The 72,089-nt window shown below is 39.0% G+C and overlaps 1 protein-coding gene, 2 long non-coding RNA genes and 2 other non-coding genes across 7 annotated transcripts in view; 4 read left to right on the forward strand and 1 right to left on the reverse strand.

Moving 5' to 3' along the window:
• Positions 1-2,997, forward strand: part of LOC125610389 — a 9,289-nt gene extending 6,292 nt beyond the window's left edge. Inside the window, exon 2 of the long non-coding RNA XR_007340414.1 lies at positions 814-2,997. This is a non-coding gene — a long non-coding RNA (uncharacterized LOC125610389). The remainder of the gene's footprint in view (positions 1-813) is intronic.
• A 14,538-nt stretch (positions 2,998-17,535) lies between these two features.
• On the forward strand, positions 17,536-51,019 carry LOC107141452 (calreticulin-like). The gene is made up of 10 exons (XM_015484696.2): positions 17,536-17,635; positions 25,865-25,930; positions 31,553-31,663; positions 35,646-35,849; positions 37,935-38,029; positions 39,440-39,649; positions 41,937-42,050; positions 42,892-43,035; positions 48,540-48,632; positions 50,488-51,019. The coding sequence occupies exons 1-10, from the start codon at positions 17,536-17,538 to the stop codon at positions 50,737-50,739; spliced, it is 1,389 nt and encodes a 462-aa protein (XP_015340182.1). The 3' UTR covers positions 50,740-51,019.
• A 10,847-nt stretch (positions 51,020-61,866) lies between these two features.
• Positions 61,867-61,973, forward strand: LOC125610474. Its single transcript, XR_007340491.1, has one exon. It is a non-coding gene; the product is annotated as a U6 spliceosomal RNA (small nuclear RNA).
• A 2,335-nt stretch (positions 61,974-64,308) lies between these two features.
• LOC125620388 overlaps positions 64,309-72,089 on the reverse strand; it is a 17,848-nt gene continuing 10,067 nt past the window's right edge. For 2 of the 3 annotated variants that reach the window (XR_007352014.1, XR_007352015.1), the window contains exons 2-3: positions 70,681-70,851; positions 68,979-69,045 (exon numbers count right to left, since the gene is read on the reverse strand). This is a non-coding gene — a long non-coding RNA (uncharacterized LOC125620388). Of the gene's footprint in view, positions 65,516-68,978; positions 69,046-70,680; positions 70,852-72,089 lie in introns of those variants that run through there. The other variant, XR_007352016.1, reaches the window with a different exon arrangement.
• On the forward strand, positions 70,876-70,980 carry LOC125610444. The gene has a single exon (XR_007340463.1). It is a non-coding gene; the product is annotated as a U6 spliceosomal RNA (small nuclear RNA).

The following is a 72,089-nucleotide window of genomic DNA, read 5'->3' on the forward strand; positions in this document are numbered from 1 at the left end:
AAACAGCATGTTCTGGTTCTTTCCCACCCAATCCTCTTTCTAGAGAGAGGGAATGAGATATCATGTTTAGGAAAATGAGGCAAAAAGGATCTGGGAAAGAGAGAAAAAATATTTGAGGAGTTCTAGGCTCTACCAACGTTCTAAGGAGAGCAAAGAAAAATGAACTGTTTTTTTGCATCCTCCTTCTAACATCCCCTTGGAGAACCACATTCCAGCTACCCTGGACTATACATCCTCCTTCAGGATGATTCACAAATGTCCTTCTTCAGGTGGAACTGACCACTCCCTTGTGCCCCACCTCTACCCTGAACAACCTTTTTTTTTTTTTATTTTGTGAAAAAGCTTTTTTATTTTAAATCAAATTGGTTCACCAATCTAATCATAACAATGCTCAACATTTCCCATTTTTGGCAATTTCTATCACTCTCAATTTTGGGTAAGTCTACCCTATGTTCCCAGCATCATCGCACCCATGGTCCTCAGCAACCATTCCAGAAAACAGAGATGATCTAGTAATACTATCTGTTCTTAATTTCATTAGTAAGTTTAAAATTTTTCTCTATTAAAAATCATTAATAAAGTGTTCATGCTTCTTATGAAAGGCTTGACATCATACAATGGTCCTTGTATGGAAACAAAAACAGTTTTCCACTATAGTCTTTATCATATAACTGTTAAAAGGAAAAAAAGGAAGAGCCGTATTTCTTGAATTTTTTTCAAACCCTGAATAAATTCTCAATCTATGAATGAAACACAAAACCCACATTTATTATTGGAACTATTTTTCTTATTTGAGGTTTTTTTCTTTTTCAGATCCTGAATTTCTTCTAAGTCTACAATGAAACAGCCAAAGGATTGGAAACATTGGTTCTGAGACAGACCCACTTGGTAATGAGAAAGTCCAATTCCAACTGGGGAAATTTACCTGAGTCCCAGCCTTTCAGTTTAACATTACACCTACCACCTAGAAAAATAAATCCAAGTACCCATCTGGGTTGAAGGAAAAGAGTTACTTGTGACTTTATAAAAAATGGAACTATGTAATGTAAAATTCCAAAAAAAAAAAAAAATTCAAATGGTTCTACATAAGACATTTTTGTTTCTTTTTCTTAGGAAAAAGGAGTTATATGGAAATTTCTCATTCTTTTTCTTCTATGTCCAAAGTTGAAGGTAGGTCATACTATAGGGTCCATCACACCTTCTTAACTAAAAGACTACTCATGCTACTTTTCTTCCAGTTTTGGCTGCATGGAAAACTAACTCTACTGTGCTGTAGGACTCCACAAAACAGGATGAATGAAGCTCTAATACAGCAGCTTCTCATCTTAGGAAGGTGAATAGGGTTCCATTGTGGACTCAAACTGGGTTGTTTGCTTTTACCATTCTTTCAACTAAATGTAAGCATGTACTCACAGGATTAGCCGCTACGCTATCTGGTCAGTCTGTAGAAGAATGACAAAATTTAAAAACAGCAAAGGTTCCAAGACTTGAAAAAGTCAACAACAACTTCTGTCTCTAGGAGAAAAATCCCTCCTTTCATCCAAAAATGTGGATTTACAGATGTAAAAATTTGTATTTGTACAGAATCTCTTTAGGTTTATCAGTAATGAAATCAATCTTGATATCTTGTCTTTATGCTTCTTTATCACATCAAAGGGTTATCTGCAAAACCAGACCTTCATTTCTATCCAGTAAATCTATGTCACAAGATGAACCAGGATTTAGAGATATATGTAACTTTTTAACATCTCTTTCTTTTCAAATTACAACAAATATTTGGAATTTACTGCTGCAGTATAGTGGCCAAAACTGGAAGACATTTTTTTTAAAAACCCTGAAGTCATTCATACTTGCCATTTATTATTCTTGTTTGGAACAAAAGGCTAAGAATTTACAAATACCACGATCTAAGCACCCGTTTCAAATTAAACATCAGCCTTCAGCATGCAAAATAATTTTTTTATAATTAAGCAAATTGCATAAGACCCATCAGTTGCTTTTTTTCCTTCTTGGAGAAGTCAGCAGGATAACTGAACCCTCAGGGCATCTTTCTGTGTTGCATCTGAAAGGTGAAACAAAAGAAAAGCAGTCTTTTCCATACCATGTTTGTGAAACTGATGTGAACTGATCTTCTTACCTCTTTCCCAACTGTGGAGGTAATGTGTAGAAAGGTATCCATATTTCAGTAGGGAAAGTAGCTGGATTAAAGAAGCAGGACTACCCGCTCTAGAAGACAATATGGAAGTACCTGCCAAATCCTGAATTCAGAATTTCGTTTTGAGATGAATATAAAAGCACTTAAATATCAGGAAAGTGGTCATTCTGTGTGACAAGGATTCTTGCATGGTCCATCAGATGCAATTGGCTTTCTGGGTACCTGCCTGCCCCCAGCCCAGAAGCCAAATGGTCAGATGACGGAGGCGCTCCTCACTTGGCCATCTTCACTTCTTCTGAAAAGAATCTGGGACTCCTTCTTGTATCTACTTGTTCAGGGTCTGAATCCCCGCCCCTTGACTTGGATTTTTTGAGGACTCCATGTGCATCCTCAAGCTTAGCATAGTGGCTCATGCAGGCAGTATGGAACAGTGGAAGAAGCAGACAGTCTGCTTAGCAGCAGCAGACATCCCAAATAAAGGGCAAGGTGAGACTAGGGAAGCTAGTTTTCTGAAGGCACAGTTTTGTTTTGTTTTGTTGCTGGGAATTGAGCCCAGAGATGCTTTACCATTGAGCCATATCCACAGCTCTTATTATTTTTCATTTTGAGACAGAGTCTCACTAAGTTGCTGAGGCTGGACTCGTACTTTTGATCCTCCTACCTCGGCCTCCTGAGTCACTGATATTACAGGCATGCACCACCAGGACACAGTCTTTACTTATATAATATATTTATTTGGATTGGTTTAGAGGAGCTAATATAGATTAGTGGGTTAAATCTCCCAAGCAACCTTCCTCATTAAATAATGGTTAAATTAAAAAGTCATTTTTTTTAGACTTTTACCTCCTTGAGATCAGTGACTTCTTTACTTCTATATTCCCAAGGAAAGAGCACTACCTGGGACATAAAAACCTAGGTTGGATGTTTGTGAAACTGATGTGAAATGAACTTCTCACCTCTTTCCCATTATTCCCTTGTGGTGAAATATCCTTCCCCTCATTCCCCTCTCCTCTGCCTGGGGAAACTTTGATTGATCATTCAAGTCCCAGTACAAATATCACTTTCTCTTTGAGACCTTTGTGCCCATACCCAGATAAAACTAATTTTGCCTTTGCTCTGTTGCACAGAAACTTACATACAAATAATGATCATTTCACAACATCCCTTTTTTTTTTTTTTTTTTTGGTGGGGGGTTGTTACTGGAAATGGAACCCAGGGCCTCATGCATGGTAGGCAAGTGCTCTACCACTGAGCTAGACTTCCAGCCCCTTATAACATCCTTAATGAGTTCACACACAATGTACGGTGACAAGAATATACAACATTGTCATTTTTTTGTTTGTTTGGTATAAGTTTTGGTCCTTGGAATTGAACCCAGTTCCTCTCACATGCTAGGCAAGGGCTGAGCTAGACTCCCAACCCCTAGATACAAATGTTTTGGATGAGCAATCTATCTGCCGTGACCAGTATGGATACCATGCTGGCAACAGGAAGACCAGAGTATGTGAGAGAAGATGAGGCCTAAATGAAAGCAGGAACACAGGGGATGGAGTTGTAGCTCAATGGTAGAGTGCTTGCCTAGCATGTGTGAGGCACTGGGCTCCATCCTCAGCACCACATAAAAATAAATAAAGGTATTGTTTCCATCTGCAACTAAAAATTTTTTTAATTAACAAAAAAAGAAAGCAGGAACATAGAGGATAGAAAAGAAGAGGAAGGAGAAGAGAAGTGTTCAAGAGCTGAGGAAAAGGCAAGAATCATGTGGGCTGCAGATTTCCAGGCTGGGAACACAGGAAAAGAAAAGACGTTACAGGGGGTGCTGGGGTTGTGGCTCAGTGGTAGAGCACTCACCTAGCATGTGCGAGGCTCTGGGTTCAATCCTCAGCACCACATAAAGATAAGTAAATAAAATAAAGATATTGTATCCAACTACAACTAAAAAAAAAAAAATTTAAAAAAGAAGGAGTTACAGGGAATCTGCTAAAGATAATGCTGAACATGTTGAATTTGAAGTGTGTGGCACATCTAGATGGAAATAGATGGTGAAATGGCAAGTGGATATACGAATTTGGAGCTCAGGAAAGAAACTAGAGCTAGAATCACAAATTTGAGGTTTTAATCCAAAGGAAATCCATAGGTGGTATCCAAAGGCATAGAGATTCTACAAGAAATGTGAATAGAGGGTATGGTTAAGGATGAAACCCTAGAAGGCAGTAGCATGTAAAGAAGGTAAAATGAAGAGGTAAGTGGGGGGTGGGAGTACAAACTATTATAAAGGAAAAGAATGAGAGAATTTGGGAGGAGTCAATGTCTAGAAAAAATACTTCAAGACCTAATGCAAGAAATTAAGATGGCTCCTCCTTCATGAACTCTATTTCTTTATGAATTAGAAGGTCATTAACAGCCAGGCGTGGTGACGCAGGCCTGTAATTCCAGCAAGTCAGGAGGCTGAAGCAGGAGAATCCAAATTTGAGGCCAGCCTCAGCAAAGTTGAAAAATAAAGTAAAATAAGTATTTCTTGGAAAGCTGGGAATGGAGCCACCATTTGACCCAGCTATTCCCCTTCTTGNGTGAAGAGCCAGCTGAATGTTGAAGATACCAACCATTAGTTTCACTGGCTTATTTGGTTGTGGGCATTTTTTTTTTAAATGTCAGGGATTCTCAGAAACTATAGGAATAGAGAAGGCACATAATTGAAACTGGGAAGCCAGGCTAGCTGTGGCAGAAAAGAAAGACAGATTTGGAGAAAGAATTTAAGTGACTGGGTTGGGTCTCTTGTGAGGTTTAAGATTAGTGGGAATAAGGCAAGCAGGAGGCTGGGAGGTTATAGTCAGAGGAAAAAGAATATTTCCAGTTTCAGAGTTGGAAGTTAATAGGTGATGGAAGTTTGAGAGAGAAGCTATAAGAGTTGAAATCTGGAGTGTAGAAAGAGATATAGATTACAAGAGACCTAGCAGTCAAGGAATGGGAGGCCACCATGCTGAATATATTGTTTACATGGAAGTTGAAATTACCCGTATGATGGCAGGGGTTGATGCTGAAAGGAGAGCTGCAGGACAGGTGCCATAATCTCAATAAAGCAAGTCACAAATGACAAAAGTAGAATCTTGTGTGATTTTCCCACAGGCCTAAGCAGAAGACTAAAGAAGCTAGATTGGGGCTGGGATTGTGGCAAAGCTGTGAGCGCTTGCCTAGCACAGGTGGGACCTGGGTTCGATCCTCAGCACCACATAAAAATAAAAAATACATTGTGTTGTGTCCATCTACACCAAAAAAATAAATACTTGAAAAATTTTTAAAAAATAAAAAAATAAAGAAGCTAGATTGAGATAAACTGTGTGGTATATGCCTATAATCCCAGCAACTCAGGAGGTTGAGACAGGAGGATCCCAAGTTCGAGGTCAGCCTCGGCAATTTAGAGAAGCCCTAAGCAACTTAGTGAGACCCTGTCTCAAAATTAAATATAAAAAAAGGGCTGGGGAATGTAGCTCTGGGGTAGAGTATGTGCCTAGCATGTATGAGGCCCTGGGTTTAATCCCCAGCACCATAAATACACACAAAATCTGGGATACAATGATAATGAAAATTATGATATAAAATTTAATATATTGATTAATATACAAAAAATTTTGTATATTAAAAGTTTATTATAAAATTGGAACTGCACTTGCCTAGCATGTGTTAGGTACTAGGTTTGATTCTCAGCACCACATATAAACAAATAAATAAATAAAGGTCCATCAATAACTTAAAAAAATAAGTTTTTATATCTACCTGGAAGACTGTAAGGGTATACAGGAAAACATCTGTAGTGAGCATATGGGATTATAGTTGATTTTATTTATTTTTTCTTTATACTTCTTTTGTGTTTTCCAAATTTTCTATAAGTCAGAGGCATTGTATTTACAATGAGAAAAGAAATGACATTTTGTGAAATAATTTTTTAAAAGAGTAGAATTTAAAAATACCATCAGGCAATTATGTCAGCTCTGAATTTGTGAGGCATTTGCCATTTATAAACATGTCTATCTCCTCGAGGAGCTGAAATAAACATATATCATGGTTCAAACTGATGCTCAAACTATCATTAAAGTAATATCTTGTCAGATTGCCACAGCTTCTGACTCAACCAGGAATCCTACAGAATTCTCATGCTCTCTGCTCATTCTACACCATCCATGTCCCCATAACTTGAAGAATAGTGGAATACAGTGGCACACACCTGTAATCCTAGCTACCTGGGAGACTGAGGCAGGAGGATTAGGAGTTCAAGGTCAGCCTCAGCAATTTAGCAAAACTGTCTCAAAATAAAAGATAAAAAAGGGCTGGAGCTCAGTGGTGAAGCACCCCTGGATTCAATCCCCAGTAACAACATCAACAACAACAACAACAAAAAACCTTCCCACACACAAACTAACTTGAAGATAAATCACCACAGCCATGAATTTGCAGTTATATTTGTTTGTATCTTTTTTTTTTTTTTTTGGTACTAGGGATTGAACCGAGGGGTGCTTTACCACGGAGGGACATCCCCAGCCCATGTTAGCATGCACCACTTGCCCAGTACCATTATTTCTAAAGAAAAGATAAAATTCAGTTCCTTTATTTTATGGGGTCGGATACTGGGGCTTGAACTCAAGGGCATTTGATCTAATAAAATATAATTAATTATTTTGTATTTTACTTAGAGACAGTGCCTCACTGAGTTGCTTAGCACCTCACTTTTGCTGAGACTGGCTTTGAACTCGTGATCCTCCTGCCTCAGCCTTCCTAGCTGCTGGGATTACAGGTGTGTGCCAGGCGTGCAGACTCAGTTCCTTATTTTCCAGTCTTTTTCAAGTCTTTCCTCTTTTCACTTCCACTTCCAATTATGATGCTGCATTCATGTCATTGTTGTTCTATGCAACATTTTTGCTACTTCTACTCCCTTGAATTGAATGTCTTTCTTCTTGTATGTTTGTCGAGAAAATATCTACTTATCTTTCAGGATTCTGTTAAAGTACCTATTACCTTTTCTATAAATATTTTCTTGATGTTTGTCCCCAACTAGGTAGAAATCACTATTCCCTCATTTGAATGGTTGCTATAGCATTTGTAACATTTTTGTGCATTTATTGGTTTACATATGTGTGTTTTTCAATAGATTATAAACTCTTTAAGGACACGGAAATAATCTTATTCATCTCAGTATCCCAAGTACCTAACATAGAAGTTGACATACATTTTCTATTAATGTCAGGTAGTAAATATTTTGACATGGAGACCAAATGTTCCCTATCCCAACTACTCAACATGGCCTAGTAAGGTAAAAGCATAAATGAATGGGCAATAAAATTTCGATTACAAAACAAGAGACAAGCCAGATTTGTTTATAGGTCCCTGCTTATAGTGATCATAGTTGTCAATCCATGACCTAGTGTAGATGGACTTGCAATGAATTTTTTTTTTTTTTTTTTAGCCTAGTGGAAAATTAAGTGGTATGGGCAGGATTCACATCCCATTACATTCAGTCACAGATGCTGTTGGTTTCCTGTTCATATTTTCTTGGCATTCACTTCCACATGCTGAAGGCTACTTACAGGAAACACCTGCATCTCTTTGCCTGAGTTTAATTTTGTTGTGTTTTTCCCTTCTTCTCTCTGGCCAGGAAACATGTTCTGCCTGTACACAGGGCAAGCTGGAAGTTTTAGAGATTTAACATCACCAGAACCAATAACAAATGGGAATTGGTGGATAATACCCCAGCTTCCTCACCACTCCACTGGGATTCCCTCCATGTGTCCCATACTGTCTCCCAGAGTTCCCCAGAATCACTGAGGCCCAGCTGGCCCCTATGATAACTAGCCTAGTAATGTATGCATTATTGGCTCCCTTCACTTCCTTGTCTCACTGCCTTACTCTCACCCATGTTTAATGACCTCAAACCCCAGATAAGTTACTTGTACTAGACACATACTTGCTACTACATCCCAGGACTTAGCCAGAAGACCCCTGTTAAAATGCTTTTGTTGTTGGTTAAAAAAAGAAAGAAAGAAAGAAAGAAAGAAAGAGGGCTGGGGATGTAGCTCAAGTGGTAACGCACTCGCCTGGCATGCTTGGGGCACTGGGTTCGATCCTCAGCACCACATAAAAATAAAGATGTTGTGTCCACCAAAAACTAAAAAAAATAAAGAAAGAAAAGTAACATAAATTATTGGCATTCCCTAAAACACTGGCACAGAATAACCCAGTAATTATGCGAAAAAATTATAATTTTATTATTTTATTTGCTTATTTTTTCATGTGGTACTGAAGATTGAACCCAGTGCCTCACATGTGCTAGGCAAGTGCTCTACTACTGAGCCACAACCTTAACCACCTCCAATTTTTTTAAAGAGGATTTTTAGAGACTAGAACATAAAAATAGGCTTTGCCATAAAACAGCTGTGTCACTTTGGTCAAATTACTTGACCTTTCTGAGACTTTGTTCCCCTTCCAGAAAAGAGAGGCAATATTACTCACTTCACTGATTCCTACGAGAATGGAATAAAATAAGGTATTAAAAGCCGGGCATGGTGGTGCACGCCTGTAATCTCAGCGGTTTAGGAGTCTGAGACAGGAGGATTCTAAGTTCAAAGCTAGCCTCAGCAACTTAGCAAGGCACTTAGCAACTCAGTGAGACCCCATCTCTAAATAAAATATAAAAAAAGGCTAGGGATGTGGTTCAGTAGCTAAGCACCCCTGCATTCAATCCTCAATACCAAAATAATAATAATAATAATAATAATAATAATAATAATGTATTAAAAATATTCCTCCAAGTCCCCTAACTAAAACTTTAAGATGTTAAATCTTTAAATCTAAAAATCTTTTTCTCAGCCCTCATTCTTTCTTTTTGGCCACAGTTAATTTACTTTTTTGTAACTGTTTACAATATTGTTATTCACAATAATGTTTTGTTCATTTTTTTTCACTTGCATTTAGCTTATTTTTTTATGTTGCTAGTTTCAAAAAGCAGGGCCTTTTATAGCTAAATTAAATTGTGTATTTGAAATGTTTTGTAAACTGCCAAGTGTTTTGTTATTACTCACCTCATTCCATCAGTGTATTTTTATCACTCACCATGTGCCTGTCATTGTGCCAGGCTAAGAATAAAGAAAGAAGCAATGTTTGTTTTAGGATTCAAGAACTTAGAGTACGGCAGGGCACAGTGACATGTCTGTAATTCCAAACACTTGGGAAGCTGAGGTCGTAGGATCTCAAATCGAAAGCCCTTTTGGTCAATTTAGCCAGACCCTGTCTCACAGAAAAAAATTAAGAAAAGGGTTATAAAGGGATTGGGATTGTGGCTCAGTGGCAGAGCATTTGCCTAGCGTGTGTTAGGCACTGGGTTCTATTCTCAGCACCATGTATCAGTAAATAAAATAAAGGTCTATTGAAAACTAAAAAAATATTTTTTAAAAAGGTGGGGGGGTGGCTATAGATATGGCTAATGGTAGAGTACTTGCCTAGCATGTGCAAGGCCCTGAGTTTGATACCCAGTACTTCATACACAAAGAGTTTAGCTTATGAAGGTATATAAATAAGTTACCATACAGTGAGATGTATTGGGGAGGGACATGATGGAAGGATTTTGAGAGCTTCAGGAATGGAGCCCTGACTTGCCTGAAGGAGAACCTCAGGTAGAACTGGATTCCAATTCCGTCTCTACCTTTTACAGGAGGACCCTGGCCAAGATACATGACCTTTAGACAGCAAATGATTCTTCTTCTTCTTCTTCTTCTTCTTCTTCTCCTTTTTAAAATAGATATTTATTGTAGTTGTAAATGGACCTTTATTTTATTTATATGTGGTGCTGAGACTTGAACCCAGGGCCTTACACATGTAGGCAAGTGCTCTACCACTGAGCCACAACCCCAGACCCAGATTCTTCCTTTTTAAAAAAATATATATATTTTTTAGTTTTAGATGGACACAATACCTTTATTTTATTCATTTATTTTTATGTGGTGCTGAGGATCGAACCCAAGGCATCACACATGCTGGGCAAGAACTCTACTACTGAGCTACAACCCCGGCCCTAGATAGCAGATTCTTGACCTAGGAACTTAGGATAAAAAATCCCTTCTGCCAAATATATAACATCAAATCCCACCATTTTGTATAACTATAATACACCAAAAAATGTAAAAAAATATATCTTCTGCATAAAATTGCCTAGAGGACTAAACAATATAATAAATGCGAAGGACCCAGCAAAGTGCTTCTATATAATTGATGTCTAGTATAAGTGCATTCTTAGGGAAGATAGAAAAGACTTCCAAAGGAAGTAATGTGTGAGCTGAGTTTATAGGCATGAATGCTTTGCTTTATTTTTTAAAGAGGAGAAACTAACACTTTTAGAGAAACTACTAAGAATAGGAACTTAGTGGGGTTTCCCAGAATGAAGAGGGGAAGAATATTCCAGGCAAACAGAACAGCATCAGGAAAAGACATAAAGGCCTTGAGACTTCATACTATGCATCTGGGAAATGGCATCTTTTTCAGATGTGGTTAAGTCAAAGGAAACAAATGACCCCACAGTGAGAGGCTGAGTAGAATCAGATTACAGTTTGAACTGTTCTTTTCCTCCCGACATCTAGTATTTGGAGTTTAAATGTCCAGTTAGACCTGTAGGACTGCAGACACACTGTCTTTAGAAAGAAAGAAGTTTTCATTGATCTCCAGGGTTTCACCCCTGAAGTAGAAGAGTATCAATTACAAAAATCTAACCTCCTATCTAATTCCCAGGACTACACAGTCATTTCCAAAACATGGACCTTAGTGCATAATTTATGCACTCACTTTGTAGCTCTGTAATTAAATCTGCAGAGGGCTTGGAGCTACATGGCAATACTTGTACAACTCTCTGTGTATGTAAATACGTTGTACTTGAATGTCAATTGATTTTTTTGAACACTCCCACTTTCTATCCTAATGATAGATTGTGTTATGGTTGAACTGAGTGGGATTGATGCACTAAACAAATAAACAATTTAAAAAAAAAAACATGTGAAGTGATTGACCCACACAATCCTTCCTGATCTAAATTCCTGTTACATTCAGGGTTTGTACCATCTATTCCAGTTTTCTAATATCTATTATGTATATACTGACCAATTCCCTAGGAGGTCTGGTCAAATAAATCTGATATTTATCAAGTGTATACTATATCCTGGTATTATGTGACTAATTTCATGTTCATTTTACTGAGTATTTACTTCTATGCCAAGTTCTGTAAGTATACAGTAGAGAACAAATAAGACTTGTGCTCTCATGTAACTTCTAAATCTCTAACAATGTTACAAAACTAAAATTTTAAGGAGTGGGAAATGAGAAATGCTACTAGGAAGGCTGAGGCAGGAGGATTGATTATGCTTAGAAGTTAGAGGCCAGCCTGGACAACATAGGGAGACCCTGTTCAAAAAAAAGGATACAAGAATATCAACAATTGGTCCCAAAGATGTTTATCCACAGGCATAGTAGGCACCATGCTAGGGACCCAGGGTACTTTTAGGGGCCCAAGAAAATGTTTTAATTTTAATTTATTTTAAAACCAGAAGAGAAGCTGGGTGTGGTGGCATACACCTATAATTTCAGAAGCTCATTAAGCTGAGGCAGGAGGATCACAAGTTCAAGGACAGCCTCAGCAACTTAGTAAGGCCCTAAGCAACGTAGTGAGACTTTGTCTCAAAGTTAAAAAAAAAAAAAAAAAAAAAAGGCTGAGAATATGGCTCAATGGTTAAGTGCCCCAGTACAAAACTAACTAAATAAATAAATATCAGCCCAGAAAAAAAGAACACATTAATAATGAATATATAATAATGAACCTTGCCCACATTATATTTGTCTTTATGCCAATGCAGTCATCTTTAAATACTTTTTTATGGAGGAAAGTACCCATTAAGGCAAAAGTAGCTAGGGCCTAAAAAGATCATAATATGACTTGGATTAGCCCAAGATCACATGGTTGGTAAGGAACAGAACAAGGTAAGACAGTCCATGTAAGCCTGACATCCCTTTTGTTTAGATGCATCTAGAGGTTGGAAACTATGCTTTTACTTCTCTCCCAGTGCCTGATTCATAGGGGTGCTCAAAAGATACCAAATTAAATCACTTTGAAGCCAGGCATAGTGGTGCACACCTAAAATCCCAGATACTTGGGAGGCCTAGGCAGAAGGATGGCAAGTTCCAGGCTAGTCTCAGCAATTTAGTGAGATCATGTCTCAAAATAAAAAATAAAAAAGGCTTGGGTGTAGCTTGGTGGAAAAGAGCCATTGAGTTTAACTCCTAGGACTGTGAAATTAAGTAAGTAAATCATATTGAGTCACCTAAAGTACCTTATACAGTAATGCTATGGTTAAAATGTATGTGTCCTCCCCAAATTCCTATGTTGGAACTTAAACCCCAGAGTGATAGTATTGAGAGGTAGTGCTTTTGGGAGGTTAGACTCACAGGGTTCCTCCCACATTATGGGATCAATGCCCTTATGAAAGAGACTTCAGAGAGCTGCCTGGTCCTTCTGCCACATGAGAACACATTCATCTTCTTTTGCCTCTTTTCTGCCATATGATGCTACTGCAAGAAGAGACCATCTTGGAAGCAGAGAACAGCCCTTATCAGAAACCAGATCAGCTTGTACCTTGATCTTATACTTTCTAACCTCCAGAACCTGAGAAAAAAATATCTTTTGTTTCTTTTTCTTTTTTAGTGGTACTAGGGATTGAATTGAGGTTCTCATGCTTACTTGACAAGGGCTCTACCACTTAGCTATGTCCACAGCTTATTTTTATATTATTTTGAGACAGTCTTGCTAAATTGTACAGGCTGGCCTTGAATGTATGATCCTCTCCCTTTCTTTCTTGTGATCCTTCTCCTTGTATCCTTTTTTTTTTTTTTTTAACAGAGTCTCCCTATGTTGTCCAGGCTGGCCTCTAACTTCTAAGCATAATCAATCCTCCTGCCTCAGCCTCCCTAGTAGCAGGGAATATGGGCATGTGCCATATATAGTTGAGAAATAAATTTCTATTTCTTATAAGTTGCTCAGTGTTGGAGATTTTGTTATAATAGCACAGATTAAGACAAGTAAACAATTTTAAAAATATACGTGTGTGTGTGTTGTACTGAGGATTGAATCCAGAGGTGCTCTACCCCTGAACTATATCTCCAGCCCTTTTTAGTTTCTATTTTGAGACAGCATCTTGCTAAGTTGTTGAGGCTAGCAACAAACTTTTGATCCTCCTGCCTCAGTCTCCAGAGTCACTGGGATTATAGGAATGAGCCACCACATCCAGTTTAAAAATATATTCTTGGGGGCTGGGGTTGTAGCTCAGAGGTAATGTGTTTACACAACATGTGCAAGGCCCTGGGTTTGAGTTAGACTCCCAGCACTGTATACACACACACACACACACACACACACATTTTTTCCCCATATGGAAAATACACCTGAAGCCAAGCATGATGGCACACATCTGTGATCTCAGTGACTCAGAAGACTAAGATAGGAGATCGAAAGTTCAAAGCTAGCCTCAGCAACTTAGCAAGGGCCTAAGGAATTTAGCAAGACCCTATCTCAAAATAAAAAATAAAAAAGGCTGGGGATATAACTCAGCAGTTACACTCCCTGGGTTCAATCCCTATTACACCTCCGCCCCTAAAAAGAAGAAAATAATATAGAGCCCACACATTTTATTGATTTGTAAGATTTGGGGATCAAAAGTCTAAAACCAACATCTTTATTTATAAATGAAGACATTTGTCATTTATTCTGTATCTGACATATCTCTGACCTCAACATATCCTAAAAAAGACATTATGTATGTAGTGCAATTCTAAAATTCACCAACTCTTACATTCATTGTTCTAGAACCTGATATATGAAAACAAAGAAGGCACAGTGATCACTGCCCTTAAGGAGCACATTGTTAACTTTATCATTTCACGTAAAATGAAAAGACTCCATGTGAATGTTACCAAACTAGGTATGAGTAAGTCCAACTTATCAGAGTTGAAACACAATATAATTTTTCACAAAGGCTGATACATTACAAGCATCACAATGGTCATTCTAAGAGAGGTTTTTAATGTTAAGAAAGCATTATAAATTATCATTATTATTCACTCTTTCAAATCCTGAACCCCACCAGTTCTTAGAGCAGCAGTTCTCAATTGAGATTCAGTTTTGTACATGCACACCTCAGGGCACATGTGGCAATGTATGGTGACAGTTTGGGTTGTGAAAACTGTTGGAGAGAGTGCTATTTAAATCTGTTCGGTAAAAGTCAGGGATGCAGCTAACCATCCTACAATTCAGGGATTATCCCCTACAACAAAAATTTATCTGATCTAAAATATCAATAAAATAGAAATTGAAAAACTCTGGCCTAGAGGAAAAAAAATCCAAATTCCTCCATCTAGACTTCAAGGCCTAGAACATTTTGATCCTGTTCATCATTTCATTTTGTCTCCCTCCACCTTATTCTTTGGATGCTTCATCTTCATAAGAACCTTATATGTCAACCCTATCAGATTGTCACAAAATTTTAAAAACAGCGATTAAGCACTTGGGCTCTGAAGTCAGGGAGATCTAGCTGAGTATCCAGGCTTTGCTACTTGTCACCTATGCATCCTTGGGCAACTTACCCAACATCTCTAAGACTCATTACCTTCTTGTCTAAAATGGGGATAAGAATAGTGATTTACTGGGCTGGGAATGTGGCTCAAGCGGTAGCGTGCTCGCCTGGCATGTGTGCAGCCCGGGGTTCGATCCTCAGCACCACATACAAACAAAGATGTTGTGTCCGCTGATAACTAAAAAATAAATATTAAAAAAAATTCTCTCTCTCTCTCTCTCTCCCTCCCTCCCTCTCTCACTCTCTCTTTAAAAAAAAAAAAAAAAAAGAATAGTGATTTACAAGGACTATATGAGATGACACAAGTAAATCATACACACTGCCTGGCACATCTCACTGCCCCTGTGCTTCTGCTGTTCTTGCCTTTACTGAGGCACCAAACACAGGCACCTTTGGTCCTGAGTTAGGTGCCTAAATGAAGTTGCCATCTCTCCAGCTGGCTTGAGAATTCTTGGAGGGCAAGGATTAGGTCCTCTCTGTCTACACACCTATCTGGCCCCAGAATCTGGCATAGTACTCTGCATATAGTGAGTGATTAGTATACATTAATAAAATTACAATTTTGGCACTCCCTTTAGGAGAAGACTTCCTTGTCAATGAGTAAAAACCCTTAGGATTCTAAGCGTGGCTCTTTCTTCTGGAGTCAGTTGTGGTTTCCTTTGCTTCTTCCACTTTCTCTGCCTACCTCTCAAGGTTGGAGTTCTTCAGGATTAGGTACTTAGCATGGTTCTTCAATCTTTCCTCCCTCTTAAAAAGATCTAGCTAGATGGCCTAAAATACCACTTATATTTCCCCAAATTTATATTTGTAGCCAGGACCTCTTCTCAGCTTGATTTATATATTTTGACTTTCAACTTGACATTCTCAACTAAGTGAACAACAGCCAAAGTGATCTTTTAAAAATGTAAACCTGGTGATGTCACTCCTTTCAAGGGCTTCCTACTACACCAGTTACAAATCCTTCCCATGGTCTACAGGCTTCTTTGAAGCCTTGACTCAACTCCTTCTGCAACCTCGCCTCCTCTTTGCTTACTGTGCCTAAGCCACATTAGCCAACTTTCTGCTGCTCAAATGAGAAAACTCATTTCCCTTCTCAGAGCATTTGGACTTGATGTTGCCTTTTCCTAGAACATTTGCCCCCAGTTCAATATATGGCTTCTCATTCAGATTTAAATCCAAGTGTCACCTCAAGGAGGGTTGCCCTGACTCCTTCCCTATACCAGTCTATGAGTCTACCCCTTCTCTCTCTAACCCTCTCTCACTACTTTGACTTTTTAGAGAAGGAATTATCTCATTTATTTGCTTTCTTTATATTTTTCTGTCTCCTCCACTAGAAAATGAGTTCCATGAGAGAAGACTTTGTCAGTCTTGTTCTCCTCTGTGTCTTCAGTGCCGGACACATAATAGGACCTCAACAAATAAACATTGAATAGATGGATGAAATGAAATAAAAGTGTATTGGAGGTACTGGAATAAGAAGTTCTGATTTCTGGGGCTAGGGTTGTAGTTCAGTGGTAGAGTGCTTGCTTAGCATATGTGCTTGCTTAGCATATTCACATAAAATAAATTAATTAATTAAATAAAGTTATCATGTCCATCTACAACTAAAAAAAAAATTCTTTTAATTAAAAAAAAAAAGTTCTGATTTCCATTCCCTACTCCTTTTCTATATGACCATGGTATGTCACTTGTATCTCAGAGTTCCAGTTTGTTCACCTGTAAGGTGAGCCTTAAAACACCCTCCCGGGGCTAGGGTTGTAGCTCAGTGGTAGACCACTTGCCTAGTGTGTGTGAGGCACTGGGTTCAATTCTCAGCACTGCAAATAAATAAATGAATAAGATAAAGGTCCCCCACACCAAAAACAAAACAAAACAAACAACAACAATAACAAAAAACCCCACTCTCCTCAAACACTTGGATGTAAACATTAAATTGTATAATGCACTTGAGTGCCAGCTGCAGTGCTTAGCACAGTGCAATGATCAGCAAACGCTGGTACATCCCCCCTTCTTTGAGCTCCATTTTCCTCACAATAGGGGAAATAACCGTGATTGAAAAGTACAGGCTGATATAGAAGTAATATTAGTTTGCCAGTCTTTCCCTCCTCTGCGTCTTCAGGTAGTATTGCCTTTGCTCTTCTTCCTCCTTCCCATTTCTTCCTGCAATCTTGGCATGCCTCCTTCAGGAAGCTTCCTTGAGATCCCATGCTGGATTAAGACTTCTTCTGGCCCCTAGATATTTCTGTTAAACAGAGGTCACTCTGCTATCACAGTTTCTTCATAGCCCTAGGGAATGGATGGACCCACGGATGGAAGGAAAGATAGAAGGATACAGGGACCTAAGGATAGTGGAAAGAAACATGAGCGAGCGCTTTGAAACCAGCTACACCAAAGTTGAGTAGGCTCAAGGGAACCCTGAGGCCAGCCTCAACTGGCCCTGCCACTCCCCCACTCTCTAGGGACCCTTCACTGTAGCTCTCATAACACTTGCCACCACCACCACCACCCCGCCCCTTAGCTCCTCCAGCACTCTCAGAGCGTGGTCCCCAACCATTTGCTGTAGCCCTCATTTCACCTCCACCAAGGCCGCGAATGGGAGGCGGCCAGGTATAGAGATCTCAGGCCCCTCCCGGGGGTCCAGGTAGAAGCAGCCCGCAGCAGCAGCACAACAGCTGGCCAGGTACCTGCATTTGGAGGCTGGGCGCAGGGATACGGGACCTCTGCAAAATGAAGGGGCTGCAGCTGCTGCCACTGCTCTTGGCAACCTGCATACTGGGGGAACAGGTGCAGCGCCAAGTCTACCTGCGCGAGGAGTTTGAAGACGGGGGTAAGCGTTCTGGCAGTGGGAGTGACCCTGGACCAGATCCTTCTTGATCCTCCCCAATCACCTGCCCCAGTGATCCCTCTGACTTTCCTTGTTTGGGCTCATTTAGAACCAGAAGGACCACGGTTTAAGTACCTGCTTGCTATTTCTTAGCTGTGTGACCCTGGGCCAGTAGCTAACTATGTCTACGTTTCAATGTCCTTTTCTATTAAATGAATACTGAGAGTTAAATTAGATAAGAAAGGCAAAACATTGCTCTTAGTACATAGTAGATGCAGTACATGTTTTTTTCCCTCCCCTTCACCCCAAAAGTACAAACAAGTGAACCCTGGAGTGAAAAAATGACAGCATTATTTGTGATAGTGAAAACTTTTGTGGTTCATAAAATAGAGCTTAGAGAACCTTGGAGGTCATCTCATTCAGTGTTTTCCCTGGAATGTCTCAGGACCATCAGGTAATTATGTCAGATCTTGCTTATTTAAAGACAGATTTTCAACAGTACTGTTTCAGGCCCCCCCCCACACACACACAAATACTCTTCCTCTGTGTGTGTAAAATCTGATTATTTGAGAGAATAGTGAATAAGAAAATTACCTAGGAATTGGGAACTTTTAGATTTGAGTCCACGTTCCAACTTCAAAGTCTGGATAAGCCCTTTCCTCTTTCTGAGACTCAATTTCCCCATCTGTGATACAAGTAACACCATGTTGAGGGTAGCCAGGTGCAGAGGTGGTGCAGAGGAAGGAGTGAATAACCCAGACAAGAGGGAGGGACAGGAAGACTCAAGGAAGAATACAAAACCCAAGCACTGTTCTTAGGGATGAACAAGAGTCCACAGCTAAGCAGAGATGGGAAGAAGGGCATTCCAATTCAGAACAACAGCAAGTGCAAAGGCTCTAAATGATGATGCAGCCTGTAGTGGTATCTCCAGGGAACAGAAAGTGTGAAGGGAGACTAGAGAAGGTGAGCCTGTAGAGCAGGCAGGGGCTGGATCAAGGGAACCAAGGAGCCTAGACTTTGCTGAAAGCAGTGGGGAACTATTGAAGGTGGTAAGCAAGGAGACACAGACATGACCTGTATCTTACAGCATGTCAACAAGATATGGAGATGGATTGTGAAGCTAGCCAGAGAGATCAGAGATGGGAAGACCCTCTAGGACATTATTGTAATTTCTTGGTGAAAAGTAGTGAGGCTGTGCATGAACACAGTGGTACTGGGGATTGAACCTACTGAGCTATATCCCCAATCCTTTTTATTTTTTATTTTGTTGTTAAGTGTCTTGCTGAGTTACTGAGACTGGCCTTGAACTTGTGATCCTTCTGTTTCAGCCTCCCAAATTGCTGGGATTATAGGTGTATGTCACAGTGCCAACACACAGGGGAATGTTTAGGTGCTGACTGAGGAGTGGGATGCAAGAAATCCCTTAGTTTCACTAATTGGCTGTGGAGGAAACTTTGCACAAAGCACAGCCTCTTCCAAAGATAGGGTGCTAGCCTCCCATTTCCTGATTGATCTCAGCCCAACCTTTGCAAGCTTCTGAATGCCAGCTCTTAGGCCCTCCTCCCTGCCTGGCCTGGCTTTACCTGACACCATAATTCCTTTCTGAAGCAAAGAAATCATGCATAGACCTGCAGCCATTTCCCCAAGGACTAACTCCACTTGTTCAAAGTGGCAGGAGTGAAATGCCCAAGGGTTTTATCAATGTTTCTGAACTGTCCCTTGAAATCAGGGAAAGAGTAGTTTCAAGACCTAAGCCCCAAGACAGTTGATGAGGTCAAAATCATGAATAAAATCCAGCACATTACATGCTGTAAAGATAACTCTTCATGACCTTCCTTTACCAGGAAGCCTTGCCTAATCCACTTTGCTGCCTCTGTGCTTCTTGTGTCAGCCCTGCGCACACTGGCTATTTCTGATTTTCCTCTGTGTTTTCAATATCAAAGTCAGTGGCTGCCCTAGAGAGGTTCCAGGTTAAGAACTGTTGTTGAATGATTGAATGATTGGACTGAATTATGACACACACACACCAAAAAATAATACTCCAGAAAGAGAATGTTCAAATAATCTTCCCATAGCAGCAGGACTGAGACATCTGAAATGTATAAATGTATAATTTTGAGACAGGGTCTTGTTAAATTGCTAAGGCTGGCCTCAAATTTGTGATCCTCCTGCCTCTGCCTTCTGAGGTGCTGAGATTACAGGTGTGCACCACTGTGCCAGGCAGGTTTGTGAGGCTTATCCTCAGTTTAGAAAATCCAGAAATCCAATACTGTTAGGGTACTGGAAAGCACTGGAAAGATTTAAGTACTGACTTGTTTTATCCAAACTCATAAATGTTGATATAAAACAAGATGTCCATAAATTCATGTGTATCTTACACTTCGTTAAAAGCACAACTTAGGTGTTCTCCTTCAGACTTGGTCTTTCTCCCTTGGTCTGGTCCATCTTGGTAAGTAGACCAACATATCACTTGATTGTTTAGATCGAAAATTTAAGATTCATCTTTGATTCCTTTATTTTTTTCATCAGCAAGTCTAATTGATTCTATCTTCAAAATATATTCAAAGCCTGCTATGTTTTACCTGCCCTATCACTACCCACCTCTCATGTAGACTATTTCACTAACTTGAATGGCCTTTCTGCTTTTCCCTAATCTCTTCGGATATAAAATTCAGAAGCAACCTTTAGAAATGCAAATCAGATAATATCATTTTGAAACTTAAAAACCTCCACACCTTCCTATTAGATTTAAAATGAAATCCATCTTTCTTACTGTGACCTACAAGAATCTCTGTGACCTGTCCCCTGCCTGCCTCTCCACTTTTGTCTTCTGCTTACTCATTACTTTCTAGTCACAGTGGCTTCTTTGCTCTTTCTCAGACACTGCCAGCTCAGTTCCATCTCAGGGTCTTAGCACTTTCTGTGACTTCTGCCTAATTACATTTCCTCCTTCTCATCGTCCAGATTTCTGTCTAAATGTTTCCTGACAGGGATTTTTCTTGTTTATCCATCAAAAAAAAAATATTTTATCCTTTTATGTGACTTAAATTGTAATCAACTTTCTTGAGATAAAACATTCATTTACTTATTTAAACTGTATCATTCAAAACTTAAAAAAAATTAACAACAAAACTGTATCATTCAGCTGAGCATGATGGTGCATGCCTACAATCCCAGTGACTTTTTGGAGGCTAAGTCATGAAGATTGCATGTTCAAGGCCAGCCTCAACAACTTAGGGAGACCTTCAACAACTTTTTGAGACCCTGTCTCAAAATAAAAAAGGAAAAGGGCTGAGATGTATTTCAGTAGTTAAGTGCTCCTGGGTTCAATCTGAAGTACCAAAATAAATAAATATATAAATAAAGTGTATCATTCATTAAACTTTGAAAAATGTCTACACCTGTGTAACCACCACTATAATCAATATACAGAACATTTCCATACCCCAAACACTTCCCTTGTGAACTTTTGCATATTCAATTTTTTAGACTACTTCCCACTATGTTTCTTTTTAAAAATATTTTCACCCCCTGCCCTTTTCTGTCCTCTCTCTTGCTCTCCTCATCACTAGATTAGTTTCCTGAGAACTCAGTGCTTCCCTGTTGTGTTCATTGTAATATCTGTAGCATCTAGAATAGTGCCTGGGACAGGCATATAGTTGGTGCTCAATATTTTTTTTGTTGAATGAATGAATTAATTAATAAATGAATGAACTTCCCTGGGAAATGACTTTTCAGATATCAGAATGCTCTTATTAGCCAATGCAAATCATTCTTGGTTCAGGGAACCCAGGAAACTAAACTCAATGAGATGGAACTTAATCTTATTGAATGCCTATTGTGTACCAGTAGTTTTTTTTTTTTCTTTTCTTTATACATTATTTTAATGAAGAAGGTCCTTAGAATTCAACCTTCCATGTACAGATGGGGAAATTGAGCTCTGGAGAGGAAAAGTGTTTTTCCCAAGGCATAATAAATTGGTGGCAGAAATGCTTGCTGAACCCAAGTCTCCTGCCTTCATATATAATTTGTTGGCCACTGAATCAAGTTGCCATGTCTGATGGTCATCAGGTCATAATACTAGTGGCTTCAGGGACAACAGGAGCTTTAGGAATCCCAGAACTTGCATAGGGACTAGCACATTAAAATATGCAAGAATGTTAGTAGATTGAATTGGAGAATCATCGAATTGATGATACAAATAGATATGAGTGGAAGACTAATGGTGACAGCAGTGACCATTGTCAAAACACAAAATCAGGCAGAAGGAAACTGGAATTCAAATGAGGAGCTGAATGATGCAGGAGTCACAAGGTGTGTGTGTGTGTGAATGTTAATTCTGTTAGCTCCCAGACTTGACCATGAAAACTTGGCTGAAGAGACATTCTGAGACAAAGGGCCTCTGTGCCCAGCTGGCACAGACACACTGAGGACAGCCCAGCAGGGCTGAGGAACACCCTGCTGTTCAGGCCTCCGACTGATAAGCAATTGAGACCATCTGTGATTCGGGGATACTTGGACATGCTGAGCCTGGGGAAGAATCACCCTGGAAAGATGCCCAAACCAAAGAGGCCCCATCCAGCTGGCCTTTCCAGGTCTCAAGTACAAACTGATGGCAAGGATCTCTCTGGAGCTCACAGGGATGAGAAGGCAAAATGAGGGCCTTGGAGCAGACAGATGAGGCTTCAAGTCTTGATTCTGCCATTTGCTAAGTGGGTGACCTTGGGTAATTTATTAACCTATCTGAGTGTCCATGAAATGGAGGTGATTACCTTACCTCCTTTGAAAGGCACTGTGAGGACTGAATGAAATGAGATATGGAAACCATATTGCACAGTGCCTGGTACGTAGGAAGTGCCAGCTCCCTTCCCTTCTTCCTTCTCTCTGGTGTTCTGCTTGTGTAGCTCACCTGGAATATGGCCCACTCTTCAATCACTGATCAAATATCATCTCAGCACAGGGCCTGGATGCCCCTATCTAAAATGACACATTATCACTCCTTATTTTTTTTTTAAAAAAATTATTTTATTTGTAAATGGACACAATACCTGTCTTTATTTATTTATTTATTTATTGGGGGGAGGTTATACCAGGGATAGAACTCAGAGGCACTAAACCACTGAGACATATCCTCAGCCCTATTTTATATTTTATTTATTTAGAGACTGGATCTCATTGAATTGCTTAACACCTTGCTTTTGCTGAGGCTGGCTTTGAACTCACGATCCTCCTGTCTCAGCCTCCCAAACCACTGTGATTACATGTGTGCACCACCGCATTTAGCCTATTTATTTTTATGTGGTGCTGAGGACTGAACCCAGTGCCTCACACATGCTAGACAAGTGCTGTACACTGAGCTACATACAACCTCATCCCCCTTATCACTCTTGTTGTTACCTGATATTATATTACATATTTATATGCTATTTTGTTTAAAGTTTATCAATTAATTAGAACAATAAATTCCAATTAAAATATAAATTCTATGAAGGAGGAACTTTATTCTGTTCCCTGTCTAGTGCTTAATAAGCCCTGAATAAACACTAATGAATAAATGGAAGGAGTAAAGGAGGAAATATTCAAAGGATGGTTAGAGTTTTTCTCTCTTCCTATTTTATAATGTCATGGGAAAGGCAGAGTAGAGGATATTAGAATAGTATGAAGTGAGACTTTGGAATTGTAACTTCAGGTCTTTGGGTAATTTGCCTTAAAATTTCATTAAGTGAGCTTGTAGTGGAGCATCCTTGTAATCCCAGCAACTCTGGAGGCTGAGGCAGGATTGCAAGTTAGAGGCCAGTCTCAATAATTTAATGAGGTCCTAAGCAATTTAGCAAGACCCTGTCTCAAAATAAAAAGGACTGGAGATACAGCTCAGTGGTAAAGTACCCATGGGTTCAATCTCCAGTGGGAAAAAAAATCATTAAATGAGAAGGGGGATATAACCTAGTGGAGAGTATTTGCCTATCGTATGTGAGGCCCCAGGTTTGATCCCAAGCAACATACACACATCATCATCATCATCATCATCATCATCATCAAGCAATACTCTTATGATTTGTCCTCTTACCTGAATAAATGTTATACTCTAATTAAAACACTTTTAAAAAATTAATGACACCCAGAGCCCATTTTATGGTTTATAATACCATTATCTAATAAAAGAAACTAGGCTTCCTTAAAAAAATGTCCGATTCTAGGACTGGGAAGGGAATATACATGATGACATCTAAGTATTTTATAGTTTCAGAAAGTAAGGAGGTGTTCAAAAAACAAAACCACAGGAGAATGTCAAAGGGACACAAGAACCAACTGGAAGAATTTGGGATGGCAGCAGGATATGGTGGCATAGGCCTGTAATCCCAGCTTCTGGGGAGGCTAAGGTAGGAGGATAGTAATTTCAAGGCCCACCTGGGCAACTCAGCAAGACACTGTCTCAAAATAAAATTTAAGAAAGAGAAGGGCTGGGGTTGTGGATCAGAGGTAGAGCGCTCACCTCGCATGTGTGAGGCCCCAGGTTCGATTCTCAGCACCACATAAAAATAAAATATTTAAAAAGAACTGTAAGAAAGGGAAAATGCTAGGGAATGATATTGGCCAAGTTAGAGTGTGTGCATGTATGAATATATAACAACAAATCCTACCACTATGTATTATTATAATGTACCACTACAAATATGGGAAAAGATTTAAAAATGAGAGTTGAGGATGAAGTTCACAGCACTACATCATACTATAATTCAATTCCCAGTTCTGAAAAAAAAAAAATTCCCAATGGCTAAAGACATTGAGCAACAAAATAATGTGGTATTGGGTTAGATTATAACTCTAAGTATAAAATAAATATCCATTAGTTCATACTAATATAATGAAATGATACAATAAATAAATAAATGAGGACAAAACACAACTTTTAAAAATTGTAGACGGTCACAATACCTTTGTTTTATTTATTTATTTTTATGTGGTGCTGGGGATTGAACCCAGTGTCTCACATGTGTTAGGCAAGTGTGAGAGTTCTACCATTGAGCTACAACCCCAGCCCAATACAAGATATATTTCAAATAATTTATGTAGATAATCTGCCCTCAAGAAAGTGGACTATACAATGGGTGTGGTGGTGTACTCCTATAATCCCAGCGACTCAGGAGGCTGAGGCAGGAGTCTAGCAAGTTCAAAGCTAGTCTCTGCAACAGCAAGGCACTAAGCAACTCAGTGAGACCCTGCCTCTAAATAAAATACAAAATAGGGTTGGAGATGTGGCTCATGGTCAAATGCCCCCGAGTTCAATTCCTGGTACCAACAAAACAAAACAAAACGACTAAAAAGGACTAGGAATGTAGCTCAGTGGTAGAACATCCCTGGGTTCAATATCCAGTACTGAAAAGAAAAAGAAAAAAGAAATATAAAATAAGAAAAGTAGATGTCTTTCATTAGACTATAACCTCTTTGAGGGTTTGAGAGTTCAAAGAATTATGTCTTGTTCAAATTAGTACCCTGGCATCTAGCACTCAGGCAGCACAGAAAAGGTGCTCTGCAAATATTTAAGTGAAAAACTAGTATTTTTTCCTTCTGCAAGCATATAGGCTCTTATTTAATGCCCACTTTCCTAGCAAACTTGGCTAAGATACAGTGGATTAGAAATGACAACCTCCAAGAGAAGTGGAAGTTCTACTAGAAGCTCTCGTTCAATGACAGCAACAATAATTATTTTTATTATCTTAACTAATTGGGTCCTTATGCCAATCCATTACTTGATAAACATTTGTCGAGCACTTACTATGTAAACAGGGTTCCTTTCTTTATTTTTATTTTTCTGTGGTACTGGGTTGGAACCCAGGGACACTCTACCACTGAGCCCCCCCCCCCTTTTTTTTTTTCAAGACAAGGTCTCACTAAATTGCTGAGGCTTTCCTCAAACATGCAATCCTTCTACTTCAGTCTCTCAGATTGCTGGGATTACAGGTGTACACCACAATACCCTGCCTGCCTGCCTGCTTGCCTGCCTGCCTTTCTTTTTGGTACCAGGGATTGAACTCAGGGGCATTCAACCACTGAGCCACATCCCCAGCCCTATTTTTTGTATTTTATTTAGAGAGAGGGTCTCACTGAGTTGCTTAGCTGAGGCTGGCTTTGAACTTGTGATCCTTAGCCATTGGGATTACAGGCATGGGGTACTGCACCTGGCCAGTGTTCCTTTCTTTAAAGAGTTTAAATATAATACCTTTTTAATAGATGAAGACACAGATGCAGAAAAGGAATTGCCCAAGTCATATACAACAGCTCAGTCAGTTGCTAGAGGTAAACACCTTAATCTCAGGGAGAAGTGAGTGTTCCAAGCAGAAAAGGGACAGTGGAGACTGAAAAACTTGAAAACCAGACCTACATCTCTGCTGTACATTATAGGTTGATAGACAGTTTGAGTCTTTAAAAAGTTTATGTTTTTTATTAGAATTCTGTACACAAGAGACTAGTATCTTTTATCATGTCTAGTGTTTTCCACTGAAAATGGTAGGTAAAATATTGGCACCTGAAGAGGTAAATGTTAGATTGTCTAACAAATTCTCTTCTGTTGAATAAGATCTTACATAATAATAATACAGCAAATCTGTATTTTTATCTAATTATTCAAGCTTCTTCTAAAGGATCTATTCTGGCTCAGGACTAGATGCTGGGAAAGATACAACTTTTATCTTCAAATCTAAAAATATTTATTTATCTTTACCTTTGATGTTATGAAACTTTGTATACATATATACACACATATGCAGATATAACACCACTGGTGTTGATTGAGCACTTGCCTGCCTACAACTGTGCTGCGTGCTATTTTATTTAATTATCCCAAAAACTCTATGAGTTAGGTAACTTTTGTACAGATGAGGAAACTGAGTTACAAAGAAGTTAAAAATACTGCTGAAGCCAGATGTGTAAGCATACCTGTAATTCCAGCGATTTGGAAGGCTGGGGCAGGAGGATTACAAGTTCCAGGCCAGTCTCAGCAACTTAGTGAGAACTTGTCTCAAAATAAAAAAAAATAAAAAGGACTGGAGATATGGCTCAGTGGTTAAGTACCCCCAGGTTAAATACCTAGTATCAATAAATAAATTAATTAATTTAATTAAATATTGCTAAAGCTGGTGGCAGAGCTGAGTCCCTAGTCAGTCTGTTGATTTGAGCTATATCACAAGCCAGATGGTTGGGAGGTACAATTATGGGGGACTATGTTTAGAGAGGAACTATGTTTATATGGTCTCCTTGCTTCTCTCTACAGATTTGAGTGTGATTATTTGAGTGTGATTATGTGTATTTATCAGCCAGATGTGCCAGCTCCCAAACACATTAGTTTTTGCTGGAGAGGTCTCTGTAGACCTATCGATATCTGACCAATTTAAAGGGAAGATTTATCAGTTGGGAAGAAATGGCAGCATTCAACTTTAGACTAATCTAATGTTACCTTGGTCTCAAGAGCTCTCCTTGATATGGCTCTTTCTCTTCTCCTCTTCCCTAAAAAACTATACAGTTTTTATAGTTACCCTGAAACACAATGCTGCTTCATGCCTCTGGGCTTTTATAAATGCAAGTCATTCTGTTTGGAACACCCTCTCCTCGCCTTTCTGCCCTTTTAATTCTTTCTTCAAACAAGCCTCCTCTGAAGTCCTCTCTGATGCCTGGGAGAAGTAGATGTTTTCCTGGATGTTACTACCCTCTGCTTCCTTAACCTACCCTAACCACACTATTGCTTCACTTGTCTGTCTACTTGTTTACTGTTTAAATTGTTTACTTGTATGTTTCTTCTACCAGATTCCCTGAACTCCCCAAGGCTCATAGGTCCCTGAAGGGGCCTTGTCAGATTTTCATGTCTGTGTACCTAATCCCTGGCACAAAGTGAATGACTAATATTCATTTGTTGAATGAAGGAACAAATGAGCCCAGAGCCAGAGTGCAGAAGTACTAGATTCTAGTCTCAGATTTGCAACTGGTAACTATGTGTCCATAAGCAAGTTACTTCCTTCTGTGGGCTTCTGTTTTCCTTTATATAATGTAAAGAAGTTAGATTAAATGACCACTGAGAGTCATTCTGGCTTGAGTCTTTCATGATGTTAAGACATTATAAAGTTAAAAGGAAAATTATAAGGCAATAAAATGGAACTTTATTAATCATATGACATTATTCTCCTAAAAAAGAGAGGCTTCTTATTTTAGATACCCTAAGTTGTGTCAGGTTTGAATTGCATCCGTACTCTTTACCCTGAAAAATAATTTGAGATGGGAAGTCTGGACTTCTGTTCTAATATCTTCTACCATAAAGTTCAAGGCCAAGATTGTACTATCGTCTCTACATACTGGTTAAATTCAATTAATATTTGTCGGATGGATGAATAAATGCATTATTCTATTTGTAAGGCTGAGAATCTTATGGTTTAGGCAAAAAGCATAATGACACATCCATTCAGGCATTCAACAATTTTTTTTTTAACAATTTATTGTGTGCTAGATACCAGGACACAATGGGCAACAAAATCGTTATGTAACTTACCAGTCCAGTAGGAAGATAAATTTTGTACAATAATTTGTGCACTAAAATTATACACAAATTATACATCACAAACTATAAAATGCCACAATTGACTCTTACACAGGTTGCACACTCTTTAGGTTATAAAGGGCTTTTCACATGTTTGATCTTAGGGAAATATATAGAGTCTAGAGTCTAGACTATTTTAAGTAGTCTAGTCTAGTCTAGCTAAAAGTACAGATTTTAGTGTTGCATAGACCTGGGTAAGCTGCTCACTTACTTACTTACTGGGCTCTTAGGCAAGATTCTAAACTTCAGTTTCATCATCTTTTAATGGGGGGAAAAAAAAACCAGGACATTCATCACAGGACTATTATGAGAACACAATGAGATAATGCACATAAAGCACTCAGCACAATGCCTACATATGGCTGCTAAATAGTATCTATTTTTTCTTTTGTTTTAAATAGTTCTCTTTAAAAAAAACATTTTTAGTAGCTATTATAAATTATAACACATTTTTTTTCCTGCATAGCACTTTTCCTTGTATCTCTTTCTTCTTTCAGAGGAAAGACAATTATGCAAGCCAGACAGAACTGATTCCACCACTTATTAGGTCCACTACTAACAAGGTGCCAAATGGAACAAAGAGTACCTATCTCCTAGCATCGTCCAAGAATGTGAATAAGGTGAAGTTTTCAGGGTGTCACATGAGGTCCTAACATATATTTTTGGCTTTAGCATCGATCTTTTGACTTTGGCATCAATACTTATCCTTCATTGGATCAACTACGGTCAGAGAAATAAGGTCTACTTCATACAAGCCACAGTAATTTTAGGCAGAAACTCGTGACGCCACTCTCTTAGGAGGGAGAGAGAGGTGGGCACCAAGGCTATCAAATACTGAGACTTTGAGAGAGACAGAGAAAACAATGAAGTATTGGGGAAGGAAAATTTTCTTTCTTCCCTTGAGGCTTTTGTTTTGTGGTGCTAGGGATTGAACCAGGGTCTTGCTCATGCTAGATAAACTCTCTACCACTGAGCTATACCCCTAATCCCCTTTTAGGTTTTTTGGCTGTCCTTGCTGAGACTAAGAATTAAATTGATGTAAAACAGAATAACAGGAGAAAAACATACAAATTTATTTAATTCATGTTTGTTTTGTACTGGGACTTGAAACCAGGGGCACTTTTTAGATGTTTAGGAGCTTTATTTTTTTATTCATTTTTATGTATATGTGGTGCTGAGAATCGAACCCAGTGCCTCACACATGCTAGACAAGTGCTCTACCACTGAACCACAACCCCTGCTCCTCCCCAGCTCTTTTTATTTTGAGACAAGGTCTCACTAAGTTGCTTAGGACCTTGCTAAGTTGCTGAGACTGGCCTTGAATTTGCAAGTTGCTGGGATTATACGTGTATTCCACCGTGCTGGGCACTTAATACATGTTTTATGTGGCATGGGATTGCTCATAAAGAAGTGAAAATGCAGAGGAGCAAAATTAATCTCTTAAACACTGAATTGGACAAGTAATAGATTGTGAAATGTGATAAGGCAAAGGGGTTTGGTAGGGAAGTGAATCGGGTAGAGAAGTGACTAGGAAGATAAAGGTTGGTGTAATGAGGTTTGTTTGTCCAGATTTTCATGAGGTTCCATTTCCATCTTCAATAATAAGAATGTTTTATATATATATATATATATATATATATATATACACACACACACACACACACACACACAAACACACATATTTTGGTACCAGGGATTGAACCCAGGGGCACTTAACCACTGAACCACATCCCCAGACCTTTTTTATATTTTAGTTAGAGAAGAGTCTCACTGAGTTGCTTAGGTGCTTGATAAATTTCTGAGGCTGGCTTTGAACTAGCAATACTCCTGCCTCAGCCTCCAGGGTGCTGGGATTACAGGCGTGCGCCACCATGCACAGCAAGACATTTTTCACATGAGAATTTTATTCCTGTGTTTTTTTTAATATATATATATGTTGTAGTTGGACACAATATCTTTATTTAATTAATTTATTTATTTTTATGTGGTGTTGAGGATCGAACCCAATGCTTCACATGCGCTAGGCGAACTCTCTACTGCTGAGCCACAACCCCAGCCCTTATTCCTATTTTTAAGAAAAAGAATGAAGGTCAGAGTGATCTTCTTGCACCTGCTGTTTTTAAATGTCTTTAATTCAACACAGTCAATATGCCAGAGCAGCATATTTTAGGGTGGTATATTCTTAACTCCTTCAAAAGCAAGCCCAAGGCCCTTGGGTTTCATGAAAGGAAGTAGTTGAGTCATCAGGCTTAAGTAACAGTAGCTGACAGAGCAGCTCACAGTGGCCTTAATGGGTGTATGTTGGTTCAGGATTTTCATGGGTAGAGCTAAGGCTGAGATATTGGGGGGTGGAATTTGAGAAATATCCATTCAGCTGCAGGGAGGAGATGAAATAAGGCTACCTCCAAGGCCTTTTCTATCTCAAGTTACCAAATTGCCCTGTGACTCTGGGACCATGATGGGCCCAGGAAGTGGGAGTCAGCAACTCTGAAGCATAAAATCACAAAGGCAATGAATGTTTGGATGGAGTGCCAGGTCCCAAAAAGAATGCCTCTTTGTCTGCATGCCATCTGTGCCAAAAGAAAACACATTTATCAGCATCTCCTTGAAACCGTAAGGGAGAGTCTAAAAAGTTTAAGCAACAAAAGAGGGTAAATGGAAATTGATTGTTCATTATCATCATTACTAATTCAAGAAGTATAAAATGTTACTGCTAATCTCTTTACTTGGTAAGCTAATTTTATTATTTTGCTTTGCTAAACATAAGTACATATGATTTAGCCTCCTAAGCACATTTTTTTTCTATCTACTTTTATGAGAACAAATATTTCATGCCCTTCAACCATATTTCCATGGTGGTCTTTAGAATTTAACTGTCATAAAAGATGATAGAGTAAGGCATTATGTACAAATTACTCACATACTTGGTATTTAAGCCACTTCATGTGGTAGTGCCTGAAGAGTAAGATCTTAGGCATTGTATAGTGAGGGGATTTCAGGAATATTGGAGTCATCCTCTGTTATACTCTTACCCTTTCCATAAGACTTGATCAGCATTGGCTGCATTTTATTTTCTAACAAAAGACAATTTTGTTTCCTTTTTTTATTTTGTAGTACTGAGGATTGAACCTATGGATTCCCACACACTAGACAAGAATTGATCTAATCTCCAACCATTTTTATGCTACTTTGAGTCAGGGTTTTATTACATTTCCCAGGATCCTCTCAAACTTGTGATACTCTTGCCTCAGCCTCCCAAGTAGCTGGGCTTACAAATGTGTACTACCACACCCAGTCACAAATAAGTTTAATATATTGCTTTTTTTTTCTCCTTTACTCCACAGATGAATGGAAAAAACGATGGGTAGAATCTAAACATCGGCCTGATTATGGTAAATTTCAGCTTACGGCAGGAAAATTTTATGGAGACCAAGAAAAAGATAAAGGTAAATACTGAGATTCAGGAATGCACCAATTGAATGGGAAAATTCTGACTTTTATGCAATTGTTTTTATTTCTGACTATCAATTCATTTCTCTTACTTAAAAAATTAGAAGATGGAGACCAGGCAGGGTGGTGCATACCTAATCCCAGTGACTCTGGAGGCTGAGGCCATAGGATCACAAATTTTAGGCCAGCTTTAGCAACATAGCAAGACCCTGTCACAAAATAAAAAATAATAAGGACTGGGAATGTAGCTCAGTGGTAGAATACCCTTGGGTTCAATTCCCATGACTAAAAGGAAAAAAAAAATTAGTTTATGGAAAAGGATTAACTTTCCACTAAAATAATAATATCCATTCATTGAATAATAGGCATTTTAAACTAGGTCCTTACACATATTATTCCCATTAATCCTTCTAACAACTTTATGAGGTGGTCACTATTATTTTCCCAGTTTTGCAAAGGAGCCTAGGAGACGTTGGGTTATGAGCTCAAGTCCATATAACCAGCTGCCAACGGGTGGGACTGAGATCTGATTGTGGGTCTGGCTTCAGAAACTGTTCATTACTCGGACTATGCTGCTTTCCCAACCCCCCTTGGATTTTTCAAGTAGCACTCTGCACTTGAAGCAGAAGAAAGCACTGCATAATGTCCAAATGTTTCTCTTCCCTAGAGCAGTTTAGTATTGTAGATAGTGGAGCAAAACAGACCTAGGGCTAACTCCCATCACCTACTAACTATACAATTAGAACAAGTCTTTTTACTTCTCTGAGCCTTGATTTTAGGAGACAATATCATCACTTGCCATGTTCATTAGACAGAGCCATTTTAAGGGCAAATAGTATTGTGAAGAAAGAGTGAGCTCTGAGGACTAGGACTGTCAGCATGGGTTTTTGGTCTCAGAAAGCTTTTGTCTATAAATAGAATTCATTGATCATTCTCTGCAGTGATTTCCCATCTTCTCCTTCCTGGCTACTGTTATGCATCTCATTTTCATGTTTACTGAAGGAGAGCATTATAAACTGGTTTGAGCATTTTAAATCTTATTTAAATCCACTCTGGAAAATTGCTTCTAGAGAATTAGAGACTGAGTGACCCATGGGACAGACACCTGTGTCATGGTGACTCCAGTAGGGCAGTCTGCATAGCTACCCGTCTCCTATCATTTCACTCTCAGTTGTCATCCTTCACATCTCATCCCACTCAAGCTCTTCAGATTCCTTTTGGTTGTCTGGAAGGTCCCCAGGGTATGAAAGAGGCTTGGTGAAGGGGAACTGAATCAGGCAGAGTTTGGCAGAACAGAGCCTCAAAACTTGCTCTTCTGGGCTGGGGATGTGGCTCAAGCGGTAGCGCGCTCACCTGGCATCCGTGTGGCCCAGGTTCGATCCTCAGCACCATATACAAAGATGTTGTGTCCGCCGAAAAACCAAAAAATAAATAAAAATTCTCTCTCTCTCTCTCTTTAAAAAAAAAAACACAAAAAACAAACAAACAAAAAACTTGCTCTTCTGATCCTGTGCCACTCCTTTCTCCAAGGAAGTCTTTCCTGGCTTCTCTAACTGCTCCCCTTCCTGAGATCTTTGAAGAAAGATCTCTTTTAAATTTTCTTTAGCTGGGCAGGGTGGCACATGCCTGTAACCCCAGCAGCTCAGGAGGCCGAGGCAGGAGGATCACAAGTTCAAAGCCAGCCTCAGCAAAAGTGAGGCACTAAGCAACTCAGTGAGACCCTGTTTCTAAATAAAAATACAAAATAGGGCTGGGGATGTGGTTCAATGGTCAAGTGCCCCAGAGTTCAATCCCCAGTACAAAAAAAAAATCTCTTTAAAATGAGAACAGGCCACATACAATGGCATATATTTGTAATCCCAGCAACTGGGGAGACTGAGGCAGGAGGATCACAAGTTCGAGGCCAGCTGGGGGCAACTGAGTGAGACCCTGTCTCTAAAAAACAAAAGGCCTGGAGGTGTAGTTAATGGTAGAGCACTCTTGGGTTCAATCTCTAGTACTGCAAAATAGTAGTAGTAGTAGTCATCATGGAATAAAAATGTGCACAGTTCTTAATATGATGTCAGACAGGGAAGTACTTATCAAAGAGCCTGGTGTGCAATAAATGCTTGAGGGAACTTATCTGAATCAGAACCTATCATCCTTCTAATAACTCAATACACATTTATTGAGCATTTCCTCTATTCCAGGCCCTGTCCTAGATGCTGGGAATATAAAGATGGCCCTGTTCTTCAGGAGCTTAAAAATTACTCAAAGGGACTGAAATAAACCTAAATTCACCAGAGTGTGACTCAGGGAAGTAGAGAGAACTGTGAGCTCATGAAGTAAAGACCTTGAGCAAGCATGAATCATGATAGCCCCTTACATTGCATGTTGATAGCTTTTTTTAAATTATAGAAATATTGCATTTATTAACTTGGAAATTTGAAAAAAGTGGGGAGTATTTTATGTTAAAATATAATGGGAATTTCAATTAGAGATAAAGAAGTTAAAAGTACATGGAAAGCTAAGAGATAAATTAATACTGAACAAGACTGCAGGGTCTAACATACAAGAATGATTTTGTCTCCAAAAGCACTTTGCACGAACCCATTCTTTATATGACTTATGGGATTTCTGTTGACAGTTTATAAGTACTTCTCGCATCTCTTGCTCACTTGACCTTCACCAGGAACCCTGTGAGACAGAAATAATTATCCACATTTTGTTAATGAGGAAATGAGACTCAGAGAGTTAAAGAGGCAGAGCCATCACCAGTCAGCTGGGCAGCAGCGTAACATAATAAAGACTACTAGCCTGGGAGCCAGGAGACTTGGCTTGTCTGTTATTTGTGACTGTGTGATCTTGAATAAGTAACCTTTCTTCGCTGGAGCATGTTTTCCTCATCAATAAAGTAATGTGGTTAGACTAGAAAGACTCTAAGATCCCTGACCACCATGATATTTGCTGAAGAGGGAGGAGGAAAAAGACTTGAAGTGGAGGCTGGGGGTTCTGGAATTAGAAGGATTGGTTGGGTGGTCCTGGACAAGTGAAATGGCCTCATCAATTTTATGACAAAGTGGAGACATTAGTAGAGCCCAACTAATGAGGTTTTTATGAGGATTAAGTGCAATAACACACATGAATGAACATATTGTCTGGTAAAGATTAAGTGTTCAGGGGCTGGGGTTGTGGCTCAGCGGTAGAGCACTCGCAAAGCTCGTGTGAGGCGCTGGATTCGATCCTCAGCACCACATAACAATAAATAAAATAGAGATATTGTGTCCAACTACAACTAAAAAATATTTTTAAAAAAAGATTAAGTGTTCAGTCAACAATAGCAAAGATGATCATTTGATCTAAGAGTTGATACAGGGTCTCTCTCTTTAAACATTTTTTTAGTTGTAGATGGACACATTATCTTTATTTATTTGTTTTTATCTGGTGCTGAGGCTCGAATCTAATACCCTACATGTGTAAGGCAGGCACTCTACCACTGGGCCACAGCCCCTGCCCCTGCAGGGCCTCTTTTAACCTCAGCACTTTTGCCTGGCAGAGCCTCATTTTGGCCTGGGTGGGGCAGGGAGAGGAGGTGTCTCAAAAAAAAAAAAAAAACAAAAAACAAAAAAAACAAACCAGGGCCTTGTTTTGTAAAGCTACAGAGCAGTGTTTAAATATCTCTTGAAAAGCAGAGGTAGCTTGGATAGAAGGAAAGAAAGCATTTGTCAAATGTGGCTAAAACTTCCAGCTTGATTCCTTATCAGGAATGTGGTCCAATGCAGGTCTCTTGACTTCCCCAGAACTCACCCTCCAGACTTGTAAAGTGGGGGTATACCATTTTGCAGGATTGTTCTAAGGCTTGAATGAGATTACAAGTATAAAACTTCCAGCACAGCTACTGTGTGTGAGAAAATACCAGATTGGTTAGATCAAGTGATGAGTCTCTCTGGTTGCTTTTTGGTCATTTAATCCTAAAGTCTCTATGCTCTCTGTTTTTAGGTCTCCAGACCAGTGAAGATGCCAAATTTTATGCCCTTTCAACAAGGTTTAAACCGTTCAGCAATGAGAATGAGACCTTGGTGGTTCAGTTTTCAGTAAAACACGAGCAAGGCATTGATTGCGGTGGCGGGTATGTGAAACTATTTCCTGCCACCCTGAACCAAGAGGATATGCATTCAGAATCTGAGTATTACATCATGTTTGGTAAGCTCTCTGAAAGCAGTTGCTGTCAGTCCTACAAGGTACTAAGTGAGATAAGAACTACTGTGGTTGTTGAAAAGATTTACGTTGACCTGGAACAAAATTTGTAATGTGATAGCTTCACACCACCTGTGCAGTAGGACTCTTCAACAGGACATGAAAAAAGCAACTCTAAACCTAAATGTTAATATAAATAGACCAAAGAGGTGGGGAGGTGCCTGGTATTGCAAATTTATAGCACAGGGGAAAGAGAAGGGAACTGGAACTGTATCTTAGTGGTTGAGGTGCTTGCCCAGCATGTTCAATGTCCTGGGTTTGATTCCCAATACTCCTGGGTTGGGGGTGAGGAGAGAAGGTTGTCATAAACAATGTACACAGTCTCAAAAGCTATTACTACAATGAAACACTGTGCTCTGCATCCTCCCCTTTTCCTACTTAGTTTTTTGTCATTTGATCTCTTATTCAGAGCTCATTCTGTGATCTTATAGCACCTCATTAATATCTTTTAAAAATATGTCCTTCATTCTTATAGCATCACTGGTTGTCAAAATTATGTGTCTTTGCTCATTTTTCTTTCTTCAGAATTTACCCTTCTCACAAGAAATGTATGTGTACACAGTGGTAGTAGTAGGAAAATTGGAAATAATAAAAATGTGATTTTTTTCCCTTTTATGTGTACATTATTTATCTGATCCTCAAACAACCCTACAAGATTGGGTTTTCTTTCAGGCAAGGAATTTGCCCAAAGTGAGTAAGTGGGAAACCAGAACTTGAACCCAGTCCATTTGCCTCTAAAGCCTGTGTTTTTTCTACTTCATCCATCCACCTTCAGGTAATTGAATAATTTTTTAACCGATGGAATGAACCCTCAGATATACACCTGTAATCCCAGCTTCTTGGGAGGATGAGGCTGGAGAACAGCTAGTTCAAGGCCAGCCTCAGCAATTTAGTGAGGCCCTAAGCAATTTAGTGAGACCCTGTCTTAAATCAAACATAGAAAAGGGTTGGGGATGTAGCTTAGTGATAAAGTGCCCCTGAGTTCAATCTCTGTAAGGGATTTGCAGGGAGGAAGAATGAAGGACATATTTTTTAAAAGATATTAATGAGGTGCTATAAGATCACAGAATGAGATCCTGGCATGATTCAATTCAACTGGAGGACTTTGGGAGGAGATGTTAATTGTTCTTTGAAGATTGAGTTAGATTTTAATAAGGAGGGAAGGAAGTAGAGGGTATGTAATGAGGGCGGGGGAAGCATGTGTGCAAAACTTGAGTCATAAAATTCAGATGGAAGTAGAGAAATGGTGAGAACATCAATGTAGCTAGAGCACATTGTAGGGGTGTTAGTGTGTATTGGATAGTCAGAGAACACTAACTCAGAAGGTGAACTTGAAAATTAGGTTAAAGTCTATTCCTGAACCTTTGGCATATAAAGTTCTCTGGGCTCAGAGTTACTGATCAATAAATATTTCCCCTGAGAGTTTTCACAAGGTAGAAAGGCCCTAAGGCTCTGCAACTAGGTAGGCAGTGATTTCAATCCCAGCAAGGCTTCTTATTAGCTGTTTGACCTTGGGCAAGCTGCTTAACTTTTCGGAGACACAATTTTCCCAGCTAAAAGTGGAGATAGTAATACCTACTTGTGAGAATTAAATGACATGGTATAAAATGCCTGACACGGGAGGGGATTCCGGTTGGTTTGGTCAACAGGATCCCTGGCAGGACATCAGAGAGACAGAAAAGAGCTGTATCCCTCAACTAAGAGTACCCTTTTCTCCTGGCTGCTTCTCCACAGGACTATTTTTCCAAGCTCTGGTAACTCCTCCTCCTTACCCCTTCAGGCCCTGGGTGGGACTAACCCCACTTCCTAGCCCTGAGATAGCACTATAGCTTTCCCAATGTCCTGACCCTGCCTTTATAAAGATTCCTTTCATTAAATCTTTCTCAAATATTCCTGCAGTAGAGTATGTCATGTATTTCTTGCTGATCATACTGATTAACACACAGGCTGTGTCTGTCTTGGATCTTGGCCTTGGACTGGGCAAACTGCCTGAAATTGATGTGAAATCATGCTTTGGGGTTTAATTTCCAGGACCTGACATCTGTGGCTTTGGCAACAACAAAGTACAGGTCATCCTTCATTACCAAGGGAAATACCATGAGAATAACAAGACCATCAAGTGCAGGGTGAGTGTATAGGGCTGGTCCTCAGCCTGGGGGGAAGGATAGCATTTTATATATGTTATCTCATTAATCCTTATAAACTAAACACTATCATCTACATTATACAGATTATAAAGTAGAGCTAAGGAAGTGCTATAAATTCACAAAAGATCAGCTGATCCAGAAGCCTGTGAAAGTCATATCAAGTTCTCAATGCATGGCATGGCCCAGTCCCTAATGCTAGATACTGGGGAGAATGGGGAGGTAAGGAATGCTGGGCTTTAAGATGGGGGGTCAGTTTATTATAGTAACATCAGGGTAGAGACACTAAGTTTAGCTAAAAGAAAGTAGGTGGATTTCATGAGTAATTTGACAAACACTCACCAAATGCTAACTCTGTGCTGGGACTTGGGGGTGGACGATGTGCTAGAATGACCTCTGACCTGATAAAACTTACAATTAAGTGAAGATAAGAGTCAAGAAGAGGAAAGTTGGGGCTGGGAATATAGCTCAGTTGATAGGTGCTTGCTTTGCATGCACAAGACCCTTCATTCAATCCCCAGCACAAAAAAAAAAAAAAAATGAAAATGACCACCTAGTATAATTGGGGTCTGGGTATACAGGGGAGGACCCCCACTCAAACTGGAGGCTTAGACAATGCTTATTCTTTTTTTTAATATATATTTTTTTAGTTGTAGTTGGACACAATACCTTTATTTTAATTATTTTTATGTGGTGCTGAGGATAGAACCCAGTGCCTCGTACATGCTAGGCAAGCGCTCTACTACTGAGCCACAACCCCAGTCCAGCAATCCTTCCTAAAAGAACTTTTTTCCTGGGCTAAGTTTTCAAAGATGAGCATAACTTGAAGGGATATGATAATTTTACAGAGAACTGAATTCCTAAAGGAGAAAATTGCTTGAGAAAAGTCAAGGAAACTTGAGGAAGAGTGGTACTGCCAGAGATTTGGCACAGCCAGGGCACAGAAAAGATAGGAACTGAGTCTAAAGAAGCCATCGGGCCTGGGTTATTGGTTCAAACCCAGAGCCTTCCTGAGGAGGATGGTGTGGGGGCTATGTGTGCAGGAGCTCCCTGATGTCCTCCTCTGGAGCAGGAAAGCAACTGATGGATCATATATGACTCCAGCTGTTGAGAAGCTCATAGTCTAGTGGGCTAGACAGAAAAAGTCAAGATAAGAGAATGATCAGAGCTGTTGTGAAGGGGAGGCTGGAAGGTAAGGGAGACTGGAGGAGTGTGTACTAGGACAACAGACCCAGGATCCCTAGAGGGTTAACCAGAGAAAGGGGAGGAAGATGTGATAAAGTATATTTGTGAAAATGTGGGACGTGGCATTCAGGTGGATCTCGTGTATTTAATGCTTGAGATCCAGGAAGTTCAATATAGAGCTGAGATATTTCCCCATTTCCTTTATAGATCAATAAAGACACTCACCTGTATACTCTGATCATTCGTCCTAATGCTACTTATGAAGTCAAAATTGACAACCAGCAAGTGGCAACTGGGGAACTGGAGGATGATTGGCAGTTCTTGCCTCCCAGGAAAATAAAAGACCCCTATGCCCGGAAACCAAGGAAATGGGATGAACGCCTGCAAATAGAAGATCCTGAAGATAAGAAACCTGAGGTCAGAGGATATTTGTCTGGGAAGTGGGTGGGATCCCAGCAGTGAGGTAAGAGGAGGAGGCTGGGAATGATAGAGCAGAGACTGGGCCCATCAAGATCAGTATTCAAAGCAGTATGGAGGGAAGAGAACACACATTTGTTGAGGATCCTTCTGACAACCTCTGTGAGCAGTGTTGTATGCATAAGGAAACACATTAGAAAACGAAGTGACTTGCCCAAGCACACACACATTAGAAGGAAGATTTGCACCTCTATTTCTTTGACTCCAAAGTTATTGATATGGGCAATATAAGGTACATACTCATTGATTCATTATCATTCTGGAAAGCTGTACTGGAGGTATCTTTGACAAGGACAACCCTTATTCTCCAAGAACTCAGAGTCTAATAGGGGAGGCAGATAAGAAAACAAAGATCATACCCTGTGATCAGTGCTGAGACGCAGGGAGGTCAAAGCCTGTGAGAGCCCAAGCCCAGTTTGGGGTGGAGTATATAGGTTGTGGTCTGAGAAAGAAGATAATGTTTAAGTGATTAGATTAACCCAAGGGATAGAAAAATAGACTCTGGGGCCAGACAAACATGAGCATCAATGTGAGTTCCACCACTTATTAACTATGAGAACTCAACCTACTAACAAACCCTGGGCAAAGAACATACTGTTGTGAAAGTCAGTTTCATAAACAGGGATTAGTATGATGCCCATGCATGAAAGTTGTTGTGAAGATTAAATGAGCTAATATAAAATACAGAACATAATGTCTGGTACATGGTAAATCCTTAATATATGGCATTTATATCCTTTATAACATACTGAATTTCAAACAATAAATTCACTAGAGTAAGGGAAGTAAAAATGGGTTAGAAGAAAGACATTCCAGACCTAGGGAATAGGTGAAGCAAAGGTGCAATGGTTAGGTGGAAAATAATATGATTGTGAAAAGAACTGAAGCAGCAGTTCAGTATTTTGGGAGGATAAAGTTCAAGGTGGTACATGATAGGAGGACAGCCTAGAAGTCTTCCAGAGCCAGCCCATGGAGGGCCCCATCTGCCATGTTGCTACTCCACAGGTCAGAGCAGGGTCAGTTTCTTGTGAGGAGATGCTTGGGGTAGGTGAGGGCAGCAGGGAACCCAACAGCTGGGTTTGGTCCTTGGATATATAACGTGTCCCAAAAAACTCCTTTGTTAATGCAGAAATATTTAGAGGCAAAATGAATGGATTGAGAACTGTACTCTAATCAGTCCATCCTAGTTTGAATGGGTCACTGGGGAATGTGACCTGAAAGAGTTCATCTTCCTTGCAGCTGCTTTCTCTCTCTTCTTCCTGACCTCTATGAGGTGAGCCCTGTTTCTCTACCACACCCTTCTGCCATGATATTCTGCCTCACCTTGATCCCAGAGTAACAGACTTGGCTGATCATGGAGTAAATAACTGAAACCATGAGCCAAAATAAACTTTTCCTTCTCTCAGTTGTTCTTGTGGGGTCTTTTGGTCACAGTGGCAAAAAGCTGACTAACAGTTCTTAAAGAGAAGCCTGCAGTGTAACCTTATGTAAAGAGATTCAGCAAAAGACTCCAATTACAGGGGGAGGGAGATTTAGGCAGAGATTAAGACAGATAATCAGGCAGAGTGTCTGGGCCTTCAGCACCGTGGGAAAATTAGGTCTAAACTCCTACCAAGCCTGGTGGGCAGGCTCAGGGCAGCAAGATTAACCATAGATCCGCCCTCCTGGTGCTGTCAGAGTTGGCTCAAGTCCTGGGTGAAAGCAGAGAGGCTGCAGGCCTCTGTTCCCCCTGCAAAATGAACCAGAAGAAGATGGAAACTGATTAGCTGGTTGGGGCTCAGCTTCCTGAAACAGAGAGTTAGCATCCTATCCTGGGAGCTATCCTCTTGAGAGAACCCTGCCTAGAAAATCTGTCTCAAAAATTGCAACACCTTTCAATACCATCACACTGGCAATTAAATGCTGGTGGGACAAACCACATCCAAACCATAATAAGCACATGTTTGGGGAAAGGGTGAGGTCAGAGACAAGGGAAATTCCTATCTGATTTGAGCTTCAAGTACTCAAGGTCAGAGTGATAGAGAACCCAGAGGTGGGGCAGGAGTTGCTGCTTAAAGGCTTTTTCTCTCCTGCATAGGAGTTTATTTACAAAGTCCTGAGCTGGCCCTTTATGTAGGTGATCAGAAGGATGGTTGGGGTAGGGAACCAGTTCCTCCTGACTAAACTTGGGGCCCCAGTTTCATTCCAGACCACATATCTATCTGCATGAAGAAACATTTCATTTTAGGACTGGGAGGACTTTGAGTACATCCCAGACCCAGAGGCCAAAAAGCCAGATGACTGGAATGAGGCGATGGATGGGGAGTGGGAAGGGCCCCTGATACCAAACCTCAAATATAAGGTGAGGTGGAGGTAGGGAGGGGGGTGTGTCTTTCCAATGGGTATGAGAAATAAGATAGAAGCAATGTATATTCTAATTTACAAAACAAATTCTGAGATCCTGTGGTCATTTTCCCTCCCTTCTACTCCCTTACCCCAAATAACGCTGTCCTCATGCCAACCCTTCTCTCAGGGCTGTGCCCAACTGGGAGAGGATAGGCTGGTAAAGACAATGCTCAAGCTCCTGAGCAAGGAGCTTGTCCAGTGCAGTGGAAAGCAGCCAAAAGAACATGGTCCAAACAGGAAATGGGTCTGGGGTCAGTATCTGGAAGTCTCAGAAGTGGGCCCGAAGGGGAAAGGGTAAAACATGCATGAACTCAAGCTGTTAGGGGACAGGAGAACTTCTTTTTAAGGGTTAATTCCTGACCTCCTGTCAAAAGCAAGAGCTAAAGAAGTCAGCTGACAAGTGGACCAACAATAAAACTGACTGAGGCAAGCATTTTATTTGGCCACAGTTTCCTGTGCCACCCACCAGGACGAGATTGGCCCGAGTGCCAAGATACTTAGATGATGTTCTCTGAGAAGCCACAGTTTCTTAACTTCATGAATAAGCTCATGCAGAGAGGGGACAGGCTCAGAATGAGTCTCTGCCCCATCCTTTAGCACCCTCTGAGTAGAAAAGGCAACTTGAAAGAGTCTTGTGCATTAATTCAAAGAAAGGGAAAGAAGCTCCAGGAATCCTGCTCTGAATTCTTATGTCTAATACACAACAACTCTAATGAATTGATTGGCCTTTTTGATTACATGAGATCAGAAGAATGGAAAAATGTTAATCCTGTGTTCTGCTTTGGTTCTTTGCTCAGGGACAGTGGAAACCTCGGATCATTGACAATCCCAATTACCAGGGAGAGTGGATTCATCCAGAAATAGACAACCCTAAATATAAGCCTGACCCCACCATTTGTCATTATTATAACATCAGTGTTCTTGGCCTGGACCTTTGGCAGGTAAAGCTTTCTGGACTCTGATCAACAGTTCTAGTTTTCACACTGTGGAAAGATCCCCAGGTTGGAAATCACAAACTTGAATAAGCCTTTATCTTTCCAAACCTCAAACTTCTCATCCTTAAAATGGGTAATTATATTCATCCTAGTAATTTTAGCTCTTACAAAAGCTAAAATTGACTGAGTTCCTACCATGTACCAAGCGTGGCATTAAGGGATATGCCATTTAATTTTCATTATACATCTTCTATTTCTAAATGTGAAAAGGAGACTCAGAAAAGTTAAATTGCCAGATAATATACAACTGGGAAAGTGAGCAGAAAACTAGGATCTGGGCTGGGCATGGTGGGGCATGCCTGTAATCCCAGCGATTTGGGAGAATGAGGCAGGAAGATTGCAAGTTCAAAGCCAGCCTCAGCAACTTAGTGAGGCTCTAAGAAACTCAGTGAGACCCTATCTCTAAATAAAATACAAAAAAGGCTTTGGGATGTGACTCAGTGATTAAGCACCCCTGAGTTCAATCCCCAGTACCCGCACCCCACACCCCCCAAAAAAAGAAAGAAAAGAAAAGAAAAAGAAAGCTGGGATCTGAGTGCAGGACTTTCTGGCACCAGGTCCAGGTTTTTTTGTTTTGTTTTGTTTTTTTGGACTTAGGGTTGAACCCAGGGGTGCTTAACCACTAGACCACATCTCAAGCCCTTTTATATTTTATTTGGAGACAGGATCTCTCTAAGTTGCTGAGGCTGGCCTTGAACTTGTGATCCTCCAGCTTCAGCCTTCCCAGTCTCTGGGATTACAGATGTGTACCACCACACCTAGCTAGATGCAGGGTTCTGATACTTTACACCACTTCTGCTGGTCCTATATGATTCCTGAAGGGTAGTTCTATAGATAAACAGAAACCAGAGATGTGGCAAAAGTCTGAAATATTAAAATCCCTGGACAGATGTTGGAAGTGATAGTCCCAGCCCTGATGACAGGCCCTGCCTTGCTTCTCTCTCTGCCAGTCATCTCTCCTTGGCCCTATCTGTAAGGATCAGATTCTCATGACTTTGAAGAGTCATTTTCCTTTCCATCTTTTTTTTCCCTGAGACTTGTGTTGGCCCATAATCCCTCCCAGGAAGTCTCTAGAAATGTCAATCTGCATAGTCCTGGAAGATTTTGCCTGGAGAGGAAGTAACTTGGTTTTGTAAACATTGGCCTGGGATCAATGCTTTAGCTATATTTTCTCCCTTAATTCCCACACCTCTGTAAGGTATTTTATTATTACCTCTTTTACAATGGAGAGAATTGAGGCTCAGAAATGTCAAGTGAGGTACCCAAGAGCACACAGCTCGTGCATGGGAGAGACAGGATAATTCAAATACATGTCTGTCAGTCTCTAAAGTTCTTTCTGTAATGACTACACCCACAATACAACAGAACCTATGGAAACCACAGCCACTTATCCTTGGGTGTATCTTGGCAGGTCCCTGGTCCTAGAAATCTCTGTTTTATTTCTATAGTTCACAGCCACCAAAGGTCTCTGGATTAGACACGTCATATTTCAAGTGTCTCTTAATTTCTTTATTCACTTCCCACTTTATTTCCACTTTTGTGTTTTCTGGTTCAAGGACACCAACATAGAAGTGCAAGGAGGTCACATATGTAAATTACCAGGTGCAGGGAAGGGATTCAGGTGAGCAGTGGCGGAGAAAAATAGCACAGCTTTCCTTCCTGGTTTATCTGATAAATGTGGATATAATTTACACAAATTTGCATTGTTATCTTTCTTTTTTTAATTGTCCCTTTTTAATACATTATAGGAACTTTCTACATCTTGGAAACACATGTGATCATATTACTATGCCTAGTCTGATTATTGTCTTAAAATGCCCCCCTCTTTTTTTCCCCCAATGAAATCCTTAAGGTACACATTTTAAACTTTAGTCATCTACAAAATTAAAAATTATTTGACACTAATTGCTCTGGGTTCTCTCAGCCTCTCTAAGCAGGCAAACCTTTCTATTTTAAGAATTTAAACCATGCCAGAGAAATGCTTCTCAAATCTTAGCATGCATAGAAGTCACTGGGGAACCTTATTACAATACAGATGCTGGGACTGGGGTGAGACTCTATTTCTAAACCCCCAGCATTACCTCTTTATGGTGTGTGTGTGTGTGTGTGTGTGTGTGTGTGTGTGTGTGAAAGAGAGAGAGAGAGGGAGAGAGAGAGAGAGAGAGAAAGAGAGAGAGAATTCTGCATGATGCTAACATCGCCCTTGAAGGCATTTTTTTCCCCTCTAACATCTAGTTAGGTCTGGAATCGAGCTGTCTACTCTACCATCCCCACTCAGCTAACCTGGAGCATACAGTTTATCACAGTCTCTGCACCTTATTGGAAAAGCCAAGGGACTCTACACATGAAAATGATGGATATTCCTTTACCTGCCCCTCCCCAACCATCTTAACCCCCCTTTCCAGCCTTTGGATATTCTGCCGGTTCAGTTGCCCTCTCTGTCCTTTCTTCATCCCCATTTAGTAAGTCGGTTGACTTTTCTGCCTTGCCCTGACCCCTCCTGTTCCCTGTTCTGAGGCCTTCAAACATAATCCCTTTATTTTTTTTCCTTTTAGATATAAGTAATTGCATTCTTTGGTCAAGGCAGAGGCTAGGCGGGGGTGGCAGAGCAAAGAAAATACTTTTCCTTTGGGACTCCTCATGATCTATTCAGTAACGTAAACTTCAACGAGTATAGCCCAGCCATAATGCAAAGCACATTGATATCCTTTAGGTCAGGTGGTCTGTGTCAAAGACCTGTGAAGCCAGGAGGGTAGGACTTGCTATCTCCATTCTTTTTTTTTTTCAATTTGTGTGTGTGTGTGTGTGTGTGTGTTGCTGGTGACCCAGACTAGGAAGCTAGGCAAGTGCTCTGCCTCTGAGCAACATCCTCACATGCACAAGGCCTTGGGTTCAATCCCCAGCACCACCAAGAAAAAAAAACCAACTCTTTTTTATGTGTTCTTTTCTCCTGTGTGAAGAAACCAGAGAGGGTATATTTTTTTGCCATTTTGCCATTTTGCAGATGAAAACATAAGCATAGAGAGGAGGTAAATAGACTAAGGTCATCCCACTGGTAAGTTTTTGAAAGCAGGACTGGTACTCTCATAATCTATGAATTTGACATAAGAGAGCAAGGGATCACTGAAGAGACCAAGGGAGATTAGTAATATTGGAAACAGGAAAAATGGAAAAGCCAACAATTGATCACCTTCTTTCCTTCCTTCCTTTCTCTCTCCTCCTTCTCCTTCTCCTTGTTTTTTGCTGGTGCTTGGAATTGAAGCCAGGGGCACACTGCCACTAAGCTACATCCAACCCCTTTCTATTTTTTTATTTTGAAACAAGGTCTCCTAAGTTGCCCAGGCTATTCTAGAACTTGCAATCCTCCTCTCTCTGCCTCCTGAGTTACTGGGATTACAGGCTTGCCCCTCCACACCAGGCAAACGGGCAGTTTTCTAAGCAAGATTGCTGACAACTCAAAAGAAAAGAAAAAATCCCCAAAGTCAGAAAATATCTTACAGTTGCACAAGGAATTTTTTAAAATATTTATTTTTTAGTTACAGGTGGACGCAATATCTTTATTTTATTTTTATGTGGTGCTGAGGATCGAACCCAGTGCCTCATGCATGGTAGGCGAGCGCTCTACCTCTGGGCCACAACCTCAGTCCCTGCACAAGGAATTTTGTAGACAAATTTTTTTCAAATGAGTCAGAGCAAAATAACAATCTCTATCTATTTTGTTGGTTGGTGGGGTGAGATGAGCCAAATAAAAGTCTTTCTCATGAAAAACAAAAACAAACAAAATACGAAAAAACAACAACAAAACCCTTTTTGGTCACAAAAGTGTATGGCAAGGCGGAAGTTTTCAAAGTTTTGGGGAGCGACATAGTGTAACTCACCTGAGGCTTTTTCTTGGTCACACAACTTCTCCCATGAAATTGACTTGAAGATTTAACATGGTGCTAAAGTAAAATATCACTGATTGGCCCTCCTTTTGTTTGTTTTGAAATATATCCAGATACCAAAAAAAGTATAATCACTATTATCATTTACTGAGCATCTATTATCTGCTGGACACTGTGCTTTGCACGTATTAGCTCTAATTCTCATGACACTATCACAGGGAGTTATTATTTCCCTTACTTCTCTTATCAGAGGAGTTGAGTAACTTGCCCAAGATCATACAACTACTATGTGGTTGAACTGGTCTGTTTGATTCCAGGTCTTATACTCCTTCTATTCTATTCCTTTGTTATGAAGTAAATAAACAAACACTGAAAATATTACATGCCATGAATTTAATTAATTTTTCTTTCAATGGTGAATACTGAAACTGTTATTTAAGAAAATAGAGAAATATGGTATAGGATCTAAATTTTAGAGAATTTAAATTCTGCTTATATTTCTTATGAAAACTTTTCTTTCCCCCATGTTCTTTCAGTTTTTCTGATTATTCTAAGGAGAGGACCTTAAATATAGTATCTATATGTAGGCATCATCAGAAGGAGGAGTTGTCAATCTGAGATGGGGCATGAGCCACTGGGCACAAACTAGAGGTTAGCAGAATTATGGAAGTTTCTTTACAGATCTCTTAAATAGTGGGTAGAGGCTTGAAGGAACACCAAGCCTTGGATATCAGTAGATTAACTTCTTTCTACAGCAGATCATCTGGGGCAGTAAAGCATGCTGGATGATTTGAATTTTTAATAACCTTTGCATTCCCACGCTAACCTCCATCAATATTATTATTATTTAATTTTTTTATTTTTGATACTGGGGATTAAACCCAGGGACACTTAACACTTAACAACTGAGCCACGTCCCCAGCCCCCCCATATATATATATATATATATATATATATATATGTTTTATATAGAGACAGGGTCTCACTGAGCTGCCTAGGGCCCCTCTCAGTTGCCAAGGCTGGCTTTGAACTCAAAATACTCCTGCCTCAGCCTTCTGAGCTGCTGGGATTACAGGCATGTGCCATGGTGCCCAGCTCCCAAACTCCATTTTTAATTAAAATTTCTGTGCCTAAGGCTTGGGAATCTGCATTTAGCAAGGGCCTCCTAGTGAACTGTATTTGTGTATGTGTGTGCTGAGAATGAATCCCTGGCCCTAAATAGGTAAGCATGTGCTCTACCACTTAACTACATCCCTATCCTCCAGGTGATTTTTCTTTTTTTTAATTTATTTTTTGGAACTGGGAATTGAATCAAGGGAGCTTCACCACTGAGCTACATCCCCAGTCCTTTTTATATTTTATTTTTGAGACAGGATCTTGCTAAATTGGCTTAGGATCTTGCTAAGTTGCTGAAACTGGCTTTGAACTTGTGGTCCTCCTGCCTCAGCCTCCTAAATTGCTGGGATTACAGGCATGTACCACTGTGCCTGTCTCCAGGTGATTTTTTTCAGACCCTTTAATATTTAAGTACCCAGTTTTAATAATCCTATTATTTTATTTTAACAGGTAAAATCAGGCAGTATATTTGACAATTTCCTTCTTACAAATGATGAAGAGTTTGCTGAAGAGGTTGGAAATAAGACCTGGGGAATAAGAAAGGTAAGATGTTCCCCCACCCTGTATTCCAAATGTCTGTGTCCTCAGTTGTGCACTGTTATTTGCATTAATTTTTTTTAGTTATAGATGGACACAATACCTTAATTTAATTTATTTATTTGTTTGTGGTGCTGAGGATCCAACTCTGTGTCTCACATGGGCAAGGCAAGCGCTCCACCACTGAGCTACAACTCCAGCCCCTATTATTTGCATTTTAAAAAATCAGTCTCACATCATGACCCACAGCTGGTCACATGGCCTTGAGAAGTGAGACAAAGAACTCACATTCATTGGACATCTACAACTCTGTACTCATGACTCTGTGAGTACTTTGCAATATTCACCTCAGCCCTTAAGATGACCTAAAAAGATATTATTACTTCCATTTTTCAGATGTAGAAACTTAGATTCAGAGTATAAACTGTCCAAGGTCGACCACATGCATTCTTTAACTTGATGAGTTCAAGTTTGAACCCAGAACTCATATACCTTTTGTGCATCATGCTGAGTACTCAGTGTGGTGCTCTAGGAGGGAGCCACTGAGCTCATTTTGGATGGATGGCTTGCAGAAAGTGCTGTTTACTAGCTTCTCTGCCCTCCCAGAACTATTGTATGGGTGGAGTAATACTTGAGACAATGGCCTTATGATAGTGACACCAGGCATCCAGATGTCCTGGCTCTGCAGGAAGGCCCATTCAAGCAGGGTGTAGCCAGTGCTTGACTATCCAACAGGAAACATCCTTAAAGTTCTTGCAAAGCATAGACACCAAAAAAAAAAAAAAAAAAAAGGTACTTGATACTTCCAAAAAAGCTTTAAAGTAATAATTATGGGGAAAAGTTATTAGACTTTTTTATACCTTTTAGTATGGTTTTGTCTTGTTTTTTTGGGGGTTATCATCAAATATTATTTGAGTCACTATTACATATTGGTTAGGAGTATGAGTTTTCGTTAGAATCAAGGCATGCATCATACTTAGGGCTGGACTACTGCTTTCCCTTGGAAAGAAAAAAATTGGGTTTGTATTGTTCCTTGACATCTACCAAATGTAACAATTTTGCAAGTTAAAAAAAAAGAGTATGAGTTTTGGGGCTGGGGTTCTGGCTCAGTGGTAGAGTGCTTGCCTAGCATGTGTGAAGCACTGGGTTCGATCCTCAGCACCACATAAAAATAAATAAACAAAATTAAAGGCATTGTGTTCATCTGTAACTAAAAAAAATTTTTTTTAAAGAGTATGAGTTTTGGAACTAGACTGCTTAGATTCAAATTCAGGCTCCATTCTTCACTGGCTGTATAAACTTGAGCAAGTTATTTAACCTCTTTATTATTTGGAAATAATGATAGCAACTATCTCATAAGTTACTGGCATACAATATGTGCTTAATAATAACTATTATTATTGAACCGTTTGTTCACTTGACAAATATTTGCCTGTTCAAAGCTAGGTATGTAGCCAAGAAATAAAGAATTTTTTGCCTCCATGGGGCTTACATTCAATTTGGGGAGAGCAATAAGAAATGTATAAAGAAGTCCAAACTTCAGATCCTATGTTTAGAAAGTAGGACAAGTAACACTTACCTCATGCATTGCAGTGAGGAATATAAATGATGTGTGTAGATTGTTTAGCTCTGTGTTCAGCAGCAACAGTAGGCATTCAATAAATATTTGGTAATTCTGAATCAATTTTTATTTACAAATCACACACACACACATTTTCATCCCACACATTTGAAATTTTGTGTGCAAATAAATACCATCCCAAAAAGTTTTTAGGCTATGGGAAGATGCCAGATATTCTAAAGTGGGTTAACTTTGTTTATTCCTTCTGTAAATTACTTTGAAATTTCACATTTTAAACAGGACATAGAAAAGCAATGGAGAGAACTGTATGAAGAAATGGAAAAAAGAAAACAGGAAGAAGAGGCCAAGAAGAGAAAGGAAGAGGAAGAAGAACGGGACGATGACATCTGGGGACTTGAAAAAGAGGAAAATGAAGAGGATCCCGAAGAGGAACCAGGAAATTCTGACAGGCAGGTGCAGGAAGATAATGAAGAAAGAGGTTTGCTGGGTGAAAATGAAGAAGTCCGTGTTGACCAGAAGGATGAACTGTAATTGGGGAAAAAATGATGATGCTCTGAAGCAGATGATGGTACTTAGAAGGAGAAATGTTTAATGCACCAATTTTTTAAAATGTGTGGAAAGAAAAGGAAAAATGAAAAAGGAGACTGTTGGAAGAAACTTTGGGTTTTTATTTTCACCCACCTCCTCTGCTCTGCAAGATCTTCAGAAAGTCTCATCACCTCTTGGGATCATTTCCTTATTAGTGGAAAGGAGAGATCATTTCTATTTCATGAGGTTGTTGTAGGGATTAAAATGAGCTAATATGTGTAAAGTGCCTGAATATAAATATATAGTCAAAAGCAGTAACTATGTTAGAAGTCAGCCTGGGCAACTTAATGAGACCAGGTCTCTAAATAAAATTTTAAAAAGGGCAAGGATGTAGCTCAGTGGTAGAGCAGTGGCCTAGCATGTGTGAGGCCCTGGGTTTGATCTCTAGTATTGCAGAACAAATAAGTTAATTAATTAATTAAGTTGTAGCTATGAAAATTAGCATTATCATGGTGTTTAAAATTGTTGACACAGGTTAATCTGTGTCAACCTGATCTTCATTTTCAATTTGTCCCAGTATACCTAAGGATTTTATTTCATTTAAATATTTCTATTGCTTAGTCTTTGTTGAGTAGCGCTGATGCTTGTACTTGTGCCCATTGATGTTTTCATCTTGCAAATGTATCAAGCACTTAGAAACAAAATATGATTTCCTCTTAACATAAGGAAAGCTACTTTATTTGTTTGTTTGTTTATTTATTTATTTATAATACTGGGGACTGAATTCAGGAGCACTCGACCACTGAGTCACATCCCCAGCCCTATTTTGTATTTTATTTAGAGACAGGGTCTCACTGAGTTGCTAAGCACTTCGCTTTTGCTGAGGCTAGCTCTGAATTTGCAATCCATTCTCTTCTCTGCTGTTTTGTGCCCTAATTTTTTTTCTTTATTTTATTTTTTGGTGGTGCTGTGGGTTGAACCCAGTGCCTCACATGTGCAAGGCGAGTGCTCTACCACTGATCTACAACCCCAGCCCCCGCTAATTTTTAAATAATTTTTTCCATATTTGCAAGTTCGTTGGTCTTGTATCTTTTCTGTACCACCTGTTCACACACCATTATCACTTGCATTCTCATCCTTTACAGATTACACTTTCTCATGAAGTTGTGGAGCTCCTACAGTGTGCTTATCTAATATTCATAGTGGTCACTTGTTCTGGTTCTGTTAGTAAGGGGCAGGGCCAGTATTTGAACTCAAGTTCTTTTGGTTTCAAAGCTTATCCTTCCACCACACCAATCAGTTGAATATGTGAGTACCTAACTGCTATTGAATACAGAGTAGGCAGCCTTCTACATGGAAGAAATGACCTTTTAAGTGTACTTTAAAAAAAAAATTACATCCACTATCCAGTGAGTCAGGCTCAGACATGACTGTCATATGGTTCAGTAAACCATAACACAGGGCTTCAGATACAAATCTGGAACATGGTAGGTGCTCATTTAATATTAGTTGGAAAAAGTGAACAAAACTCTGCCTGGGGGTTTCAGGGAAGACTTTGTGAATGAAGGGAGATCAAATAATGCATGAGTCTGTCCAGTGAAGAAGAAGTGTGGACCTAATTTCAGAATCAAAGAGTAGGGTACTTAGATGACAGGCAGTGGGTGGTAAGATCATGGAGGAGCAGCAAGAACTTCATCCTTCCCTTCTGCAGGCTGCCTTGTGTAGTTTAGAGACCTTAAAAATCTATGAAATACTCTCTGGATAATGAAGCTTGATTTTATACCTACTTCTATAGCATCAGAGTCTTCCCATTATGAAAAAGAGCAAGGCTACAGGGGCTGAGTCGGAACATTTTGTCTTGGGGTTAGAGGGCTGGTGTTTGGGGTGATCTAAGTTTTAAGGATGCCAGTCTGATGAGTATTGTTTACTAAAAATATCTGCTCTGCTCAGTCGAGTATATGTTCCACTAATTTTTACATATTTTTAGTATCACCAGATAAAGATAATTATTTTCATGCACATTTTTGAGGGAAGAGTAAAAAATAATGATTCTTTGAATATTTTTTGAAGATTCGGCACCCACCTTTGCTAAATTTTCTTTTGTCATTTATTTAGTTATTTATTTATTTAATTTTTAATATTTATTTTTCAGTTATCGGTGGACACAACATCTTTATTCTATTTGTATGTGGTGCTGAGGATAGAACCCAGTGCCCTCGCGCATGCCAGGCAAGCATGCTACCGCTTGAGCCACATCCCCAGCCCTATTTATTTATTTATTTATTTATTTTAGTTGTTGATAGAATTCTATTTTTATTTATATGTGGTGCTGAGAATTGAACCCAGTGCCTCACACATGCTAGGCAAGTGCTCTACCCCTGAGCTATAACCTAAGCCCTTGTCTTTTATTTTGATCAATTGTATAAATACACTTTTTTTTTTCAAAAATTAAGGTAAATTTAAAAAGAAAAAAATGTGTACATAGTTTCACCCATTATGCATACAGACTTTGAAAAAAATTTTTTGTTTCTTTTTAGGATTTATATTTTAAATACCACTGTTCTGCCACTGAATCATATTCCTTCAAGTGATTCAAATTTTTTTTCTAATTTTATTTAATTAATATTCAAAAGAAACTGATTTTGCTGTGAAAAATTTGGAGCTGACATATGTATTAGGAAGAAAATCAAGGCAGGCATGATGGTGCACATCTGTACTCCCAGCTATCTGAGAGGCTGAGACAGGAGGATCTCAAGTTTGAAGCCAGTCCAGGCAAATTAATTTAGACCCTGTCTCAAAATAAAATTCAAAACAGAAAAGGGCTGGGGACGTAGCTCAGTGGGGGAGCATGCACAAAGCCCAGGGCTCAATTCCCATAAACACACACTCTCTCTCTCTCTCTCTCTCTCTCTCTCTCATACACACACACACACACACACACACACACACACACACACACACTATTCTAAAATCCAGAGATAGCTGTGCAATATTTATTGTACATATTTTCTGCCAGTTTTGTCTCCATGTGTTGATTGGTTAGTTCGACTTAGGGCATATGGCATTTTATCATTTTTGGTCTGTGACAATGTAACTTTTAAATTTTATTTATTTTTCTCCCTGTATTTCTTTACCCTTGTTTTTAATTTTTTTTTAACCTAGGGGTTGCTGTCCTTTTACTTATTTTCAATGGTTTTGTATATCTGGTATTTCAAATATAATCTTCTATTATCTTATCTACTTTGACCAGTGTCTTTTTTAAAATCTTATTTATTTATTTAGTAGATGGACACAATATCTTTTTTTTAATTTATTTTTATGTAGTGCTGAGGATTGAACCTAGGGCCTCACATGTGCACGGCGGGCACCCTACCACTCAGCCCCAGCCCCAGCCCCCAGTGTCTTTTTAAAAATATTTTATTAGTTGTTGATGGACATTTATTTATTTATTTGTTTGTTTGTTTGTTTATTTATTTATTTATATGTGGTGCTGAGAATTGAACCCAGTGTCTCACACATGCTAGGCAGGCACTCTACCACCTGAGCTATATCCCCAGCCCTATATTTGTGTTGTAGTTTGTGTTTTTGAAGTTTCATTCTTCCCTTCTCCTCAGTCCCAAACTATAATAGTCTCCTAATATTTTTTTATAATTTTAGTTTTCACATTTATTGTGTCTTTAATCCTTTTGGAAGCTACTCATATAAGATGCAAAATTGTTGAAATATGATAATTACACTATTCAAGCCTTGATATATCAGTTTCTGAGAGGAGGATATTAAAATCTTCAGCCACAGTTATGCATCTGTATTTCTCCCTATGGGTTCTATGTATTTTCTGTCTGTATGATTAGGTACATCCATGTGTTGTATCTTTTGTTTCTATTGTTATCTTTTTAGGTTTTTTTTGTTATCTATTGTTTCTTTTATGAATACGTAATAATTTTTTATCTCTTAGTTTTTGAGACTAAAATTATTCTTTGACAGATGTTAAGATCACAACCCAGTTCATATTTGCCTGGTGTATCTTTTTATTTTTATTCTGTCTTTTTGTATTTTTAAGTATGTCTCTTCTTCTAGCTAATTTATTGTGTAATTTTATTCCCCACTGGGAATTAAATTCAAAGCTTTGTGCATGGTAGGAAAGTGCTTCGATGCTCAGTCTCATCCCTTTTTATTTTTTATTTTGAGGCAATGTCTCACTAAATTTCCAAGGTTGGGCTTGAATTTATGAACCGCCTGCTCAGTCTCCTCAGTTGCTGGGATTACAGGTGTGAGCCACAGCACCCTGCTTGAAATTTTTAAAAAACCAATTGGGAGCGGCTAAGGCGATAGTTCAGCGGTAGAGTGCTTACCTAGCACATGTGAGGCTCTGGGTTCGATCCTCAGAACCACATACAAATGAATAAATAGAATAAAGGTGTTAAAAAAAAATTCGTTCCTTTAAAAAAAAAAGCCAATTGGCAATATTGACATTTTTACATTTAATATACTGTACATTAAGATTTAGTTCCACCATCTGTAGAGGCAGAAAGATGTGAAGCTTTTTCTCATACATTCTAAGGGTCATATCAGATACCCCTATAACAAAGGAGACATTAATAAGAGAAAAGCATAACATATTATTTTAATGAAAGATTTAGATGACAGCTCCTGTCCTTACTCACGCTGAGAAACAGAGGCAGAGCCCAGCTGAGCGCGGGGGCAGGGCTGGGGCAAAGCTGGCTCAGCACTTGAACAAGGGCAGGCTGAGAGCCAGGCTCAGGACAGACTGAGAGTTCAGGCAGGGCCCTGGCTGGGCCTGATGGGAGATGGGATAGGGTTGGGCTAAGAGGCCTCGCTCGAAGGGCCAGGTGGGGTGACACACAAGGAAGGGCTAGGCTGAGAGCCCGGCAGTTCCCAGCTCAGAGCTTGGGCAGGACAGTTATAGTGCCTGACAGTGATAGTGTCAGGACAGAACAGGATCAAAAAGGGATTTGGGGGGGCTTACATGACAAGGGAACATTCAGAAATAAAGACTCAAAGATTCAGGGGAAACTATTTTTATACTTAGATTCAATGAAGAATGGACAGTCACGTAAAAAAATGTGGTTGGAAAAAAAAAGATATGACCTCATGGTAATAGACTGAGAAGGGAAACCCATCTTGGCTTCTGAGATATGGGACAGGAGCTTTCCTGCAATGAGGATCTTAATGACCTTCTGTCAGACAAGGCAGGTCAGAGAAGCTCTTTATGGCCAGCTCTTATACAGAAAAGGAGGTGAGGTTAGGGTGATATTTCTAGTTTCTATGACCCACCTTGGGGATGTGGTATATTTTGTTTTTTATGACTAACTTTGGGGAAGAAAGAGGGATGGGAGGCAGAAAAGTGGGAGAAGGTCAAAGGGAGACTTTGCTTCTGAGGCTCTTTCAATGTCCTTCAGTACAAAGTACAACATGCCAAAGTGACATATTTTGGAATATTGCTTTCTGAGCCCCAATATATCAATTTACTATATATTCCTTTTTAATTTTTAACCTTCCATTGGGTAGGATGAGTTTTATTGTGCTGTTTTATTTATTTATTTGTTTTTAGTTTTTGATGGACCTTTATTTTATTTATTTGTATATGGTGCTGAGAATTGAACCCAGTGTGTCACACATGCTAGGCAAGCGCGCTACCACTGAGCCACAACCTCAGCTCCATGTGCTGTTGTTTTAAAACTTTTTTTTCAGTTGTAGATGAACACAATAACTTTATTTATTTTTTATGTAGTGCTGAGCATTGAACAATGCCTCATGCATGCTCAGCAAGAGCTCTACCACTGAGCTACAACCCCAGCCCTTATTTTGCTGTTTTATTATATAAATTATATAAATATATAAATTATATAAATATATATTTATATATTTTATTATTATATATAATAATATTTTCTCATAGAGGTAGTCTGTACCTCAGACTCTCAGTCATGGGTTTAAGAATAAATTTTAAAAAAACACTCTAAACTTGATGCTCAAAAATTAAATATCTTGTGTCTGAACTGATCCAATCACTGTTGCTGAAGCAGAGGGTATTTGAACTTCAAAGAAAACATAGGGTATTTAAAAAATTTTTTTTTTAGTTGTAGTTGGACACAATGCCTTTATTTTATTTATTTATTTAGTTAGTTGTAGATGGACACATATCTTTATTTATCCATTTTACATGGTGCTGAGGATCGAACCCAGGACCTCATGCACACAAGGCAAGCACTCTACCACTGAGCTACAACCTCAGCCCCTATTTTATTTATTTTTATGTGGTGCTGAGGATCGAACCCAGAACCTTGCATGTGCTAGGCAAGCGTTCTACTCTGAGCCACAATCCCAACCCCAAACATAGGGTATAGTTACCAAAGGATGGGGGAATGGAGACTGGGTGACCATAAAATTATATGTCTTCTTTCAGATGAAGTAAATTTATTTGAGTCTCTATTTATTCATTTGTGTAATGGCTATAATACCTACATCAAAGGGGAGATTTGAGGAGCAAATTAATAACAGATATGAATATCCTTTGTGAATTATAAAGTACTGTACAAAGACTAGTCATTATTCTTGCTTTTGCATGCATCACGTGGTATTTAGATGTTGGTATTTATCTTAATGGTTGCAGGGGAAATACTACCCTACCTAGTATTCTCCTTAAATTATGCTGATGTCCATATAATTGATTTTCTTTTCCCAAGAACAAAAAATGAGCAAGATATCAGGATTATGTTTGACCTGGAAGTCAGTTCCATCCAAAGAGTCCTAAAGTCTAGATCAAGGTAACTTGTTAGTAGCCTTCAGGATGCACACAGCTATACACTTGGTACGATGGTGCCAAACTGGGATCCAGTTCCTTCTCTACCTTGAATCAGATATGAGGCCCTAACTATGTTACTCATATTGTCTGAGCCTCAAAGTCCTTGCCTAAAAATCAAAGGTCATAAGAAGACCTATCTCTTAGAATATGGTGGTATTAAATAGGATTATATATAAAGGTCCTTGGCCTAAGAGAAGATCTCGTTTTGTCAGACATAAACTTGCATCTCTTTATTGAATACTTACTAACTTTCATTCTGCTATCTTATAACTAAGTTGAATGTAGGTTCATTCTCAACTCTAAAATACATTAAATTGCTCTGTTTCCTTGGAAAATAGCTGTTGTCTCCCTCCAGACCTTGTATCTTCAGAATTTGGACCATCAATACTTGCCAGGAGGATAGGGTCTCAGAAGAGAAATCTTTTTCCTTATTGGCGATTGGATTTGATAATTCTGCCTTTTTTCACATAGGAAGGATTTAGATTCAGACCAAACTGAAAGATAGTGTATACTTGCTGTGTTTACTGAAATAGGTTCTACCACATGATTGCTAATAAACTCATAATAAGTCCATGAATTAAGTACTGATATCTTCATTTTACTGATAAGGAAATGGAAGGTCACATAAATTAAATAACTCGACCTAGGTAAGAAAGCCGATTAAGAGATGGGAGACATGGGTCTGGAGGTGTAGCTCAGTGGTTGAGCACTTTCCAAGCATGTGTGAGAACTAGAGTTCAATCCCAGCACCACAGAGAGAAGGGGGGCAGTCTAGTGTAATATAAGGAATATGGGCTTTGGAATCAGATTTAAATTAGGATCCCCACACTGCCATTTACTATATCTCCAACTTTGGTTCAGTACCTAAGCTTTTAACTCTCAGTTTCCTCATCTGTATGGTGGGGAACTATACAGATCTGATTGATCTTCTATAATGTTGTGAGTTTGAGTTGAGAGTACATGTAAAACACCATGTGGTACATGGTAGGTGCTTCATAAATATTCAGGTACTTGATAAGTGTGTGACAAGAGCCCAGAGCCTATAGAACCTACATAGAGTATTGACTTGCAGGGAGTTCCAATTATCATCAAACTCCTTTAAAACATTTCATTGAACATTCAAATACTTACCTTACAAATCCCTTGGACTGTGATTCAAAATGACAGTCCCAGGCAGGAAATCAGGCAGCAAGATACAGTGAAAGAAGCACATGGGTGGTGCTTCTTTCACTGTATCTTGAGGCCTGGCATCCAGTGCTGGCTCTTATTCAGTGTGTGTGGAATCTTGAGCATGGCACTTTTTTACCTCCCTGAACCTCAATTTCCTTATTTGTTAAACAGAAACAATATTCTTTACCTCCCATGGTTGCAGGAGGTATAAAGGCAGATGAATGCAAATGTTTTTCTTACATTTTGGAAATGCTATATTAATGCAACCAGTTGGTAGTTTATGTTTACTATTCTCTCCAGAGAGGGGGGAAAAAAAGAATTGGACTCAATGATAAACTGTGGCTTGTCGCAAGAGAGCATTCTTGGGGAAACTCAGGCCATAGTATGGCCTGTTTAAGTATTTGTTACTGCTACAACAGCAACTTATACTCAAATATCATTCACTATGCCCACTAAATTGTCCTCCTCGTGAAAGGCAATATTCTGTAGGCGCTCCCCTCCCAAACCCTGCTTAGACTGGGACTGGGTTTATGACCTAAAGGCAAGTGACCTACAAATGTGGCCTGGCTCCTCAAGAATGAGTTGGTCAAATCAATATTTCTTTCTTAGGAATTCGAATCAGGAAGCATGAGATGATTGAGGGCAATTAGCAGCAATAAAAACTATGACTAATAGGATGTAAAGAATGAGGCATGAGGTCAATTAAGGGTATGTATAGGAGGAGTCAGAGCCGGGGCTACAACAATCCAAAGTGATGAGGATGAAGAAATTATGAATACACTGAAGTAATGAAGCAGAATATGATAAAATATGTCTATGCAATAATTATCTCTAGAGTTTCTTCTATGAACAGGAAACTGAGTTTGTCTCTGAATATATAAAAGTGAGACACAGACTTTGCCTTCACAGCACTTGATTTTTTTTAAACATTTTTAAACATTTTTTTAGTTGTAGATGGACACAATATCTTTGTTTTATTTATTTGTTTATTTTATGTGGTGCTGAGGATGGAACCCAGCACCACATAAAATAAATAAACACTCAACCACTGAGCCACAACCCCCCCCCGCAGCACTTGATTTTAGTGGAGAAGACAGACGTTAAAACAAGTATGGGGCTGAGAGAGAGCCAAACAGGAAGGGACCTAATTCAAAAATAGCATGGGAGGGAAGGTCTCTGAAGAAAAATTAGAATGAGACTTGAAGAATGAAGTAGAACCAGCCATGAGAAGAATATTTGAAGTAGAAGATGTCAATGGCTTTTAGCAGAAAAGAGCTAATCATGTTCAATGAAGCTGGGGAAAAGACACATGTATGAAACAAAGGAAAGGAAAGAGAAGCATAGATGAATTTGCAGGGGTAAGCAAGAGGTGACAACCCAGAATCTTATAGGTCTTGGTAAAGAGTTGGGAATTTAGTTCCATCAGCATTTGAGGCTGGTTAATGACATGACTCAGTAAAGTGTACTAGAGAACCTTAACAAATAAGGAATCAGTCTGTCCTAAAACTAAGTTCTATCGTTTATCAGCTGTATAATCTTGGGCAAATTACTTAATCTCTCTGTGTCAAAGTTTTCTCATCTATAAAATTGAGATACATTTGGGTATTATCTCATGGAGTTGTTATGGAAAAAGTATGTGTGTGTGTGTGTGTGTGTATATATATATATATATATATATATATATATATATATTACATATATTAAAATATTTATAAGTAAGCCAGGTATGGTGGTGCATGCCTATAATCCCAGTGGTTCAGGAGGCTGAGGCAGGAGGATTGCAAGTTCAAAGCCAGCCTTAGCAACTTATCAAGGCCCTAAGCAACTTAGTGAGACCCTGCCTCAAAATAAAATATAAAAAAAGGGCTGGGGATGTAGCTCATTGGTTAAGTGCCCCTGGGTTCAATCCTTGGAACCATAATAATAATAATAATAATAATAATAGTAATAGTAATAAATGTATATGTTTAGATCTTGAGCATGGCACTTTTTACATGTTTTTACTTAAATTATATACATATATGTGTATATATACATATATAAAAATATATGTTATATATATACACACACATATATGTTTTTACTTATATATATTTTTCCAGTTACTGGCACATAGCCAACACACAATAAATGTAAGTTTATATTAGTATTTTGTTTTTAAAAAAATCATTGTAACTACTACATGAAGTGAATGTGTGGGGAAGAAAAACAAGAAGATAGGGCACGGTGCAAGGAAGGCCAACAAGTAGTCTGTGTGAGAGATGAAAGGTGAAGTGGTGGTGGACACAAAGAGGAATGGACCAATTTGATGTAAATTTGGAGATGAAATTTTCATGTTTTGCAGATGGACTGGACATTGTAGTTGAGGAAAATGGAGGACTCAAGAATGACCTGTAGGTTTCCGGCTAGTGCAGCTAGGTAGATGGAGGTGACATTTACTGAGAGAAATTAGCTGGAGAAGCTGATTTGGCAGGGAAATTAGGAGTTCTATTTTAGACATGTTAAACTTGAGACGTCCATGAGAAATTCAAGTGGATGTCAGTTAGGCAACTGGTTATAAGTTTGGACACCAGAAGAGAAGACTGGGGCAAAGATATGAATTTGGATATGGTCATTAGCACAATCAGCATTTGAAGACAGAATTAGTTGAAATCATCTAGTAGAGAATTTAGAGAGAAGTGGAGGATGCCAAGAAGAAGCCTGAGGAGCAGTATATTTTAGGGGGATTGAATAGAAAAGGAGAAGGAGGAGAGGCCTGTGAAGAGAGAGTAAAGCTAGAGGGATATGGGAATATGAAAACCAAAAGAGGACAGAGTTTCAAGAACACTGGAGAGGCAGTCGAGCATGCAAGGTCAAGTATGACAAGAATAGAGACATACTGGTCATTGACGAGTAGTTTTCAGGAGTAGCTTCAGTAAGTGGGGGGCCCAAATAAGAATTGAATAGGTTGGGGGCTGGGGTTGTATGTAGCTCAGTGGTAGAGCGCTTGCTTAGCACGTGTGGGGCGCTGGGTTAGATCCTTAGCACCACATAAAAATAAATAAATAAAATAAAGCGATTGTGTCCAACTACAACTAAAAAAACCAAAATATTTTTTTAAAAGAATTGAATAGTTTGAAGAATAAATTAGAGGTGTGCTTGCTTTGACAGCACATATGCCAACACTGGAACAATGCACAGAAAATGGGCATGATACCTATAAAGAGATGACACACAAATTTGCGAAGCAACCCATATACTTTTAGCATAGATTTGAATTTGGGGACAGTTCAAAAATGAAAATTAAATCAAGGAGAATGGAAGGAATCCTAAAAGCAAATATCAACAGAAATAAATTAATTTAAATATCTAATGCAACCACTCTGGAGGAAAAGAAAAAAAATTCAAATACTTCTGAATACAGTACTTTCAATACACAACTTTATTCTAAAACCAAAATTGTAAAGAAATCTTGAACCTTATTTAGTGTGTTATTTTTGGTAATGGAATGATTATAGCAACGAGGAAACTATTTTGTGTGCATTATAACACTGAGTAAATGAAAAAGACACAGATGTTATTGGGAGCCTGAGCTCTCACTGTGGGAAAAGGGAAGTGCAAATAAAGACCCCTGTGATATAGAATTGGAATTAGAGGCGCCAGTAATGAATTCATGATTAAAAATAGTTACATAAATTAAATTGCTGTTTTCCCCCTTGGCTCTGTTTATTAAAAGGGCCTAGAAGCAATTATACCCAGTAGCAATGAGCATATTTGGTGCCCACATCTTGGTTTCTAAATACCATTCCCCCACTACAAGGGAATCTCATTGGAGAAATGGCTGATTTCCAGAAATAGCCCATGGATATATAGCATGACTGGAACATCTTCTATGAGAAAGTAGGAAGTGTTAAAAAAAATTGATGAGGACACATCAAAAGTACACAGAAGTCAAGCTGAACATGGTGGCACATGCCTATAATCCCATCAACTCCAGAGGCTGAGGCAGGAGGATTGCAAGTTTGAGGACAGCTTAGGCAACTTAGAGAGATGCTGTCTAAGAAAAGGGGTAGGGACTGGTGGGTGTACCTCAAGGGTAGAGTGCCTGGGAAAAGAAGGAAAAAAAAAAAAAAGACACAGAAACCGGCTTGGCAGGGCTCTCATTAGCCAACCTTGAGACAAGTTGAATATAATATGTAAATAAATAAGAGAGAATGGAAAGATCTCACAGTAGAATGCCAACTAAAAAATGCACATGAGCTGTGCACAGTGGTGTACACCTATAATCCCAGCGGCTCGGGAAGCTGAGGCAGAAGGGTTGTGAGTTCAAAGCCAGCCTCAGCAAAAATGAGGTACTAAGCAACTCAGTGAGACCCTATCTCTAAATCAAATACAAAAATAGGGCTGGGGATGTGGCTCAGTGGCCGAGTGCCCGGAGTTCAATCCCCAGTATTCCCTCAAAATACATATGAAATGATGAAGTTAGAAAATCTCAGTTTTGCAACCATCATAGTAATTGATTGAGACAAGAATTATCCATGAAGGTTGGGCAAAAGTTTGAAGAGGAATGGGATATTTATACCTTTCCACACATTACTCATTATTTACATAACAAAAAATGCTAACTGTATGGTGAGAAACATGGCAGATACCACCCACCTGATCAAAGTGAACACAATCAATAATGGGCCCAAAGGACATGGTGTTTCTCCTTGTATGATGCACTGAGAAAGATACTACCTCAAGAGGCACAGTGGGGCAACCCTGTAACCCCAGTGGCTCAGGTGGCTGAGACAGGAGGATCCCAAATTGGAGGACAGCCTCTGCAACTTAGTGAGACCCTGTCTCAAAATAAAAAAGAACTGGGGACTGGAGATGTAGCTCAGTGGAAGAGCACCTGCTTAGCAGTGTGAGGCACTGGGTTTGATTCTCAGCAGCTCATATAAATAAATTAAATAAAGGTCCATCAACAACTAAATATATATTAAAAAAAATAAAAAAGGACTAGGATGTAGTTCAGTGGTAGAGAGACTGGGTTCCATCCCCAGTACAGCTTTAAAAATAAATAAATAAATAAAATTAGTGTTGCAATCTGCCACCTCCCCCAAAAAGAAAATGCAAACTTAATCAAGCAGAAACATAGGACAAACCTAAATGGAAAAATCTATATAATACCTGGCAAGTATTCTTTTTTGAAAATTTATTTTTAAATTTATATATGACAGCAGAATGCATTACGATTCTTATTACACAAGTAGAGCACAATTTTTCATATCTCTGGTTGTTTATACAGTATATTCACACCAATTCGTGTCTTCATACTTGTACTTTGGATAATAACGATCATCACATTCCACCATCATTAATAACCCCATGCCCTTCCCTTTCCCCCCAACCCCTCTGCCCTATCTAGAGTTCATCTATTCCTCCCATGCTCCTGCTCCCTATCCCACTACGAATCAGCCTCCTTATATCAGAGAAAACATTCGGCATTTGTTTTTTTGGGGATTGGCTAACTTCACTTAGCATTATCTTCTCAAACTCCCATCCATTTACCTGCAAATGCCATGATTTTATTCTCTTTTATTGCTGAGTAATATTCCATTGTGTATATATGCCACTTTTTTTTTTTTACCTATTCATCTATTGAAGGGCATCTGGGTTGGTTCCAGAGTTTGTGAACTGTGCTTTAAAAGCGTGAATATTATGAATAATGAGGAAAGACTGGAGAACAATTCTAGATTAAAGAAGACTAAAAAGTAATGAAAGTTAAATGCAATGCATAATTTGGATTAAGCACTGGATCAGACCCAAATGGAGGGTTGGCCCGTTGTATGAAACATTATTGGGCCAATTAGTAAACTTTGAATATGGCTATGTATAAGGACTATATCAATTGTAAGTTTCCAAAATTCAATCGTCATACTTGGTAGGTATGTAGATATAAAGAGAATATCCTTATTTTGAGATATACACACTGAAATATTTAGGGTATCTGGGATAAATTCAAATGGTTCATAAAATACATACAACCATGTACATTCAAGTACACATACATCCACACTCAAAGAATGTGGTAAAATGTTAAGCTCTGGTACATCTGGTGTTCTTTGTAATATTTGTGCAACTCTTCCACATGTTTGGAATTATTTCAAAGGAAAATGTTAAAACATAAATTGGAGGCACAGAAATAGAAGCACTATGTAGATAACTCTCAAAATTTTGTCTGTGGGACTGGGGATGTAGCTCAGAAGTAGAACAACTTGCAGAATACACTAGGCCCTGGATTTGGTCCACAGAATGACAGAAAAGAAAAAAAAAATGGCTGTGAAGAGGAGCAGATAAATGGAACCAGAGAAAGTATCAAGGCTATTAAATCATAAGATAGCTCTCTTTAAATATAGGTGATACTAGTTGGGTGCAGTAATGCACCCTTGTAATGCCAGCTACTCAGGAGACTCAGGCAGGAGGATTGCAAGCTTGAAACCAGCCTGGGCAACATAGAAAGACCCCATCCTGTGCTTTCCAACAAAATATAGAAAATGCTAAAACAGATTTGTTTTCTGATGACAACCAGTACAGTCTCAATCCCTCTTTTAAAGAGAAGCCTAGATCAGATATCCTCTAAGGGCCTTTCCACCTCAAGTCCTCTGTGACTCCCATGACCACTAGACATCATGAGCTCTTCTGAAGGCATGTTTTATTTCTTAAACTGCAAACAGCAAAAGACATCTGGGCCACCACCACTTGAGGGCAGTACAAAATGATGCTGCATGTGGTTCTGATGGTTTTATTGTTTCGGCTCTGGAACAAAACAAAAGCCCTTTACATGATTACCAGTCCAATGTATTGGGTGAAAATAAAGTTCCTGCCAGTACACCACTTTTTCCAAGTGTTTAAATTCTTATTACATAGGGATATCAAAAGACAAGCCCAACATAATTCATAACAGAGTTTGAGAAGAGGAGTAACTGAGTGAAAGGATCACATGCCTTGGGAAAATGCTGATGCATATTATGAGTTTAATAAAAAAAATAGCTGTTAATAGAAGATTAGAACATGTCAGAGTTGAAAAGCACGTTAGAAAGGAGGCTGAATACAGCCCCTTAATTTTGAAGGCAGGACCCTGAGCTCAGAGGAGGGAAGGAGCTTGACTAAAGCCACAATGACAAGGTAGAGAAGGAAATGATTTCAACACTTATCTGGTTAGTCTGTGAAAACAAAGGTTGTGATATTTTCAAGTGACATCATAAATACGGCTTATAGCTGGGTATGGTGATGCATGCCTACAATCCTAGGTACTTGGGAGGCTGAGGCAGGAAGATTTCAAGTTTGGGGCCCCTTGGGCAACTAGCCAGGCATATCTCAAGACAATTTGGTACCAGGGATTGAACCCAGGGATTCAGGAGGATGAGGCAGGAGGATCATTAGTTCAAAGCCAGCCTCAGCAAAAGAGGTGCTAAGCAACTCAGTGAGACCCTGTCTCTAAATCAAATACAAAATAGGGCTGGAGATGTGGCTCAGTGCCCTGAGTTCAATCCCTGGTAACCCCTCCCTGCCCGCCCCACCAAAAAAGCTCTTGACCTCACTGTCCCATCCTCTACACAAAGCCAGGATGATCTTTCTTGTGTTTTTTTTTTTAATATTTTTTTTTAGTTGTAGTTGGACGCAATACCTTTATTTTATTTTTTATATGATGCTGAGGATCGAACCCAGCGCCCCGCACATGCTAGGTGAGCACTCTACCACTGAGTCACAACCCCAGCCCCCTCTTATGTTTTTTTTTAAGTGTGCAATCACATGATTTTAAACATATTCAGACTTGCACAACTCTCACCATTATCTAATTGCTGAAAATTTTCATCATTCTGAAAAGAAACTTTTTACCCCTTTCTATAACTCTGTAGCCTAAACTAGCTCTTTTTCCCCAGGCAACTACAAACCTACTTTCTATGTCTATGGATTTGCCTATCTGAACATTTCCTATAAATATACTCATATAATTTGGGTCCTTTTATTTCTGAATTTATTTATTTATTTATTTATTTTAGTTTTAGATGGACACATACCTTTATTTTATTTATTTATTTTTATGTGGTGCTGAGGATCGAACCCAGTGCCTCACATGTGCTAGGTAAGCGCTCTACTGTGGGAAGCCATTCTCACCCATGATTGGGCACCTCCCTGACTGGGTGTGAGGTGTTCTGGCAAGCTATGTCAGAACTTATCCCCACCCTCTTTAGGTGCGAGAGCCCATCCGTGTGGGGGTGTGACTGACCATTGACCCTGAGACCAATCACTGACCCTGACCTTGGAATGTTGACCTTCATTGGATGGAATTTTCCCCTGAATTTCTTATTCCCCAATAAAAGCCCACTCTCTGGCGTGTTCCCCCTCTCTCCTGCTAGTCTCTTATATAAATCTCGCTACCCCACCAGGTGGCTCGAGGCAGGAGCCAGGAAGGGCTGTCTCTGAACTGGGGAAGAAAAAGGTAAATTGAGTTATGTGTCTTTATTTTGATCTCACTAGTTAACTTCTATGCTTAGGACCTCTAGTATGAAGCTAGCGTGCTGGTCCCGCGGCAGACTACCACTGAGTTACAACCCCAGCACTTATTTCTGAATTTTTTTTACTTAGCATAATGTTTTCAAGGTATATCCATGTTGTATTATGTATCAGTACCCCATTCTTTTTATTGCTGAACAACACTCCATTGTATGGAAATCAAAGTGTATTTATCTATTCATCAGTTGATAGACAAATTTGAGTTGTTTCCACTTAGGGCTATTTTCAATAATACAGCTGTGAACAGTCATATACAAACTTTTGTGTAGACATATGTTTTTTATTCTTTTGGTTATGTATCTAGGAGTAGAATTTGGGGGGCCATATGTTAACTCTAACTTTTTTTGTGTGGTACTGGGGATTGAACCCAGGGGTGCTCCCCCACTAAGCTACATCCCTTTTAATATTTTGAGACAGGGTCTCATTAAGTTGCTGAGGCTGGCCTCAAACTTGCAATCCTCCTGCCTCAGCCTCCCCAGTTGCTGGGATTTAGGCATGCACCACCACACCTGGTATGTGACTTTTTTGTTGCTTTTGTGCTTTTGGTGTCACATCTGGGAAATCAAAAGGTGATGAAGATTTACATCTATGTTTTCTTCTTAGAGTTTTGTAGTGAAGTAACTCTTAGTGTCTTTTAAGAATTTTATAGTCCAATAGTCAAAATGGTCAATGATCCATTTTGAGTTAGTTTCTGTATATGGTATGAGGTAGTGATCCAACTTCATTCTTTCACCTGGGGTTATCCAGTTGTACCAGTATCATCTGTTGACAAGACTATTCTTGGCAACTTAGTTGAATTATCTTGGCTAGTTGAAAATCATGTGACTATTTAGATATGGGTTTATTCTTAAACTCTCAATCTTATTCTATTGATTTAGATGTCTCTATGCCAGTACCATACTATCTTGATACTATTTTGAAGTAAGTTTGAGATGAGTAAGTATGAGTCCTCCAACTTTGTTCTTCATTTTCAATATTTTTTTTTTTGGATATTCTGAGTTTCTGGAAGTTCCATATGAATTTTAGAATCAGCTTCTCAATTTCTATAAGGAAGCTAGCAGGGATTCTGATAGAGATCGCATGGAATATGCACATCAATTTGGGGAGTATTAATAATTTAACAATTTTAAGTCTTCCAATTCACAAATGTGGGAAGTCTTTTCATTTATCTTTTTAATGTCTTACAATAATAAAACTATAATGTTTTATAGTTTTCAGTTGTAAGTATTCACTTCTACTAAGTTTATTCTGATTTTTTCTTTTTTTAAGTTTTGAGACAGGATCTCACTTAGTTGCCCAGGCTGGCCTTAAACTTGCAATCCTCCTGCCTCAGCCTCCCAAGTAGCTGGGATTACAGGTGAGTACAACCCCATGCCTGGTTTATTTTTTCTTTTTGATGTTAACATAGATGAAATTTATTTCTTAGTTTCATGTTCAGACTGTTTATTGTTTTTTTTTTTTAAGATAGAGTGAGAGAGGGAGGGAGGGAGGGAGAGAGAGAGAGAGATTTTAATATTTATTTTTTAGTTTTTGGCGGACACAACATCTTTGTTTGTATGTGGTGCTGAGGATCGAACCCGGGCCGCACGCATGCCAGGCGAGCGCGCTACCGCTTGAGCCACATCCCCAGCCCCTGTTTATTGTAATGTACAGAAATATAATTGATTTTTGTATATTTGTCTTGTGTCTTGCACCTTGCTGAAGTTGTTTATTCTAATAGGTTTTGTTTTTGTTTCCTTAGGGTTGTCTGTATACATAAGTCATCTCATCTGCAAATAAAGATAGTTTTACTTCTTATGTTCCAATTTGGATGCCTTTTATTTATTTTTCTTGTTTAGTTGCCCTGGCTGGAATCAGGGCAACTAAGCAAGAAAAATATGATGAATAAGTACAATGATGAATAAGTGAACCTTCTATAACATGATTTTGAATTTTTATTTCCCTCCCTTAGAGTCTTTCAGTGATTCCACATTGCCCCCAGGATAAAGATCACTTTCTATTAGCATACACAAGGCCAGTTTAAATCTCACCCTAGCCTTGCACCTTCATAAGCTAAAACCTAAACCACCTGAATTACATATTCTTCCCAGATCTTTGCTCTTTTGTGTACGGACCTTTGTGAACATTATTCCCTCTGCCTGGAATACGACCTTTTCTGACTATCCCTTGCTTCACCAAGGTACTTCCTATTTAGTTTTCAGGTTTCAACTTATACACAGTCTCATTAAGAAATCTTTCCCTGGTCCCACAATATGAATGTATTCCTTCACATTTCTGGCATCTTAATCTTCTCCTAACTCTGTTTTATTGCATTTATAATTACCATTGTATTTATCTGGCTTCCTCTCCAGACTGGGTGCTCTTTGAGGGTAGGACCAAGTCTTTTTTATTTTCCTAACTCCTCTTCTTTGTAGAGATCTTAGCATAGTATGTACTAAAACTTGGCTTGTCAAATGATTGAATAGGAATGCAAAGAAGCCTACTAATCTGCTCTTCACAAGTCCCTTGTTCTACAAGCCTCTTTTGGGGATTTTAATCGGTAGTCTAAAAACTAGTCCAAGAGGCCAGCTAGGAGTTTGCAGGATGTATGTAGTTCAATGCTCTTTTATGGGCCTGAGATAATTAATGCACCGTTGAAATTCCAATCAGAATCTTCTCTTGTTAAATAATTTTTAAAAACCTATTCACAGTAGTCTTTGTATGAATGTTTAATTATAGGGACAATTTGTTTTATATAGAATTTCAGATGAATAGTCTTTCAGAAGTAACTTGTTTTCTTGAATCCAATTCTTCAATGTTGAAGATTATTTTTTTCAGATCCCACTTCATTTTGATTTGACTAAAGCTACTACTAAAAAAATTATCTTCTAAGCCAGGTGGGGCGGTACATGCCTGTAATCCCAGTGACACAGGAGGCTGAGGCAGGATTGCAAGTTTGAGGCCAGCCTCAGCAACTCAATGAGGATCAAAGCAACTTAGAGAGAGCCTGTCTCAAAATTAAATAAATAAATAAATAAATAGGGCTGGGGATCTGGCTCACTGGTAAAGTGCCTCTGGGTTCAATCCCTAATAAATATATCAAATTTGACTTCAAATTTAATATATATACTTAATATATATAAAATCTTCTCAAATGCTTATTGTGTGCTAAAAACTTCATATAAATTATTATCATTTAATCCTTACAATCTGTTCAGTGAGGCAGTAGTGATTATAATCTACTTTTTATCACAGAAGGATGGAGTGGTTAAGTAACCTCCCCAGATTCTCAGAGGCAGAGCCAGGAGTTGAATGCAAGTCAAGTCTTTTTGACACTAAATTCATGCTTTAAACAATTACTTCCTCTATCCTACCTACTGATGTATAATTCACATAATTTTATGAATAGGACAGTTGTAACTTACTTGAGGTTAAGCTTGAAAATTAGTAAGGCAAAATTGTATAGTGCCAATATTATCCTCAGAAAATTCTTCTTTAGTCTGGTGCCATGGTGGATGCCTGTATTTCCAGCAACTTGGGAGGCTGACACAGGTGGTTTGCATGTTTCAGTCCAGCTTCAAAAACTTAGCAAGACCCTGTCTCAAAATAAAAAAAATTAAGTGTTCACTTTGGCAACACATATACTAAAACTGGAATGATAGAGAAGATTAGCATGGCCCCTGCGCAAAGATGACACACAAATTCGTGAATCAGTCCATATTTTTACATGTTTACTTGCACAAAACTGATCAGTTTTGAGAGATTGTTAATGCCCTTGTAGTGGTTTTTGTGGTTGTGAAACAAATGGTGAGAATTTGAATTGGTCCCTCTTATTATAGTATTGAAATTCAGTTTATTTAATTTATCAAATCATGTTCATGTCCTCATTTTATATACTTGTGTCTATTAATAAACATTGTGATACATGAATAAAAATAAAATAAAAAATTAAAAAAGACCTGGGTGCCAGGCACAGTGGCACCTTCCTATAATCCCAGTGACCCAGGAGGCTGAGGCAGGAGGATTGCAAATTCAGGGCCAGCCTCAGCAATTTAGCAAGATTCTGAGTGAAAATTTAAAAAATAAATAAACAAAATAAAAGGGACTGCAGGTGTGGCTCCGTGGTTAAGTGCCCCTGGTTCAATCTCCAGTATCCCCTCAAAAAAGGAGGGGGCTAGGGACGTAGCCCAGTGGTAAAGTACCTCTAGGTTCAATCCCTAGTACAAATAATTCATAATTCATTCAGCATAATATACAAACATAACATCTCTGCATGAACTCAACACACCCAATTGTTTTCATCAATGTTAGGTCAAATCCTTGAGTCTTTAGTTGAGTACCCGCTGAAATCCTTGTCTTGCATATAGAGATGATGTTGAATAACAAAAACAAAACAATCTTTCTTAAAAATTGGAGCACTGAAGATGTATAAATATATTCATATATAGTTAAATGCAAAAATGATACTGCTTTTCTTTTTATATATTTTGATCTTCTGGACTGGGGAATAGAGCAGGCAGTGCCTCTAGTGCAAGTATATGCCCTTTTATGTATCTCTCTGTGCCAAGTTTTGCTGTTAAATGGGAGAGTCTTCCTAGACTTTGAAAATTTAGTAAATTTATTTCAGATCTCTGTTAGAGGAGGAACACAGAATTTTTAATAAAATTCATAGACATGAGGCAGTTATAAAGAAAGCAGATTCTTAATCAAAATCATCATCATAACAATGGGATAATACCCATTTGTTGAGCACACATTCCCATGTGCCAATTACTGTTCAAAGTGCTTTAATGACATGGTTCATTTATTCCTCTTCATCATTTTCAGATGTAGT

This window comes from Marmota marmota, unplaced genomic scaffold, assembly GCF_001458135.2.
Source record: "Marmota marmota marmota unplaced genomic scaffold, marMar, whole genome shotgun sequence".
Lineage (NCBI taxonomy): Eukaryota > Metazoa > Chordata > Mammalia > Rodentia > Sciuridae > Marmota > Marmota marmota.

Bases quoted from the DNA above. Each gene is read 5' to 3' on its own strand.
- LOC107141452 (XM_015484696.2), top strand. From the start codon at position 17,536: ATGAAGGGGCTGCAGCTGCTGCCACTGCTCTTGGCAACCTGCATACTG. The intron at 38,030-39,439 runs GTGAGTGTATAG...TTTCCTTTATAG, and splicing joins ACAAGACCATCAAGTGCAGG to ATCAATAAAGACACTCACCT. The intron at 42,051-42,891 runs GTGAGGTGGAGG...TTCTTTGCTCAG, and splicing joins TACCAAACCTCAAATATAAG to GGACAGTGGAAACCTCGGAT.